This window comes from Garra rufa, chromosome 24, assembly GCF_049309525.1.
Source record: "Garra rufa chromosome 24, GarRuf1.0, whole genome shotgun sequence".
Classification (NCBI taxonomy): domain Eukaryota; kingdom Metazoa; phylum Chordata; class Actinopteri; order Cypriniformes; family Cyprinidae; genus Garra; species Garra rufa.
The window spans coordinates 37,862,604-37,933,986 of record NC_133384.1 but is presented as its reverse complement, the minus strand read 5'-3'; the positions used below and the strand labels follow the sequence as shown (position 1 = coordinate 37,933,986).

Below are 71,383 nucleotides of genomic sequence, written 5' to 3'. Positions count from 1 at the left end.
TTAGCTATTTTAACTGAATGAAAATGAGAAATGTTGCTATGAAAACTAGTTGAAATAAAATAAGTTTACATTTTGTGAAATTTTTATGTAAGTGCTTATTTTATTTATGGCTTTAGTTAACTTTACTAACCTTGTTTTGAAACTATTATAAGAATATTTATATTAATATTTTATTTCACGCAAGAAATGTCAGTAGTCTTTTAATTACATTGTTAGTAGCAAAACTAGATGCATGGTCTGAAGCAGCACAAGACATGAGGTCGAGACACAATAGATGTAACAGATGCAAGACTGTCCTACTTCACTGACAAAAGGAAGCTCAGATTACAAAATTCATCAGCCATAAGGTGCCACCGTTTCTTCCATTCTTACTCTTGAGTGCTGATAAACCAGGGTGAGCAGACAGCTGAGAATGAGGCACTGTAAAGGATGAGGGGCCTAGAATAGATTGCCCAAGTGTTAAGACTAAGTAAGGTGGTTGTTGAGAGGGTGCAAAATAACTGAGGGACGAGGTCAAGGCAGGCCCGAATCCTCACAAAAGGTCGAGTGATGGCTCACGCGGCTCGTCTACAAATCAAGGCTGTACATTAACGCTATTTAGAAACAGATCTGGGGCTAAGACCAGTTGCTTTGACCTGATCATCATGTTTCTTTCTGCTAAGATGGGATAATTATAACAAACAAGCACTTCATCTTATAGTACCTGCATGACTTTTGAAATGTATTCAGAATGTAATCAGTTTTGTAGACAAACAAATAGCCTTTTCGTGCATTTAATTTGGCAAGATTCTTGGATGCACATGACTGACCATGAACTTGGTACATCACAATTGATAGATTTATCATTGAGTAGTCAAGAAAGGTCAGAGCGACAAACAAGAACAAGCAAGAGGGTCCCAGCTGTCCCTGCATTAGGTAAGAACAAAAGGTCGCAAATATCCTTTGTTGCCGTTACAGCTGTCTACTGACAACTTTACAGTTCCGTGACAGCCGTCTTGCTCGTCAGGCATTGTTACCTTGTCTTTATCCTTGAGCACAAAGATAAACCTGTGAAATTCCCAGTGCATGCCTTTCTCTCTTTAATCTGTTAATAAAGCTGAAGCGTATCATGTGTACGTGGCAAGAAAAATTTGTGCTATCCATAATGTGAGACTAAACAGTGTCTGCATAGTAGACAGTCATTGCTGGAACCTGTTAATAAAGCTGTGTTTGATTATGATTTGATTTTAAAAAGATGTGTGAAGAAGGTTTAACTATGATGCATTACACACACCTGTAATATTCTGTCTACCCCCCCCCCCCCAGAGTGCAAATTTAATTATATTTAATATCTAAGTGAAAAAAAGATATCGGACAAAAAAAATATATGAAGAGTTACTTTGCACCTTTTGTGGTATATTTTATATTTTTGTTTATATTATATTAATATATATGAAGTGTTTATTTGCAAAACAGATAACTTTCAATTAATTTGAAACATTTTCAAAAATCATGTTTTTTCATTGTGCATTTCAATTTTATTTATACAATAAAATTTTTTTTTTTTTTTTGAAAAATTTAAAACAGAGTTATCTGTTTTTGCAAATACAATTTTCATATATATATATAATATAATATAATATAATATAAACAAAATTATAAATTATATATATGAGTAAATAACACATATGGGACAAAAATAGCACCACTGTGATTTAGATCTCATCTGATCTTTCATGCTACGCCACACACCACTTGCTAAACTACTGTGAGTGACAGATTTTTTTCAGGCACCCAAAAAGAGCCACACACACAAGTGATCCGGACCAAATACAGAGAGTGCACGTCACGGTCATTGTGCCTCTATATAAAGAGAAACAATACAGCACAATGTTGCAAGCTCACATCATTGTACCACCTAAAGGTAAGCTGGTTTGTATTAGTAATATTTTGATTGCTGTACAGCATCACAGATCATTTAGACTAAACTGTTCATGAGGACTGAACAATAGAATAGGATGACTTTTTACTAATGATGTTTATTTTTCATTGCAAGGACTTGGACTTAATTGGATTTTGTCTGGTAAGGAAGGCTTTTATAATGGTCATCACACTTTTCTGCAATATTTTTATTTTGAATTTACTAATAAAGCAAGAGCTTATTAGAAATATATGGTGGACATTATCTTTTCATTTGTTTTCACTAATATAGTATATTTTAGGGATGTGCATCTCTATAACTGAGGCTCCTGATGCATACCCAACAATATGCAAGAAAAAAAAATGATGCTATGTAATTTAATATGATACAGATAGTTTGCTCTTATTTCTTGTTCATTGTAAGCATTTGATGCAAGATGCAGCTCTACCTCTGTTATGTTAATCTATTTTCTATGTGACTCCCAGGACACACCTCAGTCTCCTTAGATTTGTAATACGTCATGTTCATATAGCAGCAGTGCTGTGCTGATAATGTGCTTGAGAAACAGTTTAGAGAGTTGAAATGAATCTACATATAAAATATTGGTCACAAATTATTGGTCAATTTCTAAATGATAAAATTATAGCACGTCTACTAATAATTATACATAAATATTTTTTTACCGATGCAAATGTGTTAGAAACGATGCATCGTGATACAAATGCCAACTTGTATCGGATGCACACTTTTTTAAACCAATGCATTGCATTAACTTTTATGCCGATTATGCCTTAGTATATACTGTATTTTTGCATGAGATTGCATTATATATATATATATATATATATATATATATGTGACCCTGGACCACAAAACCAGTCTTAAGTCGCTGGGGTATATTTGTAGCAATAGCCAAAAATACATTGCATGGGTCAAAATTATTGATTTTTCTTTTATGCCAAAAATCATTAAGAAATTAAGTAAAGTTAATGTTCCATGAAGATTTTTTGTAAAATTCCTACTGTAAACATATCAAAATGTAATTTTTGATTTGTAATATGCATTGTTAAGAACCTAATTTGGACAACTTTAAAGGTGATTTTCTCAGTCTTTTAGATTTTTTTGCATCCTCAGATTTCTGATTTCAAATAGATGTATCTCAGTCAAATATTGTCCTATCCTAACAAACCATACATCAATAGAAAGCTTATTTATTGAGCTTTCATTTGATGTATAAATCTCAGTTTTGTCAAATTTAACCTTATGACTGGTTTTGTGATCCAGGGTCACATATATATATATATATTTTTTTTATTGTAAACAAGTTTTATAAGTTTTTAATTTTGTCATATTTGCCTCAGCCTGACTGACTGAAAAATGGGGGACGCTTTGATGGCAGAGTTTGGACCTGCGGCTTCGTTCTTACGAAAGTCGGACAAGGAGCGTCTGGAGGCCCAGACTCGGCCCTTTGACATGAAGAAGGAATGCTTTGTGCCTGATCCTGAGGTTGAGTACGTAAAAGCCTCCGTCATCAGTAGAGACGGTGACAAAGTCACTGTTGAGACTGAATTTAAAAAGGTAACGTCTAATCTCTGAATTGTTAACATTTACATTTATTCATTTAGCAGCAGTGTTGGGTGTAACGCGTTACTTTGTAACGCGTTACTGTAATAATATTACTTTTTTCAGTAACTAGTAGTGTAAGGCATTACTCGTCTGAAAATTGTAATATTATTACAGTTTTCCCGAGCTAGTTACTTGCGTTACATTTGCCAGTAGCACCTTCATCACACTCAAGGCACACGACAACACAGAGAACAGAAGGGAAGGGGAGGGGGGCGTGAATTGAACAGTGATTGGTCTGGGTTTGGCACGAGGTATCATTAAATTACCATCACCGATTGGTCGACACCCGGCAGCCAGCAGCAGAGCGGCACTTGCAAATAGAGACCTGGAAACCCGCGGGACCCAACGCAACAGAGTGCGGCGCGGGACAAAACTTGATGGACAAGTGCGTGTGCTGGTGCGGGCGGGTAGAGACTCGTGTGTGTGTGTGTGTGTGTGTGTGTGTGTGTGTGTGTGTGTGTGTGTGTGTGTGTGTGTGTGCGGGATGCGGGAAAATAAAATGATTCGCGGGACTCCCGCAATATAGAAATATCTAAACATAAAATATCTAAAAAAATAATAATAATGTTATTCATCTATTGCACAAAAACAGCAAGAACAACATATATGATTAGAAAGAGCAAGAATAGGCAGTTTCGATTTAAAACTTGTTTTGCAACATGAGCAATGTAGCCATCTGCTGATTTTTGGAACGCATCGCCAATCAATGGTGTTTAAGATAGAATTCACTCACTGCTCAAAAGTTTTGAACAGTGCTGAATATTGCGTGCTTACGAATCACAACACACGTAGACCTTTATGAAAGATTAATTGTGCATAATATCCATTGTTATAAGAGCTTTATGAGATCGCCTATGCACTGGATGCACGCAGTATAGGTCATGCTTTTTTGTTCAGAATAACATTTTTTTGTGTAAGAAAAAAAAAATGTAACTAGTAATATAACTAGTAATATAACTAGTTACTTTCTCCAGGGAGTAATAAAGTAAAGTAAGGCATTACTATTTTTGAGAGTAATATGTAATATGTAATATATTACTTTTTTGAGTAACTAACCCCAACACTGTTTAGCAGACACTTGTATCCAAAGCGACTTAGAACTGGGGATTACAAGAGGCAAATAGACAGAAAGTGCTCATAATACCATATATCAAGTATTGTTTTAGATAAGTACAAGCTAGAAAGGGAAGAATTATTGTTTCTAGGGCCAGAGCACCGATGATGCGAGGACACTCTTGGAATTGCTCAGTTTATTATTATTATTATTATTATTATTATTTTTCAAAATGAATCGCATTTATGAGGGCCTAAACATGTCCGAAAACTCATGAAACTTTGCACACACATCAGACCTGGCGAAAATGTACGTCTGATATGGGTTGCAGAAGTAGGTGTGTCAAAATGGCTCAGTAGTGCCACCTTTACACGTTCAGAGGTGTGTGCTTTCAGCTGTGATTCACGTACATGCACGAAAATCTGTACACACATAACACACTAATACCTACAAAAAAGCCTCTTGGAGCAAAATCTGAAACCCAACAAGAAGTCGGTTATTATTAATTTTCTCAGCTAATTTTGTCATTTTTGCCATTTTCAGGCCAAATTTTACCAATTTGGTGAGTCTAATCTTAAGCCCTTTGTGACGTTAAATTGCGAAGATCTAGAGTTTTCATCGGAGGGCGTGTCCGTGGTGGCCTGACAAATTTCGATATTTCGCCATGAAAAAGGAAGTTGCTATAACTCAGGCATACAATGTCCAATCTGCCTCAAACTTCACATGTGTGATAACACTCCTGACCTGATGATATCTACATGCCCATATTCAGTTATAGTCATAGTGCCACCTGCTTGCAACAGGAAGTGACATGCTTTACGCTGCAACAAACCTCCTAGAGATTTATACAGATCGACACCAAAATCGGTCAGTCTAATCTAAAGGCTTTAGTGATGTTAAATTGCAGAGATCTTGAGTTTTCGTCGAAGGGCGTGTCCGTGGCGGCCTGACAAATTTCGATGTTTCGCCATGGATATAAAACTTGTTATAACTATAAGCCATAAAATGTCTAATCTGCCTCAAACTTCACATGTTTGATGAGAGTCCTTGCCTGAACACATCTAAAGGGCAATATTCTCTCATAATCATAGCGCCACCTGTTGGCAACAGGAAATTATTTGTAATACAAATAATCAGTTATAGGCATAGCGCCACCAGCTGGCAGCAGGAAGTTTGCACATATAAATGACTTTGACCTATTTCTCTTTTATTCACTGTATTAAAAGCACACTGTCCACCATTCGCTGTTTTCCTAAAGTCACCGGTCGGCGGTAAGCCCGGGTGTGAGGGCCTATCATCGCTGCTTGCAGCTTTAATTTTTAATTGAGTCAGTGTTGTAAGAGTTGAGTTTTTGTAGCAGTCGCTTGAAAATTGTCAGGGAGTCGGAATTCCGGATAGTGGGAGGGGGAGATCATAAAGTATGTATGCGTATACACAGTAATGCATCAATGTAGAATAGATTTGCAGTTTGAATGACAAAACATTTTTGGTGTGGCTTCCACAGACAGTAACTGTGAAGGAGGTTGACGTTCACCCTCAGAACCCGCCAAAGTTCGATAAAATTGAGGACATGGCTATGTTCACCTTCCTGCACGAGCCCGCTGTGCTGTTTAACCTCAAAGAGCGTTACGCAGCCTGGATGATCTACGTGAGAACAGTCTTAAAAACACTCACACATTCACTTGATCACGTCTGAGCAGATCTAAACCTGCTGTGAATCTCTTGCAGACCTACTCTGGGCTCTTCTGTGTCACTGTCAACCCCTACAAGTGGTTGCCAGTGTACAACCAGGAAGTTGTCAATGCTTACAGAGGAAAGAAGAGGAGTGAAGCTCCTCCTCACATCTTCTCCATCTCAGACAATGCCTATCAGTACATGCTGTCAGGTGAGGATCTGACTTGTAATTTTGTATTTATTCATTTATTTATATGGCGATTTAACATGTGGTGTGTATTGAAATTTCAAACCAACGTTCTTTTATTCACAGACAGAGAAAACCAGTCTGTCCTGATCACGTACGTAATAAAATATATAATGATTTAGAACAGTATTCCTCCTTTCACCAATATTTTCTTGCTGTGCTGCATCTAACAAGTCTTTTAATGGGCTATTTTTATTTTAAGTGGAGAATCCGGTGCTGGAAAGACTGTGAACACTAAAAGAGTAATCCAGTACTTTGCAAGCATTGCAGCAGCACCTGGCAAGAAAGATCAATCAACGGAGAAAAAGGTGCTAAATTCCCTCCCAAAAATGGCATATACTAGACAAATGGATATACCCTCCAAATGAATGATGTCTTCAAATATTAAATAGTCACAAATTGTCATTTGATACACCCTTACACCCGTACCTGACAGCAATGTGTTAACGTATACAAACAACAACATTATTGCTTTCTCAGTTATTAATCTATGGTGACTTCTTTATGAATTATTATTAGTAATAGTAGTAATAAATGACCACATAGAACAATGTCAGAAAATATGTATGGTTGTTAACTGAAAAGTATGTTTTACACAATTGATTTTCAGGGTACTCTGGAGGATCAAATCATCCAGTGTAATCCTGCTCTGGAGGCTTTTGGTAATGCCAAGACCATCAGAAATGACAACTCTTCCAGATTTGTAAGTGTGGTTCACATTGGTGTTGTTATTTTATATAGGTTTCATGATATTCTATATATTATAGTCTTGCTATGTTTACAGGGTAAATTCATCCGTATTCATTTTGGCGTCAGTGGAAAGTTATCTTCCGCTGACATTGAGACTTGTAAGTACTTTACAGCCAAGCAATAACACTTTGATGAAATATGCAACCGTTTTGATATTCATCCATTTATCAATATATTTAGATCTGCTGGAGAAGTCTCGTGTAACTTATCAGCTCAAGGCTGAGAGAGACTACCACATCTTCTACCAGATCTTGTCCCAGAGAAAACCAGAACTGCTGGGTAAAACTACCTGTCATATCTATTACCATCACTGTTTTTAATTAGATGAGACTTTTCTGATCTGTTCCCATTTCTCTTTAGAGATGCTGCTCATCACCAACAACCCCTATGACTATTCCTTCATCTCCCAAGGAGAGACACAAGTGGCATCTATTGATGATGGTGACGAGCTGCAAGCCACTGATGTGGGTGTTTATTAAATCATAGAGTTTAAAGGAAGACTTTAAGTGAACTTGCCAAAAAGAAGAATATTAAGCATTTTAACATGCTCTGTATATTTGCTGTAGGAAGCGTTTGATGTGTTGGGCTTCACCCATGAGGAGAAGAACAGCATCTACAAACTGACTGGTGCCGTCATGCATTACGGCAACATGAAGTTCAAACAGAAGCAACGAGAGGAACAGGCCGAGGCTGATGGGACTGAGGGTCAGAATAACTTGAATCTCAACTTTGTGAAGGGAAAAAAAGTCTAAAAAAAAAAAGTTGTATCTAAAGTCATTGATCTGTATTTTTTTTAACATGTAGATGCTGACAAAGTTTCATATCTGATGGGCCTAAACTCCGCTGACGTGATCAAGGGTTTGTGCCACCCGAGGGTCAAAGTAGGAAATGAGTGGGTGACCAAGGGACAGAATGTCCAGCAGGTAACAAATGAAAATAATATTATAAGGGACAGTCTTCCAAAGATATACAAACATCTGTAGATTTTGTTCTGTCTCAAATTTAGCAAATTTAATATTTCCGTTATCAGGTGTACTACTCTATTGGTGCTCTGGCAAAGTCAGTGTACGAGAAGATGTTCTTGTGGATGGTTGTGAGAATCAACCAATCTCTAGACACCAAACAGCCTCGCCAGTACTTCATTGGTGTGCTGGACATTGCTGGGTTTGAGATCTTTGATGTAAGACTACATCTACTGATTACTGTTTTGTAAGAACTTCAGTTTTTTGCTGCTTTGTCATTGTAATCATAAAATATATCCCACCTGCAGTACAACACCTTCGAGCAGCTGTGCATCAACTTCACTAATGAGAAGTTGCAGCAGTTCTTCAACCACCACATGTTTGTGCTGGAGCAAGAGGAATACAAGAAGGAGGGTATCGAGTGGGAGTTCATTGACTTCGGCATGGACTTGCAGGCTTGTATTGAGCTAATCGAGAAGGTGGGTGAATATTACACACTGTAAATGATCTTAACTGTTGTGGAAAACTGACATATTGACTGTCACAATCTATTACTCATTTTAGCCTATGGGTATCATGTCCATCCTTGAAGAGGAGTGCATGTTCCCCAAAGCCAGTGATGCAACATTCAAAGCTAAGCTTTACGACAACCATTTGGGCAAAAATCCTAACTTCCAGAAGCCCAGAATTATCAAGGGCAGACCAGAAGCCCATTTTGCCCTGGTTCACTACGCTGGCACTGTTGACTACAACATTTCAAACTGGCTAGTGAAGAACAAGGACCCTCTCAATGAAACGGTTGTAGGGTTGTTCCAGAAATCAACTCTTAAGCTGTTATCTATTCTGTTTGCTAATTATGCAAGTGCTGACGCAGGCAAGTACACACTATGTATGATATGATATGAAAATATCTTAAGCACTAATTTTACTGTATAATAGTAACAATATATTTTATGTATTTCACAGCTGCCGATGGTGGAGGTAAGAGTGGCAAAGGAACAAAAAAGAAGGGCTCTTCCTTCCAGACAGTGTCAGCCCTGCATAGGGTATGTGAGGTTATAACACTGCTTTGTCTCACATGGTTTTATTGCAAATAAATTCAAATCCTCTATGGTTTACCCACAGGAGAACCTGAACAAGCTGATGACCAACTTGAAGTCAACTCACCCTCATTTTGTGCGTTGCCTGATTCCCAATGAGACTAAGACTCCTGGGGCGATGGAGAATCCTCTGGTCATGCACCAGCTGCGCTGTAACGGTGTGCTGGAGGGCATCAGGATCTGCAGAAAGGGATTCCCCAACAGGATCCTGTATGGAGATTTTAAACAACGGTAAGTATGAAACTAAATGACTTTTGTGTCTTGCAAAATAATTTTATGTGTGACACCAAGTGATTGCAAATTCTTTTTTCAAGGTACCGCATCTTAAATCCTGCTGCTATCCCTGAGGGACAGTTCATTGATAACAAGAAGGGTGCAGAAAAACTTCTGGGTTCTCTGGACATTGATCACAACCAGTACAAGTTAGGACATACTAAGGTATTTTTATATTAACAGTAACTTGTTACAAAGCCACTGTTTAATTTTCAACCTTCTTGATGCTAAATTCTTTGCTATTCAGGTGTTTTTTAAGGCTGGTCTACTGGGTACACTTGAGGAGATGCGAGATGACCGTCTTGCACTTATTATTACTGGAATTCAGTCCAGGGCTCGTGGTTTTCTATCAAGACTTGAGTTCCAGAAAATTGTGGAGAGAAGGTTCTTTTTTAGCTCTTCAGACTTTAATGTTTTCTCCAACTTACAATATATAATGCAAGTCTGAACATGCTTATTCAATATCTACAGAGATTCTTTGTTGGTGATCCAGTGGAACGTACGTGCCTTCATGGGTGTCAAGAATTGGCCCTGGATGAAGCTCTACTTCAAGATTAAGCCTCTGCTGAAATCTGCCGAGACTGAGAAAGAAATGGCCAACATGAAGGAAGAATTCCTGAAGCTGAAGGAGGCTTATGCCAAATCTGAAGCCCGCAAAAAGGAGCTTGAGGAAAAGATGGTTTCTCTTCTCCAAGAGAAGAATGACCTCCAGCTTGCTGTGCAGTCTGTAAGTTTTTTTAATTTTCAGAAGTTTTTTTAATTGTGGGGACTTTCCTTAGACTTCTATTACTTTTATACTGACCAAACTATATTTTTTACTAGCACTGACAAGTACACACACACACACACACACACACACACACACACACACACACACACACACACACACACACACACACACACACACACACACATCTAAATTAAAAATATTTTTTTTACTCTGATAGGAGCAAGATAGTCTTACAGATGCTGAGGAGCGATGTGAGGGTCTTATCAAGAGCAAAATACAACTTGAAGCCAAAGTCAAAGAGCTGTCTGAGAGACTGGAAGATGAAGAAGAAATGAATTCTGAGATGACTGCCAAGAAAAGAAAGCTGGAGGATGAATGTTCTGAGCTCAAGAAGGACATTGATGATCTTGAACTCACTCTAGCCAAAGTGGAGAAAGAGAAGCATGCCACTGAGAACAAGGTCAGTTTTTTTAACACAACATGTTAGACATGTAAAAATGGTTTGTTAGGAGTTCACTGATACTATGACACAAATCTACAGGTTAAAAACCTGACAGAAGAGATGGCAGCTTTAGATGAAATCATTGCTAAGCTGACCAAGGAGAAGAAAGCTCTGCAGGAGGCCCATCAGCAAACACTGGATGACCTCCAGAGTGAGGAAGACAAAGTCAACACTCTCACTAAAGCCAAAGCCAAGCTGGAGCAACAAGTGGATGATGTAAGAACCAGAACACATAACACTAGAATTAAAATGAGGAAATAAGGAATTGCCTGATTATTTATAATTAAAGTGATTCATTGTTTATAAGTGTTGTTATAATTGTGGATTAAATTAAGCTTGAAGGTTCTCTGGAACAAGAAAAGAAAATTCGCATGGATCTTGAGAGAGTTAAAAGAAAGCTTGAGGGTGACTTGAAGTTGACTCAAGAGAATGTGATGGATTTGGAAAATGATAAGCAGCAGATGGAGGAGCGGATAAAGAAGTAAGATATAATATATTCTAAAATATTTAATCTGCTGTTTTAATATTAAAAGAAGTTTAATCCATTTTGTGTCATCCTGTTTACTTGGCAGAAAAGACTTTGAAATAAGCCAGCTCAATAGCAAGATTGAAGATGAGCAGGCAATGGAATCCCAGCTTCAGAAGAAACTGAAGGAGCTGCAGGTAAACTTGATGATCCTTAAAATGTTGGGTAGTGGGACAGTAGGGAATGCTAGCTTTAACTTTGGTTTTCCTCACATTACCAGGCTCGTATTGAAGAGCTTGAGGAAGAGCTGGAGGCTGAGAGAGCTGCTCGTGCCAAAGTTGAGAAACAGAGAGCTGATCTGTCCAGAGAACTGGAGGAGATCAGCGAGAGGCTGGAGGAGGCTGGTGGAGCCACTGCTGCCCAGATTGAGATGAACAAGAAACGTGAAGCTGAGCTCCATAAACTGCGCAGAGACCTTGAAGAGGCCACTCTGCAAAATGAGGCCACCTCTGCAACACTGAGGAAGAAACATGCCGACAGTGTTGCTGATCTGGGAGAGCAGATTGACAACCTTCAGAGAGTGAAGCAGAAGCTGGAGAAAGAGAAGAGTGAACTCAGACTGGAACTGGATGATGTGGTCTCCAACATGGAGCAGATTGTAAAGGCAAAGGTGAGTAGGAAAAAATTATGCTTATAGACTAAATCTTACGTGTTGTCAGTTAAAGACAGCAATCAAATATCATGTATTTCATCTTCAAGGCAAACTTGGAGAAAATGTGTAGAACTCTGGAAGATCAGATGAGCGAGTACAGAACCAAGGCTGAGGAAGGTCAACGCACAATCAATGACTTCACAATGCAAAAAGCCAAAATGCAAACTGAGAATGGTAAACACACAAACTATTATGCTGTCATTATGCTATGCTATGCTATGATGCCGTTTTGATACTTTCAACAACAACAACAAAAAAAAAAATCTGATATTGGATTTCAGGTGAACTGTCCAGACAGCTAGAGGAGAAAGACTCCCTGGTGTCTCAGTTGACCAGAGGCAAGCAGTCCTACACTCAGCAGACTGAAGACCTCAAGAGACAACTAGAGGAGGAAGTCAAGGTTTTCAAAATCTCCATCTCAGTCCAATTTTTTGCTAAAGATGTAACCAATTAGACATAAAAATTTCAATGGAACCAACTATTTGCTTGTCTTTAGGCTAAGAATGCCCTGGCCCATGCAGTTCAATCTGCTCGTCATGATGCTGATCTGCTGAGGGAGCAGTATGAGGAGGAACAGGAAGCCAAAGCTGAGCTGCAGCGTAGTCTGTCCAAGGCAAACTCTGAGGTGGCTCAGTGGAGAACTAAGTATGAAACTGATGCCATCCAGAGGACTGAGGAGCTGGAGGATGCCAAGTAAGAAACCAACAATATTTAAATCCTGATAGAGTTTTGGTCTTTAGTACTGGGACACAAAGTATCTTCAAAGGTTTGCCGCCTTGATATACTTTATATTTTGATTATTTAATAACAGGAAGAAGCTGGCTCAGCGATTACAAGACGCAGAAGAAGCTGTGGAAGCTGTCAATGCTAAATGCTCCTCACTGGAGAAGACCAAACACAGGCTGCAGAATGAGATTGAAGATCTTATGGTGGATGTGGAGAGATCTAATGCTGCTGCTGCTGCTCTGGACAAGAAGCAAAGAAACTTTGACAAGGTGAATAAAACACTTAGGTATGATCATTTGTTCTTCATCAAGCTTCTATAGTAGCAAATCAAAGTCTTTGAAATTATCATACAGGTCCTAGCTGAGTGGAAGCAGAAGTATGAGGAGTCCCAAACTGAACTGGAAAGTTCCCAAAAAGAAGCTAGATCCCTGAGTACTGAACTCTTTAAATTGAAAAACTCATATGAGGAGTCACTGGACCACCTGGAGAGCATGAAGAGGGAGAACAAGATTCTCCAAGGTTAGTGTTTTTTAAGACTCCAAACCATTACTCTAATTCCTAGTATTTGTGAGGTAATTTGTTTTATTTCTGTTGCACAGAGGAAATCTCTGACCTCACTGAGCAACTTGGTGAGAGTGGGAAGAATATTCATGAGTTGGAGAAAGCTCGGAAACAACTGGAGCAGGAGAAACAAGAGATACAAACTGCTCTAGAGGAGGCTGAGGTAAAAGAAAAACAACTATTTTCCTCAAAATTCATATTCATCTGATATTTCCTTAAATTAAGGTTTCTCTTCACAGGGTTCCCTTGAACATGAAGAGGGCAAGATACTTAGAGCTCAGCTTGAGTTCAATCAGATCAAAGCTGACATTGAACGTAAGCTGACTGAGAAAGATGAAGAGATGGAGCAGTCCAAGAGGAACCAGCAGAGAGTGGTCGATACTCTGCAGAGTTCACTGGAAGCAGAGACTCGCAGCAGGAATGAAGCCCTCAGAGTGAAGAAGAAGATGGAGGGAGACCTCAATGAGATGGAGATTCAGCTCAGCCAGGCTAACAGACAGGCATCAGAAGCCCAGAAACAACTCAAGGGTCTTCATGGACATCTCAAAGTATGAAGAATCTTCAACTTTTCAACAAGATTTTTTTTATGATGCTTACATGAAAAACCACTTTGTTCTGCAGTCTTTTCATTTGTAAAACTTGTAATTCACAGGATGCCCAAATGCAGCTGGATGATGCTCTTCGTGGTAATGATGATCTCAAAGAGAACATCGCCATTGTGGATAGACGCAACAATCTGCTGCAGGCTGAACTGGATGAGCTGAGATCCCTGGTGGAACAGACTGAGAGAGGAAGGAAACTGGCTGAGCAGGAACTGCTGGACGTCAGCGAGAGAGTTCAGCTCCTGCATTCTCAGGTATAAAACTATATTCACACTAACAAATCCTTTAAACCCTCTCTTATTACACATCATCTGGAGACTATATGAATGTCAATATGGTCTATGTTCAGAACACCAGTCTGCTGAATCAGAAGAAGAAGCTGGAGGGAGATAATTCTCAGCTTCAGACTGAGGTTGAGGAGGCAGTTCAGGAGTGCAGGAATGCTGAGGAAAAGGCCAAGAAGGCCATCACTGATGCTGCCATGATGGCAGAGGAGCTGAAGAAGGAGCAGGACACCAGTGCTCATCTGGAGCGCATGAAGAAGAACATGGAGCAGACCATCAAGGACCTGCAGCACCGTCTGGATGAAGCTGAGCAGATCGCCATGAAGGGAGGCAAGAAGCAGGTCCAGAAACTGGAAGCCAGGGTTAGTTGAAGAAACTAATTTCTTAATGATGTAATGATTCATATATTTTGAATATTTGGGTTCAGAGCTTCAGAGTTGGTGAATTTAAAACCATCTTTGGTTTTGCTAGGTGCGAGAACTGGAAAATGAGGTGGAGCTGGAGCAGAGAAAGGCAAGCGAGTCTGTGAAAGGAATCCGTAAATATGAGAGACGCATCAAGGAGCTCACCTACCAGGTCACATTCTTTGACAAAGAAATAAATGTTTTATAAAACATCGCAAGTCGTTGTGAACTCAATTTATGTCGTATGACTATACATGCAGACTGAGGAGGACCGTAAGAATCTGGCACGTCTTCAGGACTTGGTGGACAAACTCCAGCTGAAGGTCAAGTCCTACAAGAGAGCTGCTGAGGAGGCGGTATGTTTCAGATATTTTTTGTAAAAATGTATGCTTTTATTTAAATATATCTTAATCTGAAGACTCAAAATAAACCGTTATATGAATATAAACATCACATGAAGTTTTCTTTTTAAGCCACAGTTACAGGTGAAGGTTAAATATAGCATGAAATGAAAATAAAACTGGCTTAATTGCTTGGTAAGGGATTGCTTAAAAAACATCTCCATGTGTTGTTTAGGAGGAACAGGCCAATTCTAATCTGGGCAAGTTCCGTAAGATTCAGCATGAGCTGGATGAGGCAGAAGAGAGGGCTGATATTGCTGAATCTCAGGTCAACAAGCTGAGAGCCAAGACCCGTGAAGCAGGATCTAAGGTAAGTTATGTTTTCAGCATACAAATGTTAAATGACTTGGCAGATGTGATACATAACTGAAACTATACTTCAAAGCAAACAAAAATGATAACTTTTTGACTGTGTAAAATGTTTCGATAACTTTCAAATGGTAACAGAAAGTCATTTGAAAAAACCCGTTAGAACAATGAAATTTTGCAAGAAAAAATCTTACATCTTTGGCTTTTTTTCTCCTTTAAACAGAAAGGACATGATGAGGAATGAAGCTCTCCCCTCTCTCAAAATCTGGTGTGTCTCCATGAATCCATTAGTCTCTAGATCAATAGAATAAAGAAAAGTGCAAATTGAATATCTGCCACATTGTGTTCTTTAAAACTAAATTGTCAAGTCAAGTCAAGTCACCTTTATTTATATAGCACTTTTAACAATATGGATTGTGTCAAAGCACTGCACAGTATTTAAACAGCACAATAGTGTGTAAGTAACGCATTATTGTAAACAATCAATTTGAAATCCGGAAATCACAATAGTATATGATATCGCTGGAAAGTGTCCCCAACTAAGCAAGCCAGAGGCGACAGCGGCAAGGAACCAAAACACCAAATTGTGACCCTGGACCACAAAACCAGTCATAAAGGTACATCTTTTTAAATTGAGATGTATACATCTTCTAAAAGCTGAATAATGGGCTTTCCATTGATGTATGGGTTGTTAGGATATGATATTTGTCCAAGATACAATTTTAAAAAATGTAGAATCTGAGGGTGATCTTAATGTTCTAATGACTTTTGGTGTAAAAGAAAAAATTATTTTGACCTGTACAATGTATTTTTGGCTATTGCTACAAATATACCCCAGCGACTTAAGACTGGTTTTGTGGTCCAGGGTCACATATGGGTTGTTGGCTGAGATACAATTTAAAAATCTGGATTCTAAGGGTGCAAAACCTAAATATTGAGAAAATCGCCAAGATTATTGATGCTCTGGTTCATGCAGTAAGGGGATAAAAGAGCAAGTAAAAAATGTGACCATGGACCACAAAACCAGTCATAAGTAGCATGTGCATATTTGTAGCAATTTGGACAACTTTAAAGACAATTTTCTCAGTATTTTGATTTTTTTGCACCCTCAGATTCCAGATTTTTAAACAGGTGTCCTATCCTAACAAACCAAAGCTTTCAGATGATGTATATTTGGCCCTTATGTCTAGTTTAGTGGTCCAGGGTCACAAATGTCTAAAATGAAATCCACAGCATCTGTTTGGTCAATCTCCCAAAACATAAAGTACCATTAACTAATCATATACAGTACATGGAAAAAGTTCTTATCAGTACATAACATACAGTATATAATTGACTTACCTTTTCTAACGATCCAAGAAGTTTCATAAGAGTGAACTCTCCGGTACACAACTACTCAGTGGGTAGGAGGGATGTGACAAGAGCCGGTTGTTACTCAAGGTGACGCGCTGAATAAAGGAGGAGTTAGAAGGGAGGGGGGGGGTTACACTCAACACTTGAGAGGATAAAGAAATTGTGGCAATTTTAACACTTGTCACTTGCGCTATATTAAGAGCTCCATAAAGCTTAGCACATTCTATATACGAGAGGAGCCTCTGACGCACATACTTTCAAACATCTTTAGACAGTTAAAGAGCTTTTAAGGATGTAAAGAATTAAACAATGACAATTTTTCCGAGCCACTTTGTGCATTAAAATTGTTCTATGAGCGGTAGCTGTGTTTTTAAAAGGTCAAGGTGGTTAACAATACATTAAGTACGGCATTGAGAAGGCATTGTTCTCTCCAATAGGTCATGTAACTTAAGTAGTAAATGTTTGTGCCAATAATGGACATCTACAGATGAGACATGTCCTACATACTATGTCTCAAAGCCTGACACTGCCCTAGCTGTTCTCTTCTATCATAGACGGAATTTAACAGGTTATCTTTGTCCTCAAGGCTAAAATAAAGGAAACAATGCCATGTAAACAAGACAACTTGAAGGGTATGGCCTCTCGGTCAGCTCTCTGAGGGACAGTGACAGCCATCTATCCAAGAACCGGTGCATGAAGCATATGGCGGCTATTCGTCAAGTTTTCATCATGGGCACATGATGCAGCAGATGCACAATGTATTTAGACTTGTATTTATATTGGTTACAGTGCCTTTTTAATATAAAATACTTAGATATTTCATATATTTTATAGATACATGAACCCGTCAACTCTGTTCTTTGGACGCTCCAGTCTACTATGATATGAATATGCTGTTGTGCATGAAAATTGCAGTGTATAGCTACAACCACCAGAGGGTGTCATTTGATGATCAACTTTATTAAACTATAAAGCAATATACAATGGTTTCAGAAAGTGAGACCAGCAGTTTATATTCTTCTAATATTTTACAGTGGTGTTATCAGCATAACAATTGCGAACAAGTTTCAGAATTTCTTTTGCAGCAGCAAAATCGAAGTGAAACACGAAACCTGAGGATCTTGTTATGCAAAATGATTCCAAAGAGCATCTTATGCCTCAATTTACACAGAAACTGCATATGGACCATTCCTGGGATTCTGTAATATTTTATTGCCTTAGAGTTTCTAAAGTGGTGGTTCAATAAAATTAATTGTTCAAAGCTTTTCACAATACTGGCAATAATGTAAGCATTTATTAGTGTTCCTTTCTTGTGAAGAATATAAAAAAATAAATAAAATAAAAAACATTTTTCTACCACTGAAAAACTATTGTAGTTTTTTATATAAATTGTTATTAATATTTTAAATTATTATATTTATTTTTACATTTTCTGCTATTCTGTTATTTTTCTACCACTGAAAAACTATTTTAGTTTTTTAGAAATTTTTATTAATATTTTAAATTATTATATTTATTTTTACATTTTCTCTTTTAATTTTAGCAATTATTTTAGTGTGTTTTTGTCTATATAGTTTCTATTAATTTTTTTATTAGAGTTTTAGCTTTAGCTATTTTAACTGAATGAAAAGGAGAAATGTTGCTATGAAAACTAGTTGAAATAAAATAAGTTTACATTTTGTGAAATTTTTATGTAAGTGCTTATTTTATTTATGGCTTTAGTTAACTTTACTAACCTTGTTTTGAAACTATAATAAGAATATTTATATTAATATTTAAATTCACGCAAGAAATGTCAGTAGTCTTTTAATTACATTGTTAGTAGCAAAACTAGATGCATGGTCTGAAGCAGCACAAGACATGAGGTCGAGACACAATAGATGTAACAGATGCAAGACTGTTCTACTCCACTGACAAAAGGAAGCTCAGATTACAAAATTCATCAGCCATAAGGTGCCACCGTTTCTTCCATTCTTACTCTTGAGTGCTGATAAACCAGGGTGAGCAGACAGCTGAGAATGAGGCACTGCAAAGGATGAGGGGCTTGTTGAGAGGGTGCAAAATAACTGAGGGACGAGGTCAAGGCAGGCCCGAATCCTCACAAAAGGTCGAGTGATGGCTCACGCGGCTCGTCTACAAATCAATGCTGTACATTAACGCTATTTAGAAACAGATCTGGGGCTAAGACCAGTTGCTTTGACCTGCTCATCATGTTTCTTTTTGCTAAGATGGGCTAATTATAACAAACAAGCACTTCATATTATAGTACCTGCATGACTTTTGAAATGTATTCAGAATAAAATCAGATTGCATCGAATTGCATTTTGTATCTTATAGAAGCCTTTTCATGCATTTAATTTGAGAAGATTCTTGGATGCACATGACTGACCATGAACTTGGTACAACCTGTACATCACAAGTGATGGATTTATCATTGAGTAGTCAAGAAAGGTCAGAGCGACAAACAAGAACAAGCAAGAGGGTCGCAGCTGTCTCTGCATTAGGTGAGAACAAAAGGTTGCAAATATCCATTGTTGCCGTTACAGCTGTCTACTGACAACTTTACAGTTCCGTGACAGCCGTCTTGCTCGTCAGGCATTGTTACCTTGTCTTTATCCTTGAGCACAAAGATAAACCTGTGAAATTCCCAGTGCATGCCTTTCTCTCTTTGAGGACAGAAAGTGACACACGGTTCTAGAAAAGCATCCTAGCGCAGCTGAAGCATATCATGTGTACGTGGCAAGAAATATTTGCGCTATCCATAATGTGAGACAAAACAGTGTCTGCATTGAAGACAGTCATTGCTGGTTAATAAAGCTTTGTTTGAATATGATTTGATTTAAAAAAAGATGTGTGAAGCAGGTTTAACTATTATGCATCATACAGACCTGTAATATTCTGTCCACCCCCAAAGTGCAAATTTAATTATATTTAATATCTAGCTGAATAAAGATAATTAACAAAAAATATGACATTTTTTAATATATTTTTCATTTTTGTTTATATTATATTAATATATATGAAGTGTTTATTTGCAAAACAGATAACTTTTAACTAATTTTAACAATTTTCAAAAATCACGTTTTTTCATTGTGCATTTCAATTTTATTTATACAATAAAAAAACATGATTTTTGAATTTAAAACAGTTATCTTTTTTTTTGCAAATACAGTTTTCATATATATTAATATAATATAAACAAAAATATAAATAAAAAATACATATAAAAAATAAAATAAGTAAATAACACATATAGGACAAAAATAGCACCATTGTGATTTAGATCTCATCTGATCTTCGATGCTATGCCACACACCACTTGCTACTGTACTGTGAGTGACAGATTTTTTTCAGGCACCCAAAAAGAGCCACACACACAAGTGATCCGGACCAAATACAGAGAGTGCACGTCACGGTCATTGTGCCTCTATATAAAGAGAAACAATACAGCACAATGTTGCAAGCTCACATCATTGTACCACCTAAAGGTAAGCTGGTTTGTATTAGTAATATTTTGATTGCTGTACAGCATCACAGATCATTTAGACTAAACTGTTCATGAGGACTGAACAATAGAATAGGATGACTTTTTACTAATTATGTTATTGTATATGTTTTATTGCAAGGACTTGTACTTGGATTTTGTCTGATAAGGAAGGCTTTTATAATGGTCATCACATTTTCCTGCAATATTTTTATTTTGAATCTCATTTACTAATAAAGCAAGAGCTGATTAGAAATATATGGTGGACATGCACATGATAATTATCTTTTAATTTGTATACACTAATATAGTATATAGGGATGTGCATCTGTATACCTGAGGCCGAAGCAATGTGTATCCTGATGCATACCCAACAATATGCAATACGATGCTATGCAATTCAATATGATACAGATAGTTTACTCTTATTTCTTGTTCATAGTAAGCATTTGATGCAATATGCTCTACCTCTGTTATGTAAATCTATTTTCTATATGACTCCCAGGACACACCTCAGTCTCCTTAGATTTGTAATACGTCATGTTCATATAGCAGCAGTGCTGTGCTGATAAAGTGCTTGAGAAACAGTTTAATTTAAATTATTGGTCAATTTCAAAATTATAAAATTATAGCACGTTTACTAATAATTCTACATAAATAAATAATTTTTTACCAATGCTAATATGTTGGCAATGATGCATTGTAATACAAATGCCAACTTGTACCTGATGCACACTTTTTTAAACCAATGCATTGTATTAACTTTTATGCCGGTTACGCCTTAGTATATACTGTATTTTTGCATGAGATTGTACTATTATATACTGCATATTATTGTTTTTTTTTTTATTGTAAACAAGTTTTATATGTTCAGAGAATTTTTAATTTTGTCATCTTTGCCTCAGCCTGACTGACTGAAAAATGGGGGACGCTGTGATGGCAGAGTTTGGACCTGCGGCTCCGTTCTTACGAAAGTCGGACAAGGAGCGTCTGGAGGCCCAAACTCGCCCCTTTGACATGAAGAAAGAATGCTTTGTCCCTGATCCTGAGGTTGAGTATGTCAAAGCCTCTATCACCAGTAGAGATGGTGACAAAGTCACTGTTGAGACTGAATTTGGAAAGGTAAGGTCTAATCTCTGAAATGTTAACATTTACATTTATTCATTTACCAGACGCTTTTATCCAAAGCAACTTACAATTGGGAAATATTTCTATGCAAATAGACACAGAAAGTGCCTTGTTTTAGATAAGTACAAGCTAGAAAGCGTCAAATAGTGTTGTAAGAGTTGAGTTTTTGTAGCAGTCGCTTGAAAATTGTCAGGGAGTCCGAATTCCAGATGGGGTGGGGAGATCAAAAAGATCATGCTAATACACAGTAATGCATCAATGTAGAATAGATTTGCAGTGTGAATGACAAAACATTTTGGTGTGGCTTCCACAGACGGTAACTGTGAAAGAGGTTGACGTTCACCCTCAAAACCCGCCAAAGTTCGATAAAATTGAGGACATGGCTATGTTCACCTTCCTGCACGAGCCCGCTGTGCTGTTTAACCTCAAAGAGCGTTACGCAGCCTGGATGATCTACGTGAGTGGAGTCTTAAAAACACTCACACATTCACTTGATCACGTTTGAGCAGATCTAAACCTGCTGTGAATCTCTTACAGACCTACTCAGGGCTCTTCTGTGTCACTGTCAACCCCTACAAGTGGTTGCCAGTGTACAACCAGGAAGTTGTTGTCGCTTACAGAGGAAAGAAGAGGAGTGAAGCTCCTCCTCACATCTTCTCCATCTCAGACAATGCCTATCAGTACATGCTGTCAGGTGAGGATCTGACTTGTAATTTTGTATTTATTAATTTATTTATGTGGAGATTTAACATGTGATGTGTATTGAAATTTCAAACCAACGTTCTTTTTTTTCACAGACAGAGAAAACCAGTCTGTCCTGATCACGTACGTAATAAAATATAATGATTTAGAACAGAATTCCTCCTTTCACCAATATTTTCTTGTTGTGCTGCATCTAATAAGTCTTTTAATGGGCTATTTTTATTTTAAGTGGAGAATCCGGTGCTGGAAAGACTGTGAACACTAAAAGAGTAATCCAGTACTTTGCAAGCATTGCAGCAACACCTGGCAAGAAAGATCAATCAATGGAGAAAAAGGTGCTAAATTCCCCCCAAAAATGGCATATACTAGACAAATGGATATACCCTCTAAATGAATGATGTCTTCATAAATTAAATAGTCACAAATTGTCATTTGATACACCCTTACACCCGTACCTGACAGCAATGTGTTAACGTATACAAACAACAACATTATTGCTTTCTCAGTTATTAATCTATGGTGACTTCTTTATGAATTATTATTATTAGTAGTAGTAATAAATGACCACATAGAACAATGTCAGAAAATATGGTTGTTAACTGAAAAGTATGTTTTACACAATTGATTTTCAGGGTACTCTGGAGGATCAAATCATCCAGTGTAATCCTGCTCTGGAGGCTTTTGGTAATGCCAAGACCATCAGAAATGACAACTCTTCCAGATTTGTAAGTGTGGTTCACATTGGTGTTGTTATTTTATATAGGTTTCATGATATTCTATATATTATATTTTTGCTATGTTTACAGGGTAAATTCATCCGTATTCATTTTGGCGTCAGTGGAAAGTTATCTTCCGCTGACATTGAGACTTGTAAGTACTTTACTGCCAAGCAATAACACTTTGATGAAATATGCAACCGTTTTGATATTCATCCATTTATCAATATATTTAGATCTGCTGGAGAAGTCTCGTGTAACTTATCAGCTCAAGGCTGAGAGAGACTACCACATCTTCTACCAGATCTTGTCCCAGAGAAAACCAGAACTGCTGGGTAAAACTACCTGTCATATCTATTACCATCACTGTTTTTAATTAGATGAGACTTTTCTGATCTGTTTCCATTTCTCTTTAGAGATGCTGCTCATCACCAACAACCCCTATGACTATTCCTTCATCTCCCAAGGAGAGACACAAGTGGCTTCTATTGATGATGGTGACGAGCTGCAAGCCACTGATGTGGGTGTTTATTAAATCATAGAGTTTAAAGGAAGACTTTAAGTGAACTTGCCAAAAAGAAGAATATTAAGCATTTTAACATGCTCTGCATATTTGCTGTAGGAAGCGTTTGATGTGTTGGGCTTCACCCAAGAGGAGAAGAACAGCATCTACAAGCTGACTGGTGCCGTCATGCATTACGGCAACATGAAGTTCAAACAGAAGCAACGAGAGGAACAGGCCGAGGCTGATGGGACTGAAGGTCAGAATAACTTGAATCTCAACTTCATGAAGGGAAAAAAAAGTCTAAAAAAAAATGTATCTAAAGTCATTGATCTGTATTCTTTTTTTTAACATGTAGATGCTGACAAAGTCGCATATCTGATGGGCCTAAACTCCGCTGACTTGATCAAGGGTTTGTGCCACCCGAGGGTCAAAGTAGGAAATGAGTGGGTGACCAAGGGACAGAATGTCCAGCAGGTAACAAATGAAAATAATATTATAAGGGACAGTCTTCCCAAGATATACAAACATCTGTAGATTTTGTTGTGTCTCAAATTTAATATTTCCTTTATCAGGTGTACTACTCTATTGGTGCTCTGGCAAAGTCAGTGTACGAGAAGATGTTCTTGTGGATGGTTGTGAGAATCAACCAGTCTCTGGACACCAAACAGCCTCGCCAGTACTTCATTGGTGTGCTGGACATTGCTGGGTTTGAGATCTTTGATGTAAGACTACATCTATTGATTACTGTTTTTTAAGAACTTTAGTTTTTTGCTGCTTTGTCATTGTAATCACAAAATATATCCAACCTGCAGTTCAACACCTTCGAGCAGCTGTGCATCAACTTCACTAATGAGAAGTTGCAGCAGTTCTTCAACCACCACATGTTTGTGCTGGAGCAAGAGGAATACAAGAAGGAGGGTATCGAGTGGGAGTTCATTGACTTCGGCATGGACTTGCAGGCTTGTATTGAGCTAATTGAGAAGGTGGGTGAAAATTACACACTGTAAATGATCTTAACTGTTGTGGAAGACTGACATATTGACTGTCACAATCTATTACTCACTTTAGCCCATGGGTATCATGTCCATCCTTGAAGAGGAGTGCATGTTCCCCAAAGCCAGTGATGCAACATTCAAAGCTAAGCTTTATGACAACCATTTGGGGAAAAATCCTAACTTCCAGAAGCCCAGAATTGTCAAAGGCAGACCAGAAGCCCATTTTGCCCTGGTTCACTACGCTGGCACTGTTGACTACAACATTTCAAACTGGCTAGTGAAGAACAAGGACCCCCTCAATGAAACTGTTGTAGGGTTGTTCCAGAAATCAACTCTTAAGCTGTTATCTATTCTGTTTGCTAATTATGCAAGTGCTGACTCAGGCAAGTACACACTATGTATATGAAATATCATAAGCACTAATTTTACTGTATAATAGTAACAATACCTTTCATGTAATTCACAGCTGCCGATTCTGGAGGTAAGGGTGGCAAAGGAGCAAAAAAGAAGGGCTCTTCATTCCAGACAGTGTCAGCCCTGCATAGGGTATGTGAGGTTATAACACTGCTTTGTCTCACATGGTTTTATTGCATTTCAATTCAAATCATCTATGGTTTACCCACAGGAGAACCTGAACAAGCTGATGACCAACTTGAGGTCAACTCACCCTCATTTTGTGCGTTGCCTGATTCCCAATGAGACTAAGACTCCTGGGGCGATGGAGAATCCTCTGGTCATGCACCAGCTGCGCTGTAACGGTGTGCTGGAGGGCATCAGGATCTGCAGAAAGGGATTCCCCAACAGGATCCTGTATGGAGATTTTAAACAACGGTAAGTATGAAACTAAATGACTTTTGTGTCTTGCAAAATAATTTTATGTGTGACACCAAGTGATTGGAATTTTTTTTTTCCAAGGTACCGCATCTTAAATCCTGCTGCTATCCCTGAGGGACAGTTCATTGATAACAAGAAGGGTGCAGAAAAACTTCTGGGTTCTCTGGACATTGATCACAACCAGTACAAGTTAGGACATACTAAGGTATTTTTATATTAACAGTAACTTGTTACAAAGCCACTGTTTAATTTTCAACCTTCTTGATGCTAAATTCTTTGCTATTCAGGTGTTTTTTAAGGCTGGTCTACTGGGTACACTTGAGGAGATGCGAGATGACCGTCTTGCACTTATTATTACTGGAATTCAGTCCAGGGCTCGTGGTTTTCTATCAAGAATTGAGTTCCAGAAAATTGTGGAGAGAAGGTTCGTTTTTAGCTCTTCAGACTTTAATGTTTTCTCCAACTTACAATATATAATGCAAGTCTGAACATACTTATTCAATATCTACAGAGATTCTTTGTTGGTGATCCAGTGGAACGTACGTGCCTTCATGGGTGTCAAGAATTGGCCCTGGATGAAGCTCTACTTCAAGATTAAGCCTCTGCTGAAATCTGCTGAGACTGAGAAGGAAATGGCCAACATGAAGGAAGAATTCACCAAGCTGAAGGAGGCTTACGCCAAATCTGAAGCCCGCAAAAAGGAGCTTGAGGAAAAGATGGTTTCTCTTCTCCAAGAGAAGAATGACCTGCAGCTTGCAGTGCAGTCTGTAAGTTTTTTGACTCAAGAGAATGTGTTTTTGTGAATTGTGGGGACTTTCCTTAGACTTCTATTACTTTTATACTGACCAAACTATATTTTTTACTAGCACTGACAAGTATACACACACACACACACACACACACACACACACACACACACACACACACACACACACACATACATATACACACACACACACACACACACACACACACACACACACACACACACACACCTAAATTAATTTTTTTTTTTTTTTACTCTGAAAGGAGCAAGATAATCTTACAGATGCTGAGGAGCGATGTGAGGGTCTGATCAAGAGCAAGATCCAACTTGAAGCCAAAGTCAAAGAGCTGACTGAGAGACTGGAGGATGAAGAAGAAATGAATTCTGAGCTGACTGCCAAGAAAAGAAAGCTGGAGGATGAATGTTCTGAGCTCAAGAAGGACATTGATGATCTTGAGCTCACTCTAGCCAAGGTGGAGAAAGAGAAGCATGCCACTGAGAACAAGGTCAGTTTTTTTTAACACAACATGTTAGACATGTAAAAATGGTTTGTTAGGAGTTCACTGATACTATGACACAAATCTACAGGTTAAAAACCTGACAGAAGAGATGGCAGCTTTAGATGAAATCATTGCTAAGCTGACCAAGGAGAAGAAAGCTCTGCAGGAGGCCCATCAGCAAACACTGGATGATCTCCAGAGTGAGGAAGACAAAGTCAACACTCTCACTAAAGCCAAAGCCAAGCTGGAGCAACAAGTGGATGATGTAAGAACCAGAACACATAACACTAGAATTAAAATGAGGAAATAAGGAATTGCCTGATTATTTATAATTAAAGTGATTCATTGTTTATAAGTGTTGTTATAATTTTGGATTAAATTAAGCTTGAAGGTTCTCTGGAACAAGAAAAGAAAATTCGCATGGATCTTGAGAGAGCTAAAAGAAAGCTTGAGGGTGACTTGAAGTTGACTCAAGAGAATGTGATGGATTTGGAAAATGATAAGCAGCAGATGGAGGAGCGGATAAAGAAGTAAGATATAATATATTCTAAATTATTGAATCTGCAGTTTTAATATTAAAAGAAGTTTAATCCATTTTGTGTCATCCTGTTTACTTGGCAGAAAAGACTTTGAAATAAGCCAGCTCAATAGCAAGATTGAAGATGAGCAGGCAATGGCAGCCCAGCTTCAGAAGAAACTGAAGGAGCTGCAGGTAAACTTGATGATCCTTAAAATGTTGGGTAGTGGGACGGTAAGGAATGCTAGCTTTAACTTGAGTTTTCCTCACATTACCAGGCTCGAATTGAAGAGCTTGAGGAAGAGCTGGAGGCTGAGAGAGCTGCTCGTGCCAAAGTTGAGAAACAGAGAGCTGATCTGTCCAGAGAACTGGAGGAGATCAGCGAGAGGCTGGAGGAGGCTGGTGGAGCCACTGCTGCCCAGATTGAGATGAACAAGAAACGTGAAGCTGAGTTCCAGAAACTGCGCAGAGACCTCGAAGAGGCCACTCTGCAGAATGAGGCCACCTCCGCTACACTGAGGAAGAAACATGCCGACAGTGTTGCTGATCTGGGAGAGCAGATTGACAACCTTCAGAGAGTGAAGCAGAAGCTGGAGAAAGAGAAGAGTGAACTCAGACTGGAACTGGATGATGTGGTCTCCAACATGGAGCAGATTGTAAAGGCAAAGGTGAGTAGGAACAAATTATGCTAATAGACTAAATCTTACGTGTTGTCAGTTAAAGACAGCAATCAAATATCATGTATTTAATCTTCAAGGCAAACTTAGAGAAAATGTGTAGAACTCTGGAAGATCAGATGAGCGAGTACAGAACCAAGGCTGAGGAAGGTCAACGCACAATCAATGACTTCACAATGCAAAAAGCCAAACTGCAAACTGAGAATGGTAAACACACAAACTATTATGCTGTCATTATGCTATGCTATGCTATGATGCTGTTTTGATACTTTCAAAAAAAAAAAAAAAAATCTTTTTCTGATATTGGATTTCAGGTGAACTGTCCAGACAGCTAGAGGAGAAAGACTCCCTGGTGTCTCAGTTGACCAGAGGCAAGCAGTCCTACACTCAGCAGACTGAAGACCTCAAGAGACAACTAGAGGAGGAAGTCAAGGTTTTCAAAATCTCCATCTCAGTCCAATTTTTTGCTAAAGATGTAACCAATTAGACATAAAAATTCAATGGAACCAACTATTTGCTTGTCTTTAGGCTAAGAATGCCCTGGCCCATGCAGTTCAATCTGCTCGTCATGATGCTGATCTGCTGAGGGAGCAGTATGAGGAGGAACAGGAAGCCAAAGCTGAGCTTCAGCGCAGTCTGTCCAAGGCAAACTCTGAGGTGGCTCAGTGGAGAACTAAGTATGAAACTGATGCCATCCAGAGGACTGAGGAGCTGGAGGATGCCAAGTATGAAACCAACAATATTTAAATCCTGATAGAGTTTTGGTCTTTAGTACTGGGACACAAAATATCTTCAAAGGTTTGCCGCCTTGATATACTTTGTATTTTGATTATTTATAACAGGAAGAAACTGGCTCAGCGATTACAAGATGCAGAAGAAGCTGTAGAAGCTGTTAATGCTAAATGCTCCTCATTGGAGAAGACCAAACACAGGCTGCAGAATGAGATTGAAGATCTCATGGTGGATGTGGAGAGATCCAATGCTGCTGCTGCTGCTCTGGACAAGAAGCAAAGAAACTTTGACAAGGTAAATAAAACACTATCATTTGTTCTTCGTCAAGCTTCTATGGTAGCTAATCAAAGTCTTTGAAATTATCATACAGGTCCTAGCTGAGTGGAAGCAGAAGTATGAGGAGTCCCAAACTGAACTGGAAAGTTCCCAAAAAGAAGCTAGATCCCTGAGTACTGAACTCTTTAAATTGAAAAACTCATATGAGGAGTCACTGGACCACCTGGAGAGCATGAAGAGAGAGAACAAGAATCTCCAAGGTAAGTCTGGTTTTTAACCGTCTGAGGCCTGAGGGTGTTTTGAGGCCCTGAAGAAGTTTGACATGCCCTGACATTTGTTGTTTTTTCAGTATCTTAAAAACATTTTAATGGCTAAAGTCTGATTACATTGTAATCAGCACATATTGGGCTACAATAATATGTAAGCAACATTAACGTACATGGTTGTGTTTTTGAGAAAACTACATTTATGCGTGGTTAGTGAAAAACTAAAGTTTTGAAGTCACTGAAATAAGGTCATGAAACACATACAGGCCATTTGTTAACAAGACTTTTGATAATAGTATGGAGTAGGCTAGAATTTTATCAACCAAATGATGTGAAAATCATCTCGTTCACTCGTTCAGAAAAAACAATATATTGATGTAAATTTTCTAAAACATGTTTTGTGATCGAAAGGGATTATTCATAGGTGTGGCAATGGCCCATGAATATTTAGCAATTCACACCTGAGAGACAAAGGGGTCCTCCCTAATGGCCCCATCAATGCCTGACTTCACTAGCAGAACAAGAAACAATGTGAGAAGATTCAAAAAATCGTTTTTTAGATTATTTGTATTTTATTTACAACACAGTATAATCAAAACATACATAATGAAGGTCAAAGACACAATATTGAGCTCCCTCATCTAACCACACAGATGTGCACAGACTTTGTGGCATTTCTAAAAAACTTTTTCTGAATTCAGTTCGACAAATAAAACAAGTAAATCTTACCTGATATTAAAGTGTGTGCACTTTAAATATCTGTATTTGTACTGTATTTTTATCTGTATCATCTGAAGTTTGTACAGCGCTCTCAGAGGAAAACAGTTTGAAGAGACTCAAGGGAAGGACAGCAAGATTCATCTGTTGAGCAGGTTTCTGAGCACTAAAAACAACAAAAGCAAAACATCTGTGAGCCTATTTATATTAGGAGCATCTATAATAAATAAATACACACACACTACCAGACAAAGGTTTGGACACACTTCCCTTTACAGGGGAATAACTGGTATATAGTATATAGTCATAGATTCTAGCATTTGTACTAATGTAAAAAAGGACATGTAATATCTGAGAAACTAATAATCATTGTTTAGCACTATATTACGAATAAACGTGATGTAAACATACATTCAGTGTAAACACTCATATTACTTTTACACCCTACTGTTATACAATAAAATAAATAAATATGATCTTGCATCTTACATAAACATATCGTCATAAATGCATCTTACATTCTTAAATGCATCGTTTTCTAAAACCTAAAAAATATCTAAATAGTTAGAGATGCAATGCAATCAAACGTACTTCATAATGTTTCCTTATGTATATAGTCAGGAATTATAGTTTGGAATAAGTCTAACTAGTAAAATGTGTACACGTTTTGTCAAAGTAAATAACAGCGAAAGCAAGTAGGCAAATAAAAGTAAGACTTACTCATGTAAATGTCTCCTCCTGCTGGGTTTGCGTCGCATCACGTCCTTCTTATGATTGAGGTTAATATAAGTCTTATTCCTCACAGCATGTCTTCGTTTCAGAAACGAACTGTAACCAAGATGAACTTGAAAAGACGTGTTTCTTTGTTTGCGGTGATGTGGGAGTTTCCTTGCCGCGCTTGTAGCACATGGCTAATTTAAATATCAATCGTTCTTCGCACGTGGGCCTGATCTCATTAGATATAATCAGTTGCAACTGGATAGACTAGACATACCCTTTGTTTCATATGGATTACTTTATTACAGAATATTTGTTTTCGCTAAAACTTACTTCGTTTAAAAGCATACATATCAAGCTTTCTGTAGATACCACTCTTCTGTTTGTGTGCTGAGTATTCACCGAGTTTGAATGATTTAAGTGACGCATTTCTAAAAGCAGTTCGTGGAGACAGAGAAAACAGAAATCACACTGTTTGTTTTCTTTATTCTATAAAAAAAGCACAGCGTTCTTTTGCTCTTGTGAGTGTGCACAAATAAAAGTACACACTTAACAGCTTCCAATGATGTATAGCTCTAATTTGTATGCCAGAAACCGACAAAGTATTTTTAGTGTTTTTTGCACTGATCTTAAAAAAAGTAGGTTGGTCACGCCGGCGTGACCGTCGGCCCCAGACTCCAAACCATTAGTCTAATTCCTAGTATTTGTGAAGTCATTTGTTTTATTTTTGTTGCACAGAGGAAATCTCTGACCTCACTGAGCAACTTGGTGAGAGTGGGAAGAATATTCATGAGTTGGAGAAAGTTCGGAAACAACTGGAGCAGGAGAAACAAGAGATACAAACTGCTCTAGAGGAGGCTGAGGTAAAAGAAAAACAACAATTTTCCTCAAAATTCATATTCATCTGACATTTCCTTAAATTAAGTTTTCTCTACACAGGGTTCCCTTGAACATGAAGAGGGCAAGATACTTAGAGCTCAGCTTGAGTTCAATCAGATCAAAGCTGACATTGAACGTAAGCTGACTGAGAAAGATGAAGAGATGGAGCAGTCCAAGAGGAACCAGCAGAGAGTGGTCGATACTCTGCAGAGTTCACTGGAATCAGAGACTCGCAGCAGGAATGAAGCCCTCAGAGTGAAGAAGAAGATGGAGGGAGACCTCAATGAGATGGAGATTCAGCTCAGCCAGGCTAACAGACAGGCATCAGAAGCCCAGAAACAACTCAAGGGTCTTCATGGACATCTCAAAGTATGAAGAATCTTCAACTTTTCAACAAGATTTTTTTTATGATGCTTACATGAAAAACCACTTTGTTCTGCAGTCTTTTCATTTGTAAAACTTGTAATTCACAGGATGCCCAACTGCAACTAGATGATGCTCTTCGTGGTAATGATGATCTCAAAGAGAACATCGCCATTGTGGAGAGACGCAACAATCTGCTTCAGGCTGAACTGGATGAGCTGAGATCCATGGTGGAACAGACTGAGAGAGGAAGGAAACTGGCTGAGCAGGAACTGCTGGATGTCAGTGAGAGAGTTCAACTCCTGCATTCTCAGGTATAAAACTATATTCACACTAACAAATCCTTTAAACCGTCTCTTATTACACATCATCTGGAGACTATATGAATGTCAATATGGTCTATGTTCAGAACACTAGTCTGCTGAATCAGAAGAAGAAGCTGGAGGGAGATAATTCTCAGCTTCAGACTGAGGTTGAGGAGGCAGTTCAGGAGTGCAGGAATGCTGAGGAAAAAGCCAAGAAGGCCATCACTGATGCTGCCATGATGGCAGAGGAGCTGAAGAAGGAGCAGGACACCAGTGCTCATCTGGAGCGCATGAAGAAGAACATGGAGCAGACCATCAAGGACCTGCAGCACCGTCTGGATGAAGCTGAGCAGATCGCCATGAAGGGAGGCAAGAAGCAGGTCCAGAAACTGGAAGCCAGGGTAAGCTGCTGATGTTTTCAGAAACAAGTCTACTGTCTTTTCTGTAAAATGCTCATTCTGTTTGATTAGCTAAAATTCTTACACATCTTTTAGGTGAGAGAGCTGGAAAGTGAGGTGGAGATGGAACAGAGAAAGGCCAGTGACTCTGTCAAGGGGATCCGTAAATATGAGAGACGCATTAAAGAACTCACCTACCAGGTGGGGAAAATATTGCCTACAAGCAGTTTTTGCCTTGGTTGATTTGTTATTGACTGAATGTGTAAACTTAAAATACTTGTTGCTATGTATAGACTGAGGAAGACCGAAAGAATCTGGCTCGCCTGCAAGACCTGGTGGATAAACTCCAGCTGAAGGTCAAGTCCTATAAGAGATCTGCTGAGGAGGCTGTGAGTACTTTCCGCCCCTGGTGCCATCATGCAATATGATCATATGCAATTAATGTGCATGACTAATTCAGATTTTTTTACAAACACTGTTGTGTGTATTCTGTAGGAAGAACAAGCCAATTCTAATCTGGGCAAGTTCCGTAAACTTCAGCATGAGCTGGATGAGGCAGAGGAGAGGGCTGATATTGCTGAATCTCAGGTCAACAAGCTGAGAGCCAAGACCCGTGATTCAGGATCCAAGGTAAGACCAGGCACTTAAAACAAAGAATTTTGATAACAAAACTGGAACTGAAAAAGGTTCAAATGCTTATCTTTTAACATTCTTTCCTTTTTCTTTCTAACAGAAGGGAGCTGATGAAGAGTGAACATTTTAGGTGGATCTCTGCAAATAGACTGTTGTGATGATGTCTTCTGTAGTTCAGTAGAATAAACCAGACATGCAAATGAATACTTCAACCTCTTTTATCTTTTTTTAAAATCCATGAACACATTGCAATATCCCAACATGATCCTGTACACAATAGTAAATCAACTGCCTGAATGTATGTGCCACAAATTAGGCCAGTCTACTCTCAAATCTCAATTAAACTTAACAGGAACATTTCTTCAATTGTCCTTTGAAATACACTATCAATCAATAATTTTAATGTTTTATAAAGAAGTTTCTTCTGCTTACCAAGCCTGATTTATTTGACCCAAAATACAGTAAAAGCAGTAAATAAAATATTTTTAATATTTGGAATAAATGTTTACTATTTGAATATATTTTAAAATGTAATTTATTTTTGTGTTTTCAAAGCTGAAATTTTAGCATTGTTACTACAGTCACATGATCCTTCAGAAAATATTCTAATATTCTGATTTGCTGCTCAAAAACATTTATTATTAGAATTATTATGTTGAAAACAGCTGAGTAAAATTGTTCCAGGTTTCTTTGATGAATAGAAAGCTCAGAAGAACAGCCTTTATATGAAATATAAATCTTTTTTTAACAATATGAATGTCTTAAACATCACTTTTGATCAATTTAAAGCATCCTTGCAAAAAAATAAAATAATTTTTTAATCATTTTTTTGAGAAAAAAAAAATTATACTGACTCCAAGCTTTTGATATTTCTATGCATCAAAAAATCCTGAAAGTACTCAACTATTTTAAATTTTGATAATAACAATAATAAATGTTTATTGAACAGCAAATCAGCATATTCAAATTATTCTGAAGGATCATGTGACACTGAAGACTGGAGTAATGATACTGAAAATTTAGCTTTGATCACAGAAATAAATTTAATTGCAAAACATATTTAAATAGAAAGTAATTATTTTAAATAGTAAAAATATTTCACAATATTACTGTTTTTTCTGTATTTTAGATACAATAAATGCAGGCTTGGTGAGCAAAATGTTTTAATGTTTAAAAATGTAGAGTCAACCATAAAAAAAGGGTATTTTACCCCATTTTTACCAATCTACTGCAAACCACACAATGCAGATTAAATTATGAACCACTGAACATTACATATTACACTGAATATTAATCCATTACCATTTAACAGAATCTATTACAATGCCTCCCTCTATGTCATTAAATAATGTTCATTCATTTTTGACAAAGGAAGTAAAATGCATTTAAAATTCAAGCACCATATAATAACAGCCTAGATAGACTAATATTATTCTGTCTTACTGTCTATAATGCATATGAATTATTGTTGTGATTTTAAATTAGTCAATATAAAGTATTACTAGGAGCAATATCATTAGACTAAGAGTTTCTCATTAGTTAACTGGCAACATATTTTAAACCTGAAGTAACCTCCACAATGCTGTGAAAATAAGAGCTGTAATAGTCAGTCACCACCACTTGAGGACACCATCACTCTTGGATCTCTTACAGAGCATGCTTCCTTAGGTGTGCATGTAGGACAGGGTAGGGGCAAGTTGTCACAACACAGAACATCAATTTATACGTATATTTGTTAAAGGCTTTTTAAAATCTATTTAAAAACCCACTCTTATTGCACATGAAAAAGTTTAATGGTTTACCTTTTTGTGACAACAAAAATATGCATTAAGTATCATTATTTAACAACTGATCAATTAAGGATATTCCTGAGAACAGATTGAACTATACATCAGCTGACTTTGATCAGGGCAGTGTTTATGTTCACATACTGACCCAACCGCTATATAAGAATGAGTTTAGAAGTTTAGTTTGGGGGACATTGGTTCTTCTAATGAATACAATGCATAATGTATGCATTTTGCATAATAACCCTGAAACATAATATTGTGACAACTTGCCCCACTCTCCCCTACTTACTTAACAAAAGGCATTCTCAGTTAATAACCATATGAAAGCAATCACACATCTCATAAATATCATATTTCACCCCCAAAATCAAATTGTTTAAAAAAAAAAATGTATACATACATTTTTTGTATGATTCCACCATGTTTTCATGAAGATATCAGCATAAATTAAATTCAGTACAAATTTTATAAATATTTAGATTTTCAGTTGTACTTAATAAATTTACTTTGCATTTTAGATAACGTTCTCATATAACAGCAGTGAGAATGAGATTTAGAACTGTGCTGTGAAAATAAATATTTTACAGATTCTGAAGGTAGTCTTTGATTTCTTCATGCATTTTTTTTTCTTTTTGATTTTGGTGTGAAGTTTTCTTTTACAGTTTCGTGATATTACCTTTAAACAATCACAACCAAAGACCATTAGAAATTGTGGTAACATTTTACAATACGGTACGTATTGTTCATCGTTCATCAGGTTAGTTAATACATTAACTAAAGTTAACTAGTACTACTGAATTTTAATTTTTTTAATAAATCAGTTGTTCATTTACTAATTTTACTTTTTTATTGGTTTTCACATATTGTGATCATGTGACTGTTTTAGTTTCTTTAAAAGGTTTAATTCAGTACTCATGAAACATGATCCACTAGCAGTCACAAGGTTTTGAACAGTAAGATGTTTAATGTTTTTAAAGAAGTCTCTTCTGCTCACCAAGCCTGCATTTATTTGATCCAAAGTACAGTACAGCAAAAACAGTACAATTTTGAATTTTTTTTAATTTGAATATTACTTTAAAATGTAATTTAATCTGTGATTTCAAAGCTTAATTTTTAGCATCACATTTTTCTGCAGTCACATGAACTTTTAGAAATCACTGTAATATTCTGATTTGCTGCTCAAAAAACATTTATTATTATGTTGAAAACAGCTGAGATTAATTTTTGTCAGGTTTCTTTGATGTATAGAAAGTTCAGAAAAACAGCATTTATTTGAGATAGAAATTTTTCTGTAACATTATAAACATCTTTATCATGACTTATCAATTTAAAGCATCCGTGATAAATAAATTTATTAATTTATTTTATTTCTTAAAAAAAAAAAAGACTCCAAGCTTTTGAATGAAATAGTGTATAATGTTACAAAAACTTTTTATTTCAGATAAATGCTGATCTTTGGATCCTTCTATTCATCAAATAATCCTGAAAAAATGTACTCAACTGTTTTAAATATTGATAATAATTATAAAAAAGTAGCAGCAAAGCAGCATATTAAAATGATTTCTGAAGGATCGTGTGACACTGAAGACTGGAGTAATAATGCTAAAATTTTGCTTTGATAATAAAAAATTTGTAATAAATTACATTTCATAATATGTGACCCTGGACCACAAAACCAGTCATAAGGTTAAATTTGACAAAACTGAGATTTATACATAATAAATCAATAAATAAGCTTTCTATTGATGTATGGTTTGTCAGGATAGGACAATATTTGGCTGAGATACATCTATTTGAAATCAGAAATCTGAGGATGCAAAAAAATCAAAAAGACTGAGAAAATCACCTTTAAAGTTGTCCCAATTAGGTTCTTAACAATGCATATTACTAATCAAAAATTACATTTTGATATGTTTACAGTAGGATTTTTACAAAAAATCTTCATGGAACATGAACTTTACTTAATTTCTTAATGATTTTTAGCATAAAAGAAAAATCAAAAATTTTGACCCATGCAATGTATTTTTGGCTATTGCTACAAATATACCCCAGCGACTTAAGACTGGTTTTGTGGTCCAGGGTCACATATATTAAAATAAATAGCAATTATTTTAAATACTAAAAATATTTCACATTTTTACTTCAGTATTTTGGATTAAATAAATGCAGGCTTAGTGAGCAGAAGAGACTTCTTAAAAAAAAAAAAAAACACTAAAAATCTTACTATCCAAAAACTTGTGACTGGATTTGTTAATTAATTCACTTAGCAACTATAAATAAGAAAGAAAAAGCACTACCTTCATCCACGCTTCAGAAGTGTGTTCAGTCTTCTCTTGGGAGCACAAAGTATGTGTGGCCGACTGAAACAGCAGGAGCAACAGGAGTGAGGGAAAAAAGAAACATTTGCACAGCAGAGGTCAAAAGTCAATCCAACAAGAAGTTGTATAATAGATAGTTAGATATATAGATAATAGATGTGCATCACGCAATTATTATTACCTGTAGTCTTTGCTTCTATCATACAGCTGGCTTGAGCAAGGGACAACGAAGCACTAACAAGCAACTCAATCAAAGAAGCCAAAGCATAATGGGGTATCCAGTTGGACACTTGTCAAAGTAAATCAAACAAACAGACCCCCTAGTCTCCAATAATAGCCTCCTCACTGGTCATGATGCACAAAGGGTCAAGTCATTGACCTTACGCAAGCCGAGACGTCAAAGGGCGTAAACAGCTGAGAATGAACCTCCTCCGTCTCAGGGAAGAGTGTGGATCGGAATGTTCCACCTCGTCATAACAAGAGATGGAGCTGGCAGCTGAAAGAAAAGAGAGAGGATGTTAAGGTTCTCCGGATCTCCTGTAAATCCAAGAGCGAAGGCTTTAATGTGGCATTCACACCAACCAATGAAACCATGTAAGCGACAAATTTCACAGTCAACTCAATACCTTGAGAAAACGCCTGCTTGACCTGACAATCTGAGATGCAAACCAGAATGATCTCCGATTATCCTTCAAGGCACAGTGATGGATGAGTCCAACTGGCTAGTGAGAAGAACACATAGGCATAATGAGCTTATACACCCCTTAAAATAGATACTTATTGATTACTACAACTGAGATTTATACCCGCATAAAATTGTTTGCAACATTTTGACACACACAGTGCAAAGTTTATGCAGGTTAAGGGCATTTTCTTTTGCTGGATGATTACGAAGAGAGCAATAGTGATGCTTTCCTTTGCAAACATCACTAATTAAAAAAAACAAACTAATTGTGATATGACCAGTGTTGGGGGTAACGCATTACAAGCAATGCAAATTATGTAATCAGATTACTTTTTTTCCAAGTAACTAGTAAAGGAATGCATTACTTTTTCATTTACAGGGGTTACTTTTTTCCCCATTTATTGATTAAAAGCTCTCCTGTCCCCTTGTTGATAGAAATCAGGAGTAAGATGTTACTTTAGTTCTAGAATAAATGTGAACCTAATTTCACTCAACAAAAAAAAGATTCAGTATTCCTCAAAATGAATAAAACAAATGAAATGCAACTCAGAATATGATGCAAACCTGCAATAATCAAATATATAATAAATAATACAAATATCCTTGATGTATTTAATCCTATTTCATTAACCACTGTCTTTGCTGACCTCCGATGATCCAATTCATCGATACTAATAAGCAAAAATTACTCAAGATAATCTAACATTTGTTTTTCTTTCTTTTTTTTTAATGCTGTAGAGTTTAAATTTCCTCTTCTACTATACAGACATGAATTTTCTTTTCTCTAAGCCTGAGGCTTTTGGTGTGAAAGGGCTTTTACATTTGCCCAAAATAAAAATGTTTATATTAAAAACAAACAAGCAAGCCCTGCCTAGACTTAAAGGGATAGTTCACCCAAAAATAAAAATTTGATGTTTGTCGGCTTACCCCCAGGGCATCCAAGATGTAGGTGACTTTGTTTCTTCAGCAGAACACAAACGAAGATTTTTAACTCAAACCGGTGCAGTCTGCCAGCCAAATAATGGAAGTGGATGGGCACCAGACCTTAAAAGTAAAAAAAAAAAAAAACTTCCACAGACAAATCCAAATTACAAGCAAGCAAACGCAATCTTTTAGCTTTAAATCGGTTTGAACAACCGGGATAAGCGCAAGTAATTACCATTGTGAATAGCCGCTATACCCACAATCTCTGTGCACTGTGTAAACAATGAGTGTCGTATACATGCGACAGATCGCTTCCGGTGTTTGCATATACTACACCAGATTGCGTAAACATGTAACGAGCCTAATGGTTAGAGACTCAGACTTGTAACCCAAAGGTTGCAGGTTTGAGTCTCAGGTCTGGCAGGGATTGTAGGTGGGGGGAGTGAATTACCAGCAATACCACAATACCTCCTTTCCTTTCCAAAGGTAAAACATGATATAAAACAATCAAGCAAGCCCTGCCTAGACTTAAAAAGTTATGCAAAAGTAATGTAATGACTTTTTTAATGACTTGAGATTATCAAATCATAAAGTCTGTCATTTAATTAAATACATGCATTAGTTTTGTATTTGTATAGATTGTAAAATAAAATTCTTAAAATCTTTATTTTACAGTGAAATATTACAATAGTATTATTTATTGATTCATTTTATTTAGAAATATTAACCATACTATTTTTATAAACAATTTTAATTAGAAAATTTTACATAAATCATGCAGACCTATTTCCACTTTTATTTTGTTTAGTATGTTTATAAATCAGTGTATCACCATGTTCTTCATCTATGATATGCCATGTTTTTTTTTTTTTTTTGGAAAATCTCAATTGTGATCATGTAAAAATGAGAGAACATTTAAATAATGGGTTCTATAATGGGTTTGCATGTCACAATCAGGACCCTCTGAGGATACTAAAGGGAAAAATACTTTGCACAATGCTGTGACCTTCAAAGCACAGACTGACAATTGGATCCAATGAACACCATATTAAGGTGGTATGAATATGATATTCTAGGACCCTGGCAACTGTCTGAAATAACAGAAAATAATATAAATTCGAAGTATGCATGTTCTAACAACATTCCTTTCATTCTGATGTTGTTAAAAAGATCACTTGTTTATGCTAATGCTACTGTTAAAATATCCGAAGGTTCCTAATAAAAGATGCGCCACTTGCAACAATTCACACCACAGCATTTGCAGAACAAAGAGCAGCTGCTGAAGCCTCTCACATGGCAGAGGCCCCCCATCTACAGCTGTCTGAGACCCTCAGCACTGACTGTAAAGAAGCTGAAAAAAATGCAGCACGGTTATCTTTGTCCTCAAGGATAAAGGAAAAACAATAGGGCGTCAACAAGAAGTGCAAGAGGTTGAGGTCCAGCGGTACAAGCCATGACAATTGATCTGTGGGCCTATGCTGACCTTGCATTCAGCACAAAATGCCAGCTGTTGGCTGTCCATCGCCTACATCTATAGACAGACTTTAATTATTTGTCACGTTTCCTTTTAGGCCTACGCTATTATGACTGTCTCAAACAATGACATTGGAACGTATACAGTGTGCAAAAGTTAAACCTGATATCTCACAAAAAGTGTGCAGAGGTTACTTTGACAAAAGGATGATTAATCTTGAGCTGACGGTGGTATTTTACATAAGCAGACTTGAATAAGTTCTTATATAAGAGACAATGAGTTCCATAAGTAGTCACTTCATGAACAAACTTTTAAAATCTCTACCAGTGCATTAAGCTTTTAACATTAATTAATTGAAATTGTCACTAAAAATAACACTAGGTAGAGGCTAAACAAGACTATAGAAATTCTTATGACATACCGTGACAGGTTCACATTTCTCAGATGTTAAGAGGTGTCGTGCTCTGCGAGGAAGGGATTCAAAATAGACAACTGTTGTTCTTGTTGACCTGAGACAACGTTGTAAAAGGAGTTCCTAATTAGGATGGTGATGATGAATCTCCTTAGAGCCTATTGTTACATCACACCATATATGTCAGGCGCCATTGAACATCCTATGCCATTCAATCGTTAGGAGGTTTATTTAGCGGGACCAGGGTGGGGCATCCACAACATACCACCTTTTTGGGATCGGTGAGTCCCTTTAAAAAGGTAGCATCAACTCTGGAGAGACACAACTCACAGGACCAGCCAAGGTAAGAGCCTCCAAGAGCAAAGGAAGATCTCCTGGACTTCACAAACACTGCTTCCAAAGATATATCCATTACAAGTTTGTGTTCAGAATCACATCATTGTTCTGAAACAATAATGAGTCTTTTGTTTCATCCTTAGAGTAACACCAGCTCAGCAGTCATAGTGTACAGAGTTTGACAAACACAAGGTGAGAAGTTTTGCATCGGCAGTACTCAGATGCATCTGTTTATCATTTCTGCACCAGTTTGTGTCAAAGAAGGACGTTATGTTTATATAAGGCTGTTCGCTTCTAGGTTTCAGAATGTCTGACGCTGTCATGGCAGAGTTTGGGTCGGCTGCTCCCTTCCTGCGAAAGTCAGACAAGGAGCGTCTGGAGGCCCAAACTCGGCCCTTTGACATGAAGAAGGAATGCTTTGTCCCTGATCCTGAGGTTGAGTATGTCAAAGCCTCCATCACCAGTAGAGACGGTGACAAAGTCACTGTTGAGACTGAATTTAAAAAGGTAACGTCTAATCTCTGTATTGTTTATACTAAGTAATGTTATCACTGTAGAATACATTTGCAGAGGGAATGTCAAAACATTTTGTTTTTGCTTCCACAGACGGTAACCGTGAAGGATGTTGACGTTCACCCTCAGAACCCGCCAAAGTTCGATAAAATTGAGGACATGGCGATGTTCACCTTCCTGCACGAGCCCGCTGTGCTGTATAACCTCAAAGAGCGTTACGCAGCCTGGATGATCTACGTGAGTCATGAATGAGAGACTAAACGCAATTGCTTGTGTGTATAATTGTACTGAATTTATTCATTTGTCACATTACAGACCTATTCAGGGCTGTTCTGTGTCACTGTCAACCCCTACAAGTGGCTGCCAGTATATGATTCCTCTGTGGTCAAAGCCTACAGAGGAAAGAAGAGGACTGAAGCTCCTCCTCACATCTTCTCCATCTCTGATAACGCATACCAGTACATGCTTTCAGGTTAGAATTGTATTTCACTAATTGTATTTATTCAACTAAACTTGATATTATAAATGTTTATACAAGCATTACACATAAAACATCTTTGTGAATTTCACCCAACAGACAGAGAGAACCAGTCTGTCCTGATCACGTAAGTCATTTCAGCCTCACTTTTTTGTGAGATTAAATGTACCCAATGTGTTTAAATGATAAAAATGTCTATCGTTTTAATCCACAGTGGAGAATCCGGTGCTGGAAAGACTGTGAACACCAAAAGAGTCATTCAGTACTTTGCCAGCATTGCTGCTGTGTCTGGGAAAAAGGATGCAGCTTCTGAGAAGAAGGTGGATATGGCCACAAAGCTACCTGTGCTAAAATAAAAAATATGAATATTACTTGATATGGATAAAAATTATATGGTTTGTTTATAGGGTACTCTGGAGGATCAAATCATCCAAGCTAACCCTGCCCTGGAGGCCTTTGGCAATGCCAAGACCATCAGAAATGACAACTCTTCCCGATTCGTAAGTCATAGTGGAGAACGCATTCTGTCCAAATGGTACATAATGCATAAAATTGATCTTCATCTAATTTATTTTTCTAACTGAACAGGGTAAATTTATCCGAATTCACTTTGGTGTAAGTGGAAAATTGGCTTCTGCAGATATTGAGACTTGTGAGTATGCTTTATTTAGTAACACTTTAGAATAGGGAACACTTATTCACTATTAACTATGACTTTTTCCTCAATAAATTCCTAATTTGCTGCTTATTAATATTTAGTTAGCTAGTTGTTAAGTTTAGGTATTGGGTAGGATTAGGGATGTAGAATAAGGTCATAATAATGAATTAATATGTGCTTAATTAGTACTAATAAATGGCTAATATTCTATTAATATGCATGCTAATAAACAACTAGTAAAGAAACCGTAAAATAAAGTGTTACCCTTTATTTTACTACGGTTATGATTGGAAAACTATCCAACATACAAATATATCTAACAGAGCAATCAATTAATTAATTTTCTGACTTTAGATCTGCTGGAGAAGTCTCGTGTCACTTATCAGCTCAAGGCTGAGAGAGACTACCACATCTTCTACCAGATCCTCTCCCAGAGAAAACCAGAACTGCTAGGTAAAACTACCTGTCATATCTATTACCATTAATGTTTTGTAATTAGATGAGTCTTTTCTGATCTATGTTCCTGTTTTTCTTTAGAGATGCTGCTCATTACCAACAACCCCTATGACTATGCCTACATCTCCCAAGGAGAGACACAAGTGGCATCAATTGATGATGCTGAAGAGTTGTGTGCTACTGACGTTAGTAGCATCTCTCTATTTTTCTATCAAACAAAATATACATAAATAAACATAAAAGACTTATGCTAATGCTTTGTCATGCTGCTTTCAAATTACAGGAAGCATTTGATGTGCTGGGCTTCACTACAGATGAAAAGTCAGGTATCTACAAGATGACTGGTGCCATCATGCACTACGGCAACATGAAGTTCAAGCAGAAGCAGAGGGAGGAACAGGCAGAGGCTGATGGAACTGAAGGTAAGTGATGTTGTAAGAATCATTAGCACACTGCCACTGGTGACTTTTGATGAACGGTTCTAAATTTAAACAAACCATTTTTCTTCACAAGATGCTGACAAAGTTGCATATCTGATGGGCCTGAACTCTGCTGATCTCATCAAGGGTTTGTGCCACCCGAGAGTTAAAGTAGGAAATGAGTGGGTCACCAAGGGACAGAGTGTCCAACAGGTGAAGACACTTGGAAGCTTGGAAATCACATTACAGCAAAAAAAAACAAAACAAAAAAAAAAACAATATTTGAATTTTTTTTATGTTCTTCCACTCCTTTTAGGTGTACTACTCTATTGGTGCTCTGGCAAAGTCAGTGTACGAGAAGATGTTCTTGTGGATGGTTGTGAGAATCAACCAATCTCTGGACACCAAACAGCCTCGCCAGTACTTCATTGGTGTGCTGGACATTGCTGGGTTTGAGATCTTTGATGTAAGACTACATCTACTGATTACTGTTTTTTAAGAACTTCAGTTTTTTGCTGCTTTGTCATTGTACTCATAAAATATATCCCACCTGCAGTTCAACACCTTTGAGCAGCTGTGCATCAACTTCACTAATGAGAAGTTGCAGCAGTTCTTCAACCACCACATGTTTGTGCTGGAGCAAGAGGAATACAAGAAGGAGGGTATCGAATGGGAGTTCATTGACTTTGGCATGGACTTAGCAGCTTGTATTGAGCTAATTGAGAAGGTGGGTTTATGTGCAGAAACGTAAATTATAATTTGTTTTGTGTGTTCTTGCTTTTTCATTTTATTTACGCTATATTTTTTCCATTATATTTTGTACTCTGCAGCCTATGGGTATCATGTCCATCCTTGAAGAGGAGTGCATGTTCCCTAAAGCCACTGATCAAACATTCAAAGCTAAGCTTTATGACAACCACTTGGGAAAGAATCCTACTTTCCAGAAGCCCAGGATTGTCAAGGGTAGACCAGAGGCCCACTTCTCCCTGGTTCACTACGCTGGCACTGTGGACTACAACATTTCAAACTGGCTGGTGAAGAACAAGGACCCTCTTAACGAGACTGTGGTTGGACTCTTCCAAAAGTCTACTGTGAAGCTTCTGTCATTCCTGTTTGCTGGATATGCTGGGGCTGACTCATGTGTGTATAGAGTATTCTGGGTTTAAAGTGTAATGTGTCAGAATGACATAAGCTAAAGCATTTTTGTTTTTGTTTTTTGGTTTGTTTTCTGTTGGTTAAAGCAGCAGATTCCAAGGGAGGTAAAGGAGGTGGAAAAAAGAAGGGTTCTTCTTTCCAGACTGTGTCTGCCCTCCACAGGGTAAGGATTGTTAAAACAAAATATTGAAATCAAAAGAAATGTGTTCACATCAAATTTATATAAAATTGCTTACCTTGCAATGTCATGGTTTGTTTTTCAATCACAGGAGAACTTGAACAAGCTGATGACCAACTTGAGGTCAACTCACCCTCACTTTGTGCGTTGCCTGATTCCCAATGAGACTAAGACTCCTGGGGCGATGGAAAATCCTCTGGTCATGCACCAGCTGCGCTGTAACGGTGTGCTGGAAGGTATCAGAATCTGCAGAAAGGGATTCCCCAACAGGATCCTTTATGGAGACTTCAAGCAGAGGTGAAAAACCTGAAAGAGACATTAAAATTAAGACTAAAATTTAATGCACAGGTGGTAAACCTTACTTTTGTACCTCTTGTTAGATACCGTATTTTGAACCCATCTGCAATCCCCGAGGGTCAGTTCATTGACAACAAGAAAGCTGCTGAGAAACTGCTGGGCTCACTGGACATTGACCACACCCAGTACAAGTTGGGACATACTAAGGTATAAAAAAATCAAACAAAATTTCTCTTCAAATAGCCAATTCAAATGATCACAATGCAGAAAGTGTAAAGAAAAAACAGTAAATAAATATTCACATGTATTTTTGTTAAAGGTGTTCTTCAAGGCTGGTCTCCTGGGTACTCTTGAAGAGATGAGAGATGACCGTCTTGCTCTGATCATTACTGGGATTCAAGCAAGGGCTCGCGGTATTCTCTCAAGAATTGAGTTCCAGAAGATTGTTGAGCGCAGGTTAGTATAATTGTAATGTTTTCTTATTATATTGAAGAAGATATCCATAACTTTTATCTATGTTAACATACACTGAATTACAGAGATTCTCTGTTGGTGATCCAGTGGAACGTACGTGCCTTCATGGGTGTCAAGAATTGGCCCTGGATGAAGCTCTACTTCAAGATTAAGCCTCTGCTGAAATCTGCTGAGACTGAGAAAGAAATGGCCAACATGAAGGAAGAATTCACCAAGCTGAAGGAGGCTTACGCCAAATCTGAAGCCCGCAAAAAGGAGCTTGAGGAAAAGATGGTTTCTCTTCTCCAAGAGAAGAATGACCTCCAGCTTGCTGTGCAGTCTGTAAGTCAACATGGAAAAACAATGTCTTTTCACTTTTCACAAATTTAAACAAAGAAAAACATCTCAATTGCCTTTAAATACTCTTTTATTTCTCGCTCTTATAGGAGCAAGATAATCTTACAGATGCTGAGGAGAGATGTGAGGGTCTGATCAAGAGCAAAATTCAGCTTGAAGCCAAAGTCAAAGAGCTGACTGAGAGACTGGAGGATGAAGAAGAAATGAATGCAGAGTTGGTTGCAAAGAAACGGAAGCTGGAGGATGAATGTTCTGAGCTCAAGAAGGACATTGATGATCTCGAACTTACTCTGGCCAAAGTGGAGAAAGAGAAACATGCCACTGAGAACAAGGTTAGCTGTTATACCTTCTATATATTTTTTCTTTTTCTCAGCATTGCACATTTTTGGAGTGTTAACTGATATAATGCCATTTTCGCTTCTCCAGGTTAAAAACCTCACAGAGGAAATGTCAGCACTTGATGAAATCATTGCTAAGCTGACCAAGGAGAAGAAAGCTCTGCAGGAGGCCCATCAGCAAACACTAGATGACCTCCAGAGTGAGGAAGACAAAGTCAACACACTCACTAAAGCCAAAGCTAAGCTGGAGCAACAAGTGGATGATGTGAGTACAACAAAATCTCACTCCAAACATCTTAAATGATGTGTGATATGTTTTACAAAACAATGTAAATAAATAATATTAATATTATAATAGCTTGAGGGATCCTTGGAGCAAGAAAAGAAGCTGCGCATGGATCTTGAGAGGGCAAAGAGAAAGCTGGAAGGTGATTTGAAATTAACCCAGGAGAGCATTATGGACTTGGAAAATGATAAACAGCAAATGGAGGAGAAGCTGAAGAAGTAAGAACATGTCTAACAATTCAAATATTTGTTTTTCTTTGAAAAAAAAAATAGAATGAAATCACTCTTTTTTATCACTTTTTGATATCACCTTAAAGGAAGGACTTTGAAATTGGACAGCTCAACAGCAAAATTGAGGACGAACAAGCCCTTGGTGCCCAGCTCCAGAAGAAACTGAAGGAGCTGCAGGTATATTTTAACCAAGAATTAATCATATAAATGAATCATGTAAATTTAATATGATTCAGTCTAAAACGTTTAATTTTCTCCATTACCAGGCTCGTATTGAAGAGCTTGAGGAAGAGCTGGAGGCTGAGAGAGCTGCTCGTGCCAAAGTTGAGAAACAGAGAGCTGATCTGTCCAGAGAACTGGAGGAGATCAGCGAGAGGCTGGAGGAGGCTGGTGGAGCCACTGCTGCCCAGATTGAGATGAACAAGAAACGTGAAGCTGAGTTCCAGAAACTGCGCAGAGACCTTGAAGAGGCCACTCTGCAGAATGAGGCCACCTCTGCTACACTGAGGAAGAAACATGCCGACAGTGTTGCTGATCTGGGAGAGCAGATTGACAACCTTCAGAGAGTGAAGCAGAAGCTGGAGAAAGAGAAGAGTGAACTGAAGTTAGAGCTTGATGATGTGGTGTCCAACATGGAGCAGATTGTCAAGTCAAAGGTTAGTGGCAACAAATAAGACAGATTGTTTGTTATGAGACTGCAATGTAAAATCAATATCACTCACTTTCTTGATATATTTTATTAGAGCAACCTGGAGAAAATGTGCAGAACTCTGGAAGACCAGATGAGTGAGTACAGAGCCAAGGCTGAGGAAGGCCAGCGCACAATAAATGATTTCACCATGCAAAAAGCCAAGCTGCAAACTGAGAATGGTAAGGTTACGAAATATAGCAAATTGCAATTTTCAGTTTAAAAATTAAAATGAGTGATAACTACAAAAAAAAAAATATATATATATATATATATATATATATATATATATATATATATATATATATTTTTTTTTTTGGCCATTTCAGGTGAACTTTCCAGACAGCTAGAGGAGAAAGACTCCCTGGTGTCTCAGTTGACCAGAGGCAAGCAGTCCTACACTCAGCAGATTGAAGATCTCAAGAGACAACTAGAAGAGGAAGTCAAGGTTTGTTTCACAATCCATAAAGTTTTCAGAAGTTAAATACATTAAATAAATTTTGTTACACAGTAGGAGCAACTGACTATATTTTCATTTCAGGCTAAGAATGCCCTGGCCCATGCAGTTCAATCTGCTCGTCATGATTCTGATCTGCTGAGGGAGCAGTTCGAGGAGGAACAGGAAGCCAAAGCTGAGCTGCAGCGTAGTCTCTCCAAGGCAAACTCTGAGGTGGCTCAGTGGAGAACCAAGTATGAAACTGATGCCATCCAGAGGACTGAGGAGCTGGAGGATGCTAAGTAAGAAGCAGGAAATCTACTATTTGGTTTTTACATGTTCTTTTCCACATTGTTATTTCTAATCAATTCATTAAATTACAATTAGGAAAAAGTTGGCTCAGCGTCTCCAAGAAGCTGAAGAAGCTGTGGAAGCTGTCAATGCTAAATGCTCCTCACTGGAGAAGACTAAGCACAGGCTGCAGAATGAGATTGAAGATCTCATGGTGGATGTGGAGAGATCCAATGCTGCTGCTGCTGCTCTGGACAAGAAGCAAAGAAACTTTGACAAGGTAATGCAAACAAATGAACATTTCATAATATCAATATGATTATTTATTACTTTTGATTTACTTTGGTACTTTTATTAGTAATTAACTAAGCACTTAAATAAATGCCTAATTAGGTTTTGGCTGAGTGGAAGCAGAAGTATGAGGAGTCTCAGACTGAATTAGAAAGTGCCCAGAAAGAGTCTAGATCTTTGAGCACTGAACTCTTCAAACTGAAGAACTCCTATGAAGAGGTCTTGGATCATCTTGAGACCATGAAGAGAGAAAACAAGAACCTTCAAGGTAACTACCTATGGTTACCTGCAGAACTACCTGATGTTATCGTCAGCATATTTTGCTTAACACCTATTCTGTCCAACAGAGGAAATCTCTGACCTCACTGAGCAACTTGGAGAGTCAGGAAAAAGCATCCATGAGTTGGAGAAAATTAGAAAGCAGCTGGAGCAGGAGAAGGCAGAGATCCAGACCGCCTTGGAGGAAGCTGAGGTAACCCTAAATTATCCTTTCTTTTTTGTTCACATATTGTAGGTCATGCTTTGGACAAAAGACTTAATAACTTTCTTTTACATTGAAAGGGCTCACTTGAACATGAGGAAGGAAAGATCTTGAGAGCTCAGCTAGAGTTCAATCAAGTAAAGGCTGATATTGAACGTAAGCTGACTGAGAAAGATGAAGAGATGGAGCAGTCCAAGAGGAACCAGCAGAGAGTGGTCGATACTCTGCAGAGCTCACTGGAAGCAGAGACTCGCAGCAGGAATGAAGCCCTCAGAGTGAAGAAGAAGATGGAGGGAGACCTCAATGAGATGGAGATTCAGCTCAGCCAGGCTAACAGACAGGCATCAGAAGCCCAGAAACAACTCAAGGGTCTTCATGGACATCTCAAAGTATGAAGAATCTTCTTTTAGATTTTGTAAAATCTAACATCACTCTGCAGTCTATTAATCTGTAAAACTTGTACTTCACAGGATGCCCAAATGCAGCTGGATGATGCACTTCGTGGTAATGATGATCTCAAAGAGAACATCGCCATTGTGGATAGACGCAACAATCTGCTTCAGGCTGAACTGGATGAGCTGAGATCCCTGGTGGAACAGACTGAGAGAGGAAGGAAACTGGCTGAGCAGGAACTGCTGGATGTCAGCGAGAGAGTTCAGCTCCTGCATTCTCAGGTAATACATTTTAAAAATTTTGGTCAATTTATAGAGTTACCAATGAACTTTGACTTTGGTGATCTTAAATGGTATAATTTATTCTGATGCAGAACACTAGCCTGCTGAATCAGAAGAAGAAGCTGGAGGGAGATAATTCTCAGCTTCAGACTGAGGTTGAGGAGGCAGTTCAGGAGTGTAGGAATGCTGAGGAAAAAGCCAAGAAGGCCATCACTGATGCTGCCATGATGGCAGAGGAGCTGAAGAAGGAGCAGGACACCAGTGCTCATCTGGAGCGCATGAAGAAGAACATGGAGCAGACCATCAAGGACCTGCAGCACCGTCTGGATGAAGCTGAGCAGATCGCCATGAAGGGAGGCAAGAAGCAAGTCCAGAAACTGGAAGCCAGGGTAAGCTGCTGAAGGTTTTTTCCCCCCTGCAAATAAAATACAAATTTTGTTTGATTAGCTAACAATCTTACACATCTCATAGGTGAGAGAGCTGGAAAACGAGGTGGAGCTGGAACAGAGAAAGGCGAGCGACTCTGTGAAAGGAATCCGTAAATATGAGAGACGCATCAAGGAGCTCACCTACCAGGTCACATTCTTTGACAAAGAAATAAACGTTTATTTATTTATACCATACAAATAACAGTAAAGTCAATTTGTACCCTCTGTTTGCAGACTGAGGAGGACCGTAAGAATCTGGCACGTCTTCAGGATCTGGTGGACAAACTCCAGCTGAAGGTCAAGTCCTACAAGAGAGCTGCTGAGGAGGCGGTAAGTAAACAATATCACTTGGATATTTAAGTATTGCTGTCTCTGTATTGTTTTTAACAATATGTTTTTGTTGCTGCGTCTTTTAGGAGGAACAGGCCAATTCTAATCTGGGCAAGTTCCGTAAGATTCAGCATGAGCTGGATGAGGCAGAAGAGAGGGCTGATATTGCTGAATCTCAGGTCAACAAGCTGAGAGCCAAGAGCCGTGATTCAGGATCCAAGGTGATTTTTTTGGTGTTCCATTAAAAATTCTGAAATAGTACAGCATAGTTTACCATGATACTTACATTCTCTTTGCTTTCTTGTTACAGAAAGGACACGATGAAGAGTAATCCTCCACTATAAAGCTTTTGTTTGTTGAAAACCATGTTCATGTCCTGGTACTGATGAAGCAATAAAAACTGCAAATCTGAATTATTTTGTCTGTGGCTTTTTTCCAGTTTCTAAAGCGTAAAATGCATTAAAGGTGTGCTGAAAGAATTTTTTTTTTTTTTTTAATCTATTAGGTCAATGAGGCTAAGCTTTACAAAGGTTGTGGGTTTCATATAGGTGACCCTGGACCAACAATACATTGTATGGGTCAAAATGATCGCTTTTTCTTTTATGCCAAAAATCAATAGGATATTATTTAAAGATCATGTTCCAAGATATTTTGTAAATTTCCTACCATGAATAAATATATACAAACTTAATAATATGCATGGCTAAGAACTTCATCTGGACAACTTTAAAGGCAATTTTCTCATTATTTTAATTTTAATATTCCAGATTTTCAAATAGTTGTATCTCGTTCAAATATTGTCCTATCCTAACAAACCATACATCAATAGAAAGCTTATTTTTGTTTATGTATCTCAATTTAATAAATTGACTCTTATGACTGGTTTTGTGGTCCAGGGTAACCTATTTGATGAAGTATAGCAAGCTTATTTTACTATGCAAACACTTCCACAACTGATTACTATATTACCTGGCTGAAGTATGGTTCACAAAATAAGGACAAATTCTAAGAAACACTTACCCTATTCCACACTGCTGCTTAATTCAAGATATCCATGTCATCACTGATGCTGTCACTATATATTCTGAGTATATCTGAGCCACTTAAATATCACTTTATTGGTTTTAGGTGGCTTTAACTACTATGCACTGATTTAAATTAATAATTTGATACAATGCACGTCTTGTGTACATACATGCTTTTACATTGTGCTTATATTTTAAAACATACATTACCTGCATGTAATCACATTTATAATTACACTCTTAAACCAACCCCACCAAACCTATTACTATCCTGACCCATATCCCACCTCAATAGCAGCAAAAGTGTTTTGCAATACAATATGAACATTTAAGTACATAGTAGTTAAAGCCAATAAATATAAAGTGGGACCACTTTATTTTATAAACATATCAATGTTCATTTCTAAGAGGAAAAAATCTGTTAATAGTATGCATGTTTTATAACAAGACATATCTGGGGAAAAAATTAACTTATTTACTTACTTAACTTTGACTCAGAATAGTTGAAAAGACCCATTAAGGGGAGACACTATAGGCAAAAACGCTGTTTTTAATGCACTTGTTAAGTTTAGGATTTTGGGATTTTTGCTTTTCACAAAGTGATTTTTCAGACTAGTGGAAAGAAAACATCCAAAAGACACTGTTAAGTGTTCCTTTTATAGCACTTCATCGATTTGTGTCAATTACAATACATATTTATAAAGGCCAATTTCTCAAAATGAGTTTTTTCTCCTACTGAGCCATAAATCTCCACTTCAGTAGCATTTACACCAAACTTTACATTTTTATTCCTGTCTATATCCTGAAGGTTTGTACAGAGGGATTTGTTCATCATTTTCATATACATTTTATTCCCCCCAAAATTGTAAAAAAAAAGAAAAAGGTCTGTTCTAAGTATGACTCTAAAATGTCAAAAAAATTAAACAAGTATTTTGAAACTGACTTCATCCAGTGTTTAGATTTTTGTACTAGAAATGTATGCAAATGAGCACATATTTCATTAAATAATGCCTCAGTTGCATGTATAACCTAACATTTTTGAAAACTTGTAATACAAAAAATGTTTGCAATTATCAAAGTAATCGATCAACTAGGTAAGAATAGTAAGGTCATGAATATAATTTTTTTTTTACCCCATTTACCTGCAGTGTCTCACCTTAAAAGAACCAATTCATACACTTCACATAAATGTATGTAAAACTTTGTACAACTTGATGACTAACGTTAGTTTAATATTATCGTCCAACATTTACACCGTATGTACCTTACCTTTGTAAATCGTTATTTGTCTACTATATCATGGATCCCAAATTAGTTTTACTCAGGAGAAACTACCTTTCTTCCCGCATTTGGTTTTAAGCATTTCCTAAAGGCAATATAACCTATCAGTACATATATTTGGTTTAATACAGATATTGTATAATCAATATATGTAATCTCCATCAGATTAAACGTGTATATTTCTTTCGGTAATTAATTAAACTTTAAGCCTTTGTGTTGATCAAATAACTTTGGATATGTCACCTCATTAATTATCGACAATTACAGGTAATGTAGACCTTTAATAATCACTTAATTGTGTTTGGAGGGAATTCATAGTGTAAAATGTCGTTACGTACCGTCCATTGCCACCTCACAGTTTTGTCCGCTGTATCTTTCCGAATAACAAATACTTAAACTGTAAAACTTTACCAAAAATGTATCTATATAATTAGTTAAATTTGATATCAACACAATTTTTTTACCTTGAGCATTATATCGTCGAAATTAATCTTTTGAAAATCTGAGGAAAAAATCAAGTGACGGTTGAGAAGCTCCAGCTGCAGACTTGAAGATGCTCTTGCGTAGAAGGCGGGAAAGTTTGTCTGACACCACGTGATCTCCTGATGGAAAATTACTAGCTAATATTTACATAAAATTTTTTTTTTTTACATAAAAAAACTAATATTTACATCGCACGAACAAAAAAGTGAAATAAATGTAAAAAAAAAAAAAAAAGAAGAAAAAAAAAAGATAGATGTAGGAATTTTCCAATAAGGCAAGAGGAGTATCTGTACAAATAACACCTACATTACAAAAATATGAAAAGATATATTACAAAATATGAAATTAACCAGTGTATAAATACTAAAAATATTTTTTAATTGCTGAACATTGTTTTATTTTGAGTAATTAAAAATAAATGAATAAATAAATTAATAAAAATAAAAAATAAAATCAATATCCCATGTATTCAAAACACAAGTCATACCTACTGTTAAATATTACAAAATCAAAAAAAAAAAAAAAAATGTAGGAATTCATTTTCCAATAAGGCAAAGGGAGTATCTGTACAAATAACACATACATTACAAAATTAACCAGTGTATAAATACTAAAAACAATTTTTGGTGGCTGAACATTGTTTTATTTTGAGTAATTAAAAATAAATGAATGAATTAAAAAAAAAAAAAAAAATCAATATCCCATCTATTCAAAACACAAGTCATGCCTACTGTTAAATATTAGAAAAAAAAAAAAAAAAAAAATGTAGGAATTCATTTTCCAATAAGGCAAAGGGAGGATCTACACCTATATTACAAAAATATGAAAAGATACATTACAAAATATGAAATTAACCAGTGTATAAATCCTTACCTTTTAAAAAAAAAAAAAATTAAATAAATAAAAACTAAAATCAATATCCCATATCTTCAAAACACAAGTTATACCTTCTGTTAAATATTAGAAAATCAAGTAATTAAAAAAAAAAAAAAAAGTACAAATCTGTACAAATAACACATACATTACAAAAATATGAAAAGATACATTACAAAATATGAAATTAACCAGTGTATAAATCCTTACCTTTTAAAAAGTTTTTCTTTTATTAATTAATAAAAATAAAAACTAAAATCAACATCCCATCTATTCAAAACACAAGTCGTACTTACCGTTAAATATTAGAGATCAAATCAAAATAAAAACATATATGTGAAAAAAAGAAAAAAGATGTAGGAATTAATTTTCCAATAAAGCAAAGGGATTATCTGTAGAAAAAAATGCCTTTTTTTTAAGTTTTTTTTTTTTATGGCTGAAGATTAAGTTTTTACTTTGTTTTTAGTACTTAAAACTACATTAATGAATTATTAAAAATAAAAACTCAATATCCCATGTCTTCAAAACACAAGTCATACCTTCTGTTAAATATTAGAAAATCAAAATTAATGCTCAGAAATATACGATTATGAACTTACATTACAATTTAAAACTTTTTTGTGAAGCATTTAAAGACTGGCGGCAAAAAACTTGCTTTAATATATAAAGACCAAACACAACACACCGACAGAATGTTTTAAACACTTTATTTTATTTAATGTTTAATAATCACATCATAGTTAACAATTAACCACAATAAACACCTCATTCAAACCAAAAAATATAATGAAATTCAATTTTCATGGAAAAACTGCAAAAAAAAAATAAAGGAAAACAAACCAACAAAAACCTTGCAAATGATGAGTCTGGCAAACAGCCTCAGCTGGTTTCTGAATGTTCTATTCGTATCAGCTTAGAGCTTCTTACTGCATCTCAAGAAACCAAATCTACCGCACATTAACGTCATGTCTCTTTAGTTTCCGTGTTACTTCAGGGTTCAACATTTTTACAAGTGTAATTACGCTCCAGGGCAACATCTCTCTCCCAGATTACTCCCAAATAAGAAAAACAAAACAAAATCATAACCATAATAATAATAATAACAACAATAATTGGACCTCTCCTCTCCCTGCTTCCACAGGATGCCCTGGTCCTTCATGGCACAATAAAATCTGTGCAATTGAAACACATTCAATGCAATCCCCCCATTTTAGTTTGACAGTGTTATCCAGAGTATCATTTTCATGTAAGACTAAGATTCGTAGAAACATAAAGGGTTATTAAAAGATGTTAAAGAGGACGTGGGCTAAATATCTGGACGTGACCCACCTGGCATCATCACGGCGTAAGCGCTACCAAGCTCGCCACAACATTAAAGACACGGCGGCCAAATGCATGTGCTTTAATACAGTTAAATATAGTTGCTCTCTGCAGGGCCAAAATGACAATAATATGAATAATATCAGCCCTCGGCTTCTTTTTTGTGCCAATATTAAATGCATTCACAGAGATAGCAATATAATCATCTGTAAATACGTGTAAAGGTATTATAACTTAAAGCATGATTGTTCTCGGGGTTCATTCAGGTACAGGGAACCGGTTCAAATGCTTTTTCATTAAACCTAATGAAAGACCCTTTAGACTTGAGCCTAATATTTACACACTCTTCATTTCTTGGAAAGAAAAAACACTATAAATAATAACCGTTATTACCCAAAAAATAATCAATTCGTAAATTAACAAGCATTTTTGGCATCTTCCGCAAGGTGAATAATTTAATAATCTTTAATAAATGAGAATGCACACTTGTGTTCTTTATCTAAAACTTATTTAAAAGAAGCTTATTCTTAAAAACTGGATTTTCTAATGCCATGCATTTGCCAGATTTTCAATCAATCGCGTCATTCATGATCAGAATTTTTAGGCTGTCATGCATGATGTAGATTTCTAAAAAAAAAAAAAAAAGTCAAAATCAGGGCTCTGTCACATTGACAGTCTTATTGCTTTGCATGTTCTGGGATTAAAGGAGTAGTTCATTTTCAGAACAAATTAATGTACTCACCCCCTTGTCATCCAAGATCATGTCTTTCTTCAGTCGAAAGGAAATTGTTTTTTCAGTAAAACATTTCAGGATTTCTCTTATGGTGCCCCGGAGTTTGAACTTCCAAAATGCAGCTTCAAAGGGCTCTAAACGATCACAGCCGAGGAAAAAAGGGTCTTATCTAGCAAAATGATGGCTTATTTCCGATGGTTTCGCTAGATAAGACCTTTCTTCCTCGGCTGGGATCATTTAGAGCTCTTTGAAGCCGCGTTTAAACTGCATTTTGGTGGTTCAAACTCTGGGGCACCATTGGAGTCCATTATATGGAGAGAAATCCTGAAATGTTTTACTCAAAAAACACCATTTCTACCACCATTTTTACGACTGAAGAAAGAAAGACATAAACAAGGGGGTGAGTACATTATTTGTAAATTCTTGTTCTGAAAGTGAACTACTCCTTTAAAGAGGATAAGCAATAGATGCAACAATGATTCGTCATACTCATAAAATAAGAGCGAGCTTAAAAACATCCGTCCGACATCCCGCCCACAGCTGATGAAGAAATGAACTAACACACAAAAGAACGGCCACGTCCTCTTACCCCATTACTACACCGAAAGGACACTAAACCAAGCGTCTACATGTCAAGCGTGTGATTCTGTGCGACCTTAAATAGGCTAACTACCGTATAACAGAAAATGCTACGAGAGAAATAAGCTACAAGCTCCACCATTTAAACCCCGCAGGAACCGTTCCACTCACACCATCACACTATTATGCGAAGCTTTTACTCTTTTTAAAAAAGACCTGCAGAGAAGTAAAACCACCACCAGACTCATTCACAATTTCACTGGTTTCTCATGAAGCAACTATTAAAATACGTAAAAGGTTTCAAGCTGTGACATTCTGTCTCTGCGTCCCTCCAAAGGCAGGATGCGATCGGCAACAGGCACAAACTCGGCCCTCGTTTACATTGAAAAACCTACTGTACCTACTGTACATGATGCCAAAATATCATTCAACACTATTCATTGCCAATAGAAAACCCACGTGCATCATGCCAATATCTACTTCCTGCACCTTGTGAAAAAGAAGTACGCTTTCGCATACTTTTAAGAGAGTATTAGGGAAATACATATATTGTACATATATTGTGAAATGTACTAAATTTCTGAGCAAAAATAGTTTTAAAACGAAAAAAAAAAAAAAAAATTTTAATTGATGTTTTAGAAGAATATATTTTAGCTTTTCTACTTTAAAGATGCATGTTTTATGCAACATGTTATTTTGGAGTTTCTTTGTAATTGTGAAATTTACTAGCAATTTCTGAGTAAAAATTGTTTCAAAACTGATTTTTTCAAAGAGTGAATAAAATTAAAAATAGGTTTTACAAGAAAAATATTTCAGTTTTTCTACTTTAAAATTTTACAAGTTATTTGCAGTTTCTATGTAATTGGTAAATTTACTTGAGAAGAAAGAAGTATGTTTTTTTCTACTTTGTTATTGCATGTTTTATGAAAAATGTTATTTGTGGTTCCTTTGTAATTGTTAAATTCACTTGCAATTTCTGAGTGAAAACTCTTTAGAAACAAACTTTTTTAAGAGGGAATAAAATTAAAACTGTTTTACATGAAAAAATATTTCAGCTTTTCTACTTTAAAATTGCATGTTTAATGCAAGATGTTATTCGCAGTTTCTTTGTAATGATAAAATTTACTTGCAATTTGCTGAACGTAAGATTACTTTTTGACCCCCTTAAGTAGGATGCAGGCACATATTCACAGGCAATTTCATAATTCTTTTGTCTTTGAAATATTGCTGAAGTATAATGACAAATGTATGAACTAAAATTAATTAAATAATGCCATTTCTGTTCTATTCTGAAACTTGTAGGTCATGCATGTAAATATATTTTTAATAAAACATTCATGCACACCACAGATAAATTATAATCCAGTATTTTACATGTGCTTTAGTATGTTAGTAAACTAATAAAAAAATGAGTACTGATTGACTGCTTTAAAAAACATGTCTTAAAATGCAATTTAAAGTAAAACTTTCAATTTGACTTAAGTGTGCTTAAGCTTTTAGCCAAGAAAGTGTACTTTAAGTACACTTAAGTGGGCTTTTATTTCATTAATACTGTACTATCTTCAAGTCCATTAATTGTACTTCTTTTTCACAAGTGCATTTTCCTCCTCAGACCCTCTTCACGTTCACGACGCCGTCTGGAGCTGCGTTTGACACTATGAGCGCTGTTTGCTGTGCGTATACGTGGAGTTTCATGTCTTATAGGCATTGTAGGAGACATTATATTGCTTTACAATAACGAGGAAAAGGAAACATCCGCTGGTCACAAAAAATAAAACCAAGAGTTAAAAGAAAGCGTTTAACAACACAGTTCATTGCTACAGTATTCACTCAAACACACCATCACGAAACAGCTTTAGAGAGAGATTCAGAAAGCCTATGTGCTTCAATGACAGCTCTACTGGGGGTCGGGGTGAGGTGAGAGAGGGTCACATGACAGGGTCACATGACAGCCCTGTATGCTAAGTGACGCTGCCTTCAAATCAAGTGAGAATGAACGTGCTTACGAGACGAGGGCCACCTTACAGCTAATGTTAGGAGACTTTTCAAGTTGGAGCTGTTTTTAGGAATTTAAATGTAAAAGCTTCAGAAAATATATTTTTAGCAAGTTTATGAGGCATACAGAGAAAATCACACAACACTTTACATTTTAAGCATTACCGAAAAGAAGCTAACTTAAAAATAAATGCAGTTTTATTAAATTGCAGCATTTTTTTTAAATTTTTGAATATATTAAATAGTAAATTTTAAGTAGTAAATAAAATGTTTTATGAGAAAATATTGAAATTCTTCTACTTAAAAAAATGCATGTTTAATTAAACGTGTTACTTGCAGGTTTTTTTGTAATTGTAAAACTTACTACTGTAGCAATTTATGAGTGAAAACTGCACTTAAAAAAAAATCGGTAACACTTTACAATAAGGTTCATTAGTTAAACATTAGTTAATGTATTAACTAACATGAACTAACCATGAACAATACATTTGTTACTGTATTTACTAATCTTTATTAACATTAGTTAACGGAAATACAGTTGTTCATTGTTTGTTCATGTTAGTTCACACTGCATTAACTAATGTTAACAAAATTTTAATAATGTATTAGTAAATGTTGAAATTAACAATAACACAGATTAATAAATGCTGTATAAGTGCAGTTCATTATTAGTTCATGTTAACTAATGTGGTTAACTAATGTTAACTAATGAACCTTATTGTAAAGTGTTACCAAAAAAAATCACATTTTTATAGAGGAAATAAAGTATGTTTTACATGAAATAATTTCAGTTTTTCTACTTTAAAATTGCATGTTTAATCTAACATGTTATTTCTTTGTAATTGTGAAATTTACTTGCAATTTCAGAGCGATAATTGTTTAGAAAAAGAGGAAATAAAATAAAAGGTATCTTTTACATTTTATTTTCCAGTTTAAAATTGCATGTTTCATGCAAAAATTGTTTTGAAACGGTAAAAAATAAATAAATTTAAAGAGAAAATAAAAGTTTAAAAAGAAAATAATATTTCAGTTTTTCTACTTTACAAATGCATGATTTAATCGGAACATGATTTTTCGCAGTTTCTTTGTAATTGTTAAATTTACTTGCAATTTCTGAGCAAAAATTGTTTCTAAACAAAACAACAAAACAATTTTTTTTAAAGATGAAATAAAATAAAAGGTATGTTTTACATGAAAATAATATTTCAGTTTTTTTACTTTAAAATTGCACATTTAATATTACTTGCAGTTTCTAAGTGAAAACTGTTTCTACACTAAAAAATGATTTCTTTTTTTAAAAAGGAAATTAGACAAAATAATTTTTTTTTTTTTTTACTTTACAATTGCATATTGAATTCAACATGTTACTTGCTGTTTTTCAGTGTATTATAACTGTTGCAGTGTCTATAGATATTTGCATGCTCAAAATGTAGTGTGAACGATTGAATGATTAATTAATTACCATCAATTGCACACCAAATGCACGTCCTTTTCTCTTCATTCTGTTGCTCTGGCACTAAAAGAAGCTTGTTGATTTTTGATTGCATTGCAAAATAACTCATAAGCACGAACTTCCCATACAGATTTGAAGGCAGCTAGAGATGATGTCCAGATGGATCCAGATGTGTTTGTATGTGCTGATCAGATGGGCTCGTGAATACCGGTCCAGAAGGAGTTGCAACACAGATATAAAAAAAAAGAAAAAGAAACTAAACTAGATTCATGCTCTACAACAAATGAAGTAGCAGGTGATGACTGTTAGGTATAAGTAGGCGAGATTTCACCCCCAGCACATCCTGACAGCTGTAGTCACAGCCTTACCCATCAGGAATGGAGAACGTCAACAGAGAGCACACCAATCATATGAGTCTTAGCAATGGTAGGAGGCGGGGTTTAGAGAGAGCTGCGGACCAATGAAAAGACAGAGATCATGTCCGGAGTCCGGTGAGCGAGCCGGCGTCGCCCTCTTGTTCCTGGGAGGAGTGGAGGGCCGGAGTGGTGTGAGAGCGAGGGATGCCGGCGGTCGCGAGGGAGTCGTTGAGCGAGACGCTGCTGCGGAGCAGGTGAGGGTGGACAGGGCTGTCACCCGAGACGGGCCAGGCGATGATGTCTGCGCCGTGGTCCGTGCGAGAGCGGGCGTTCTCGCGAAAATTTAGCTTGAAAGACTCAATCTGCATCACAGAGTGTGGAGAAAGACAGGGACAGAGGAGGGACAGGACATAAACAAGGGGAGGAGAGGAAGCGGTCGGGGGTTGAAATGAAAAGGGCAGAGTGATAGCAAAAAGTCGAGTTAGATGCCTGAAAAATAAGAAGAAGTCAAGACGGTTCGTAGATCAGAAAACTGGCCTTTAAATACATCCGTTCAGCGCAGAGGTGGACCGATTCAGTAATACACACCGATAACAGACACGTTCACATAACAAATGAACTGTAATTAGCTACAATCTTACAATTTAAAATGTTACATTTAATTTTGATTGTACTTAAAATGTTACACTCAAAGTTAAAATTCAAAGTTATTCAATATTTGATTTTACTTCAACAAAACTCTCTCTCTATATACTTTTTAATATAAATATTTTTTATGTATGTATTTAATTATTTTACTTAAAATGTTTTACTTAAAGTGTTACATTTAATGTTTTTGTTCTAACTATATACTAATATACTATTAGTTAAAAAAAACACACAAAATGTCACATTGAACATTTTACTAAATATTTCATAACAAATAAGAAAATGTTACATTTAATGTTTTTATTTAAAATTTCGATTACCTTTAAAAAGATTAAGTTCAATGTATTCAATATTTTGGCTTTCCCTAAAAACTAAAATTTTACATTCAATTGTATTAAATATTACAGAAATACAACCAATGTTTTATTCAATACTTTTGAATATACTTAAAATTACATTTAATGTTACATTTATTGTTTTTATTAAATAATGTGATTTTACTTAAAAATACAGTGTTGCTTTGAATGTTTTTATTCAATATTTTGATTTCACTTCATTAAAGTGTTATATTCAATATTTTGATTATACTTTAAAAAAAATGTAATTTTATAATTTAATGTATTTATTAAACATTTAGATTTTCCTTTAAAGGTTCATTTAATGTTTTTTATTATATGATGTTACATTGGATGTTTTTACTCAGTATTTTGATTTTACATAAAAACTAAATGTTATATGTAATGCCTTTATTTCCTATTTTGATTCAACTTATTATTACTTAATATTAAGTTCAATTTATTCAATAATTTGTTACACAATGCATTTCTTCTATGTTTTGTTTTTATATTTAATAACCCCCATGTTTTGATTTTACTTTAAAAAAAATACTGTTACATTAAATGTTTTTATTCAGTATTTTGATTTTACATAAAAACTAAATGTTATATTTAATGTCTTTATTTAACATTCAATGATTCAATGTATTATTACTTAAATTACATTTAATGTATTTATTCCATGTTTTGGTTTTATATTTAATATTTTTTCCACCAATGGTTTGATTTTACTTTAAAAAAAAAAAACTGTTACATTAAATGTTTTTATTCAGTATTTTGATTATAAAAGCTATCAATCAATTAATCAGCAATCCGCCTTTTCCACCTTCAATATTGGTTTTGCATTAATAATCAGTTAACCTCCCGCACAGTGTTAACCACACAACAAACAATTTACATGCTGCGTAAAATTAAGACCTAAATAAAGCCACAAAGTAATAATAATAATTTCATATTAAATTTAATTTAATATTTTTTATTAAATAAATAGATTTTACTTTAAAATGAAACATTACCCTGAATGTATTTATTCAATATTTATTTGCAATTAATGCATTTATTCACTTTTTTTCCTAAGTTTAATGTTATTAAATAATTTGATATTACTTAAAGTTACATTTAATTTGCCTTTATTCAATATTTAGATTTTACTGACGATTAAAATGTTAGACAGTGTATATTTTTGAATATATTTATGTTATTAGGAATATTATAGTTTCATAATGTTTTTTTTTCATCTTTAGATTTATTTAAAAAAAATGTTACATTTAATGTATTTTTTCTTTTTTACTATTTTGAAAACTGTCAGCCAATTAATCAACAATCGACTTCTTCCACTTTCGTCATTGGTTTTGCATTATTAATCGGTCAACCTCTCGTACAGTGATAATCCAGTCAACGCAATAATAATTCACATGCTGCATAAAATTAACATTAAATGAAAAAAAAAAGAAGCCAAAAAGTAATAGTGCATATATGAAATGATGAAGAAACAAATAATATTTAGCAGTAACGGTGAGAAATGGAATATGAAATGTGGGTGAATCAGAGGATCTCCAGTCTGACGGGGTTGAGTCGGGGCTCTACGTCTCGGGCCGGGTCACACACAAACTTACTTGTTTCAGGGATGAGCGAGTCCAGGCCCTGCGGGTCCCGGAGCTCCTCACTCCTGCAGGGGGCGCCCTCCTTCAGCCCATTCTCCTGGGCAGCGCCGGCTGACGGCTGGGTGGCCGAGACACCACTAGAGGGAGCCCCGCTACCCTCAGCAGTCTCCTGGGCCCCCTCAGCCTAGAAACACACAGCAGGCCGTCAATACCAGAGATGTGGGTGAAATGGCGATGGACGCACAGCCAAGAGCGTGTACTTGAACAGAATATAAATCAAACCTTGCATGAAGGAATGTGGCTGATACACAGTACCAGTTTGGAAAATTTTGGGGCGATCTCGGGGTTCTCTGCTTAAAAAATGCATTAAATTTGAAATATATTTCAAAATAATATTTACATTTGTGACCCTGGACCACAAAACCAGTCATAAGGTTAAATTTGACAAAACTGAGATGTATATATAATATGAAAGCTCAGTAAATAAGCTTTCTATTGATGTATGGTGTGTTAGGATAGGACAATATTTGGCCAAGATACACCTATTTGAATATCTGGAATCTGAGGGTGCAAAAAAATCAAAATACTGAGAAAATCACCTTTAAAGTTGTCCAAATTAGGATCTTAACAATGCATATTACTAATCAAAAATTACATTTTGATATATTTACAGTAGGAATTTTACAAAAAATCTTCATGGAACATGATCTTTACTTAATTTCCTAATGATTTTTGACATAAAAGAAAAATCTAGAATTTTGACCCATGCAATGTATTTTTGGCTATTGCTACAAACATACCCCAGCGACTTAAGACTGGTTTTGTGCTCCAGGGTCACATTTATAAAATATAAGATAATGATTTAAAATAATGCAGTTGTTATTTAATTTGATTTAATATATTTTAACTCAATTGTAACATTTTTGGTTGACTGTCCAGATTTATTAGTTAATCTAAATGAATACACTAGACTGGTACTGTATATCTGTACAGTGAACAAAAATCATGACAGAAATGTAATGACAAAATTGGATACATATAATTTAAACAAAAATATAATATAAATAAAACTTCAATTTCAACTTCAATAAAATTATGAGAGCATATAGTAATGGATAGAAATCCATGCAAGCGGAGACGTCTATCAATCATTATATGCATATATGTAAACTTTTTAATTACTCTAAAATTCTAAACTGATGTCAACAAAGACTTAATCAGGTTTCGTACAAATACTTTAAATTCCAGGACTACTACTTTGATTTTCAAGGCCTTCAATCAGAAACATCAATTTACGAACAATGTCTTCTATTTCAAATTCTAAAAAAAGAGAAATATACTAATACAAATGGCAAAAGAAAAACAGATTCACAAAATCGCTTTGTGGATTATGTGGTCATAATCGATTTGAAGTCCTTCTCTAACGCAAATGATTCACGATACATGATCCAATTGAAGCGCTTCGAAAAAAGTGAATCATTTTGCAAAGCAATTGTTTAACTGATTCAGAGTTTTGAAAAGCTCTGTTTCACCCATCATTACAAGCGATGCTGAAACACGAAAATGAATGGCTCTTTTAATTTGATCTGGTGAATGGCTTGAAATAAATCAATGTCATGAGTTTGAATCAACTGGCTAAAAGACTGCACTGATTCGGTTCATCTTTTCGCATCTTCAGCCATGTCTACACAACACTGTCCGTACTACTACTTGCTTAGCTTGATTGTTTTCTGACATTAACTGAAATAAGTGAAAAACTCAATAATTCAAGCACTTTTCAAGTACCTGTTTTCAAGGGTTTTCCAGGCACTTTAAACACTTTGTACGAACCCTGCTTAAAATTATGATGAACATATGAAACAAAAACAACTAAAACAAAAGTTTTCATTCAAAATAAAACCTACAGGCTACAGTACAATGTGAACTACAGCATAATATGAAAGACGGTTAACAAAACTCATTTAATATTTATTACAGATCCAAAATACAGTCCAAAATTCACGCCGTTTCCAAAAGTCTCAGTAAACATATGCTAAAGATTAAAAACATAATCATGAATGTGTGTTCAGTGTGGATGACTGCAAAATCATAATGGGCGGAGCAAGTGGTCATGTGACTGAAATGGATGGCCATAGGCTGAGGGGCAGAACCAGTTTTTGTAAATTTGGAATTTTTCCATCAGACAAAAGTCTTTACCATACTAGAAAAACTCAAATGTAATATACCCTTTTTTTCCACATACACATAGTGATTGTTTTGGGGCTGGAATGAAAACTGTAAAACTGTAAAACACATGGACTTAACAAATAAAAGCATGAAAAATAGCATGTTTTAAACGTTCCATGCAAGCATAATATTACTTACCACTGATTTAAAATAAAAGAGCTTTTAAAGGAACAGTTCACCCAGAATAAACAACCTTAACTTCAAGTGAGGTATTTTAAAGAAAGGTATTCAGCTAAATATCCCATTTTATACTGTACAGATATGTGCTTAATAACACAGCCCTGTAGCAAAAAAACGAATAAATAAAAATATACTGATCATTTGCAAAAATATATAATGTTATCCTAATATTAGGTAATTTGATGATGCTGAGTTCCAAAATATTTAATATATATTTTATATAAATAATTTTTAACAGAACCAGAATGAAGACTTCTAAATTATATGCATGCATCAGCATTAATGCACTAATAAAAAATAAAAAAAGCAGTCCAATGTCAAAAGTTTGGACAATAATAAGCATTCAAAATGTATCATTTAACTTTCAATCTGCAAAGAAAAAGTGTAAATCAGGATTAGGCATAAAATCACGTCTCAAGCATGATTCAAACATGCTGAGAATTAAACAAATAGTTGAAAACTGTCTCTGATTCAGACAGGAATCACATGTTTGTGGTGTTTTTCTGCTGATTAAGGAAGAATGCAAGACTTCTTCACCACACAAATGCTTGTCTAAAACAAAAAAGGCATATTTTGTGACTAAGTGTGATATGCTCAAGCAAATAGACTATATTTGGAACCAGCATCTTAAAATCAGTAAGAAGCAAGTATTGGATTTCATTCAGTAGATATGATGCAGGGTGGTGTTATTAATATTTGTGTGCATTATTCCTTTAAACACTAAACAACTTCATAATGTTTATTAAAATGTTTGAATTGTCTTGATATAGACTCAAGAATGACTTGACACCTATAGCATCTCCAAGGCACCTTAAAAATGTTTTAGAGGTTTGTGCAACAAATCTTCATGGCAAACTCACCTTAATATTCCCACCTCCAGGCTCATGATTGACATTATCCATTGAGCCAACCTTGGGATGAGCTTTATCCTTAAAGTTCACCTTATGGCTCTCGATCTTGACCTCACCCCCACCTACCAAAAAAAAAAAAAAAAAAAAAAAACCCAAACCCATAGATTAGGGACTAATTCTCAGCATTAACCAGTTGCTTTATTCTGCATGACCATATTTTAGATCTATTAAGGGGAGACAATGCAGGAAAAAACAGTTTTTTCATTCATCGCCAAGTTTGAGATTTTGGGCTTTTTGGTGTTTCATTAAAGGTTTTACAGACTAGTGGAAACACCCAAAAGACACAGATAAGTGTCTCTTTTATAGCACTTTATCTATTTGTGTCAATAGATTTCCATTACACTACTTATTTTTAAAGGCTGTTTTCTCAAAATGAGTTTTTTTCTCCTACACTGAGCCATAAATCTCCACTTCAGTAGCACTTTCACACACTAAACTTTACATTTCTATTCCTGTCTATAGATTTTTACAGAGGGTTTTGTTTGCATATAATTTGCTTGATTTTTTACAACATTTTATTCCCCCCAAAATGGTAAAAAATACATTGTTTTCTGTCTGTTCCAAGTTTTTTTCTGAATTATAGTGACAAAATGAGATACCCAAAACATTTGACTCTAATATGTCCAAAAAATTACGAATTTTGAAACTGACTTCATCCAGTGTTTAGATTTTTGTACTATAAATGTAGCACATATTTCATTAAATAATGCATCATTTACACATTTAAACCTAACGTTTTAGAAAACTTGTAATGCCAAAAATGTTTGCAGTTATCAATGTAATCAATTAACTGGGCAAGTAAAGTGATAACTATTAGTTATTTTTGTTTTACCCTATTCACCTGCAGTGTCTCGTCTTAATCTGACTCCATACCTATACTTAACAATTACCTTAAAGGACTACTCCACTTCCAAAATAGAAATTTCTTGATAATTTACTCACCCCCATGTCATCCAAAATGTTCATGTCTTTCTTTCTTCAGTTGCAAAGAAATTAAGTTTTTTGAGGAATACATTACAGGATTTTTCTCCATATAGTGGACTTCAATGGTGCTCAACAGATTGAAGGTTAAAATGTAATTTCAATGCAGCTTCAAAGGGCTCTAAATGATCCCAGACAAGGAACAAGGGTCTTATATAGGAAAACGATCAAAAAAATTATCCTTTCTATAATTTTTAACTTCAAATGCTTGTCTTGTCTAAATCTGGTTCAAGACAGTTGGGGTATGTCGAAAAACTCCCATCTCATTTTTTCCTCCAACTTCAAAATCGTCCCAAATCGCTGCAGAAGTACCAACCCAGTGTTTACAAAGTAAACATGCAAAGAAGTTCAAAAGGCCTTTACAAACAAACTAAAACAGCAATGTTGGAGGAGAAAATGAGATTGGAGTTTTTCGACATACCCTAACTGTCTTGAACCATTGCAGAGCTAGACAAGACGAGCATTTGTGGTTAAAAAGTGTATAAATATTAATTTTTGAAAGAAAACGACTGATCGTTTCACTAGAAAAGGCGCTTATTCCTGAGCTGAGATTGTTTAGAGCCCTTTGAAGATGCACTGAAACCGAATTTTTCAATCTGCAACCTTCAATCTGTTGAGCACCATTGAAGTCCACTATATGGAGAAAAATCCTGGAATGTTTGCCTCAAAAAACGTAATTTCTTTAAGACTAAGAAAGAAAGACATGAATATCTCGGATGATATGGGGGTGAGTAGATTATCAGGAAATTTTTATTCTGAAAGTGGAGTTATCCTTTAATAATTATTAATAAGCAGCAAAATAGGAGTTTATTGAGACAAAAGCTGTAGTTAATAATAGGAATGCACCGAATGTTCGGCAACTGAAATTAGCGAAAAGGCCAAATAAATGATATCAAACAATGACATGACGCGATCAAATAGAGGCGCGCACTAATGCAGCAAACGTGGGCAGTGTGGAAGCATTTAAAACTGTCAGAGAAAGATGCAAAAATCATTACAAGCACCGACAGCGAGAGACTGTTTAGTGTCACATCGCATGTCTTCCATGAGAAGGGCTGCTGGTTACTGTATGATGACTGAAATCACCGAATGGCCTTAAAACATTAGTAAATAAACTACAAAACATAATGTTGTCTAATACACACACAAATTCATAAATGTTAGTATTTTAATTTTACTGTTGTTCTGTAAAATAAAATAAGAATTAACACAAAAATAATGATAACAATCATTTCAACAGCTCTATTAATACATGTATTATAACATTCTCCTTTGCTCAGCAAGGCTGCATTTATTTGTACATTTAAAAACACATGCCTGATTCAAGAAGGGGGTCTTAAAATTGGCCAAAGAGTATTATTTCACTATTTTTTTTAAGTTAAATTGAGCTTTGTTGGTAGGCTATAATGTCTACTAGAATGTTAAAAACTTTCAGTTTTAAATAAATATTTTTAAATTATTTTGTAATTGATTTTTTTTTATTTGAAAAGCAAGACAAAACTGTAAATATTGGCTATTTAATTTATGCAATGGTGAAAAAACGCAAAAAAACGCGTTCAGCGATCAGCCTTCGGCCCAGTTTGTAATGTTGTTCGGACTCGGTCAAGAATTTTCATTTCGGTGCATCCCTAGTTAATAACAAGAACTAGTCTTTGAATAAAATGTGACTTTAAAATCTGAGATGAAAACACAAAAGCCATTTAAATGTCCTTTTCTGAATGAGGGATTGATTCACACCTGGTTTATGTTTGAGGTTGGCCTTGGAGCCACACTTCGAGGTCACTTTACTCAAATCAACCTTCTTGCTGAGAATCTGGATCTGTGAACACAAACAATCATCCGATGAAGCTGCTCAAATCTAAACCTCACTGCTAAAATGAAAGTAGCATGTAGGTCCAGAACAAATAACTATCAAAATAAAACCAGTCTATATTAATAATCTTTATTTCTTTCAAGTTTAAAAGCACATTTCTTCTCCGGAGTAAAAGCTGTAACCAGGTACTTCTTGTTTAAAACTACTCTAGTAGCATGCAGTGCTTGAACCTGAAATGAAACACAAGTCAATGAGGAACATGTGAAAAACATGTCTCTTAAATCTGAGAATGATGCAGCAGGTTTGAGCTTGAAACTGTGAGTTAGTGTGAGAAGATTATGAATCCAAACCTCTGCTGTCACCATGATTTGGTTAAGGAAAATGCAGCTCCAATGGATTTGGAGATGGATTTGCCAGCATTTCTCCCAGCTCTTATTGGTTCATGAGTGAAGAAAGCGTCTCATTGTTGTGTCTGAGAGCATCGTGTGGCACAATGACTGTGTTTGTTTGAACGACGGCTACACCGCATGCAATAACGTTACTTACGTTCCCTCCACCAGGAACATGTTTGATATTGTCCTTGGAGCCCAAGCGAGAAGTCACGTGACTGTAGTCCAGTTTTTTGGAGACTATCTGAACCTACAACACAGCACGGCGGGCCGGGGATGGGACGGGACACCGGGGAGGACCAGGTTAGAGAGGGAAGACAACAGAGGACACAAGCAGAAGCATCTAAAAGCAACTAGCATCATTGTCAATGAAGACGCCCCGTTGATTGTTAGTGTGAACACCATTAGGGCTTGTAAATACACCGCTTCCCCTATAAAAATCACCATTAAAGTGAAAGAATCTGATAGAAATTTAGACTCAGTGATTGAATATCTGGTTGATGAGCTACTAATGGACTTTGTGATGCAGGGATACTCAAATCAAATCATACAGACTTCTTAATGCTTCCATTGCAAGCATCCAATACAATGTGATTGTTATCCATTGCACATTTTCTTTTCCCCAAACTATGCAATTTGAGCATCCCTGCTGTGATGTATATTGTGATGCATTTAATAATGAGGTGCAAGAGCCACACACTATATGATTAAAATATGAGATGACTAGATGATAAAACCCAATGTAAGTACCCAAAGATCTCCAGATGGAAAGACAGTTTTCGTGGATTTAAAGTGTGTTTTTCAGAGTAGCATCCTTGTATCTTTAACTTGTTGCTTTGAAGTTACTACACTGATTATTTTTAATTTTTCAACATTCACTAGCATTTAAAAGTTTGGAAAAATTAAGATTTTTATAGTTTTAGAAGTGTCTTATGCTCACCATAGCTGTGATTATTTAATAAAAAAAACTGTAAAAACAATAATATTGAGAAATATTATTATAGTATTTCAAATAACTGTATTCTAATTGATTTTTTTTAAATGCAGTTAATTTTTTAATTTCCAGGAGCCATCGATAAACATATTGAATAAAAGTAATTTTGAACTGAATAAAAATATTGTTTTGTATTAATTAAATAAAAAATATTATTTATAAACACACATTAATATTTTAATATTATTATTATTATTATTATTATTATTACTATTGTTTTTAAAATTTTAAATAATTGTTTTCTTTAAATATATTTTAAAATGTTATTTATTTCTGATGCAAATTAGAATTTTCAGCAGCCATCAATAAGCATACAGAATAAAGGTAATTTTAATTAAATAAAATATGATTTTTGTATTAATTAAAAAATATATATTATTTATAAACGCACATTAATGTATTATTATAATAAAATATTATTTCTATTATTATTATTACTATGGTTATTAACATTTTAAATAATTGTTTTCTTTAAATACATTTTAAAATGTTATTTATTCCTGTGAAGCCATCAATAAACATACAGAATTTTAACTGAATACAAATAAAAAAAATTAATTAAATAAAATAATATTATTTATAAACACACATTAATATATATAATATATAATATAAAATAATTGTTCTATTTTAATATATTTTAAAATATAATTCACTCCTGTGATGCAAATTTGAATTTTCAGCAGCTACCAATAAACATAAAAGTATGAATAAAAGTAATTTTAACTCAAAGATATTTATTTTCTAGATTAATTTAATACAAAATATTTTACGTTTTTTAACGTCTGATACTGATATCAGCTGATACGAGTATAACCATACATATCTTATCTTATCTTCTTATTATATTGCTTATAGTATTAATTAGGCTTTTTTAAAAACATAGTTATATATAAATCATAAATATTTCTAAATATTACTAGAATTAAATATTTTTCTTAATATTAAAATAGTACACAGTTTATTTATTTTTACTTATTTAAACTAAAATATGCACTATTTTGTTTTCCATTTATATTCCTAATATTATTATATTTATATTGCATAACATAGTGACATAAATCATAAATATTTGTACAAAT

At 35.8% G+C, this 71,383-nt stretch overlaps 4 protein-coding genes across 4 annotated transcripts in view; 3 read left to right on the top strand and 1 right to left on the bottom strand.

The window, feature by feature from the left end:
- Positions 1-2,032: 2,032 nt before the first annotated feature.
- Positions 2,033-15,612, top strand: LOC141300071 (myosin-7-like). The gene is made up of 38 exons (XM_073830376.1): positions 2,033-2,062; positions 3,262-3,478; positions 6,085-6,228; positions 6,309-6,465; positions 6,568-6,595; positions 6,704-6,809; positions 7,112-7,204; positions 7,286-7,349; positions 7,432-7,530; positions 7,612-7,715; positions 7,818-7,956; positions 8,056-8,174; positions 8,282-8,431; positions 8,522-8,692; positions 8,778-9,087; positions 9,180-9,259; positions 9,339-9,544; positions 9,628-9,751; positions 9,834-9,970; positions 10,058-10,313; positions 10,534-10,776; positions 10,858-11,034; positions 11,154-11,299; positions 11,391-11,481; positions 11,565-11,954; positions 12,044-12,170; positions 12,278-12,396; positions 12,493-12,689; positions 12,808-12,991; positions 13,076-13,241; positions 13,322-13,446; positions 13,523-13,831; positions 13,936-14,139; positions 14,235-14,531; positions 14,641-14,745; positions 14,834-14,929; positions 15,150-15,284; positions 15,507-15,612. The coding sequence occupies exons 2-38, from the start codon at positions 3,278-3,280 to the stop codon at positions 15,525-15,527; spliced, it is 5,820 nt and encodes a 1,939-aa protein (XP_073686477.1). The 5' UTR covers positions 2,033-2,062; positions 3,262-3,277; the 3' UTR covers positions 15,528-15,612.
- Positions 15,613-21,029: 5,417 nt separating this feature from the next.
- LOC141300075 (myosin-7-like) lies at positions 21,030-32,950 on the top strand. Its single transcript, XM_073830380.1, has 37 exons — positions 21,030-21,242; positions 21,562-21,705; positions 21,786-21,942; positions 22,046-22,073; positions 22,180-22,285; positions 22,583-22,675; positions 22,757-22,820; positions 22,903-23,001; positions 23,083-23,186; positions 23,289-23,427; positions 23,527-23,645; positions 23,744-23,893; positions 23,984-24,154; positions 24,240-24,564; positions 24,633-24,712; positions 24,792-24,997; positions 25,082-25,205; positions 25,288-25,424; positions 25,512-25,767; positions 26,030-26,272; positions 26,355-26,531; positions 26,651-26,796; positions 26,888-26,978; positions 27,062-27,451; positions 27,541-27,667; positions 27,775-27,893; positions 27,989-28,185; positions 28,303-28,486; positions 28,563-28,728; positions 30,907-31,031; positions 31,108-31,416; positions 31,521-31,724; positions 31,820-32,116; positions 32,210-32,314; positions 32,407-32,502; positions 32,609-32,743; positions 32,847-32,950. The coding sequence occupies exons 1-37, from the start codon at positions 21,042-21,044 to the stop codon at positions 32,865-32,867; spliced, it is 5,835 nt and encodes a 1,944-aa protein (XP_073686481.1). The 5' UTR covers positions 21,030-21,041; the 3' UTR covers positions 32,868-32,950.
- Positions 32,951-40,991: 8,041 nt separating this feature from the next.
- On the top strand, positions 40,992-50,535 carry smyhc1 (slow myosin heavy chain 1). Its single transcript, XM_073830378.1, has 37 exons — positions 40,992-41,192; positions 41,292-41,435; positions 41,514-41,670; positions 41,776-41,803; positions 41,891-41,996; positions 42,084-42,176; positions 42,265-42,328; positions 42,689-42,787; positions 42,872-42,975; positions 43,074-43,212; positions 43,304-43,422; positions 43,526-43,675; positions 43,766-43,936; positions 44,040-44,351; positions 44,465-44,527; positions 44,634-44,839; positions 44,923-45,046; positions 45,159-45,295; positions 45,379-45,634; positions 45,739-45,981; positions 46,076-46,252; positions 46,346-46,491; positions 46,590-46,680; positions 46,770-47,159; positions 47,247-47,373; positions 47,521-47,639; positions 47,733-47,929; positions 48,015-48,198; positions 48,312-48,477; positions 48,557-48,681; positions 48,771-49,079; positions 49,161-49,364; positions 49,457-49,753; positions 49,836-49,940; positions 50,027-50,122; positions 50,209-50,343; positions 50,433-50,535. The coding sequence occupies exons 1-37, from the start codon at positions 40,992-40,994 to the stop codon at positions 50,451-50,453; spliced, it is 5,805 nt and encodes a 1,934-aa protein (XP_073686479.1). The 3' UTR covers positions 50,454-50,535.
- Positions 50,536-60,444: 9,909 nt separating this feature from the next.
- LOC141300371 (uncharacterized) overlaps positions 60,445-71,383 on the bottom strand; it is a 96,960-nt gene continuing 86,021 nt past the window's right edge. Inside the window, exons 16-20 of the mRNA XM_073830645.1 lie at positions 69,465-69,557; positions 68,843-68,924; positions 66,074-66,186; positions 62,820-62,991; positions 60,445-60,582 (exon numbers count right to left, since the gene is read on the bottom strand). Of these exons, the coding sequence (XP_073686746.1) occupies positions 60,578-60,582; positions 62,820-62,991; positions 66,074-66,186; positions 68,843-68,924; positions 69,465-69,557 (465 nt within the window). The 3' untranslated portion in view covers positions 60,445-60,577. The remainder of the gene's footprint in view (positions 60,583-62,819; positions 62,992-66,073; positions 66,187-68,842; positions 68,925-69,464; positions 69,558-71,383) is intronic.

Excerpts from the sequence above, each read along its gene's own strand:
- LOC141300075 (XM_073830380.1), top strand. The coding sequence starts at position 21,042 with ATGGGGGACGCTGTGATGGCAGAGTTTGGACCTGCGGCTCCGTTCTTA. Across the intron at positions 22,676-22,756 it reads ATGACAACTCTTCCAGATTT|GGTAAATTCATCCGTATTCA; the intron begins GTAAGTGTGGTT and ends CTATGTTTACAG. Across the intron at positions 32,117-32,209 it reads TCCAGAAACTGGAAGCCAGG|GTGAGAGAGCTGGAAAGTGA; the intron begins GTAAGCTGCTGA and ends CACATCTTTTAG.
- smyhc1 (XM_073830378.1), top strand. The coding sequence starts at position 40,992 with ATGTCTGACGCTGTCATGGCAGAGTTTGGGTCGGCTGCTCCCTTCCTG. Across the intron at positions 43,213-43,303 it reads AGAGGCTGATGGAACTGAAG|ATGCTGACAAAGTTGCATAT; the intron begins GTAAGTGATGTT and ends TTTCTTCACAAG. Across the intron at positions 46,681-46,769 it reads AGAAACTGAAGGAGCTGCAG|GCTCGTATTGAAGAGCTTGA; the intron begins GTATATTTTAAC and ends CTCCATTACCAG.
- LOC141300071 (XM_073830376.1), top strand. The coding sequence starts at position 3,278 with ATGGGGGACGCTTTGATGGCAGAGTTTGGACCTGCGGCTTCGTTCTTA. Across the intron at positions 12,171-12,277 it reads CAAAATGCAAACTGAGAATG|GTGAACTGTCCAGACAGCTA; the intron begins GTAAACACACAA and ends ATTGGATTTCAG. Across the intron at positions 15,285-15,506 it reads CCCGTGAAGCAGGATCTAAG|AAAGGACATGATGAGGAATG; the intron begins GTAAGTTATGTT and ends TCCTTTAAACAG.